Source organism: Nicotiana tabacum, chromosome 4 (genome assembly GCF_000715075.1).
Source record: "Nicotiana tabacum cultivar K326 chromosome 4, ASM71507v2, whole genome shotgun sequence".
Taxonomy (NCBI): domain Eukaryota; kingdom Viridiplantae; phylum Streptophyta; class Magnoliopsida; order Solanales; family Solanaceae; genus Nicotiana; species Nicotiana tabacum.
This window is the reverse complement of record NC_134083.1, coordinates 16,282,583-16,354,671: the sequence shown is the minus strand read 5'-3', so window position 1 is coordinate 16,354,671 and position 72,089 is coordinate 16,282,583. Positions and strand designations below refer to the sequence as shown.

Genomic DNA, 72,089 nt, shown 5'->3' with positions numbered 1-72,089 from the left:
CAAACAACGAAATCCATAGTGATCCTCTCCCATTTCCATTCTGGAATCACTAACTTCTGAAGCAATCCACTCGGTCATCGATGCTCATATTTCACTTGTTGACAATTTAGACACCGAGCTACATACTCCACTATGTCTTTCTTCATCTTCCTCCACCAATAATATTGCCTCAAGTCCTGACCCGGATGTATGGAGTACCGCGAATTATCAGCCTCCTGGAGAATCAATTCACGAAAACCATCTACATTAGGCACACATAGCCTGCCTTGCATCCGTAATACACCGTCATCTCCAATTGCAACTTCTTTGGCATCACCGTACTGAACTGTATCCTTAAGGACCAGCAAATAGGGGTCATCAAACTGACGCTCCCTGATACGATCATAAAGAGAAGACTGAGAAACCACACAAGCCAAAACTCGACTCTGCTCGGAAACATCCAATCTGACAAACTGGTTGGCCAAGGCTTGAATATCCAAGGCCAAAGGCCTCTTTGCTACCAGTAAATATGCTAAGCTGCCCAAACTCTTCGCCTTATGACTCAAGGCATCGGCCACTACATTGGCCTTCCCAGGATGATAGAGAATGGTGATGTCATAATCCTTAAGCAACTCCAACCACCTCTGCTGCCGCAAATTAAGATCATTATGTTTAAATAGATGCTATAGACTACGATGATCGGTGTAGACCTCACAATGGACACCGTACTAATAATGCCGCCAAATCTTTAAGGCATGAACAATAGCTGCTAACTCAAGGTCATGGACCGGATAATTCTTCTCATGTACCTTTAACTGTCGGGACACATAGGCAATCACCCTATTATCTTACATCAACATTGTGCCGAGACCAATACGCGACACATCACAATACACAGTATAAGACCCTGAACATATAAGTAATACCAACATTGGGGCTGTAGTCAAAGTTGTCTTGAGCTTTTGGAAGCTCTCCTCACATTTCTCGGTCCATCTGAATGGAGCACCCTTCTGGGTCAATCTGGTCTAAATAGTTGTTCATAATCAATTACAAAATCGTCAATTAACTTCATGTTAACAAAAATCTTATTGCAAACCTTCACAATACTGATAACTAGATGCGAGGCATGAAGACCTCATAATTAGTTATCCGAATTAACGAGTCACATTTAAGGCCACCTGGGCGGGAACCTATCTCATAGGTTAAAACTCAATAATTACAACACAAAATTGGCAAGTATGCATAGAGAATTTCATATAAAATTTTCAAATAAGCCTAACAGGCATGACTCCCTATTAGTAATATAGTACAAATTTAATTTCATAAGGGAGAACTTAAACACAAGAATTTTTCTCACAAGGATCTCGTCCTTATATAACTTCCACTGCAGCCCGTAGCCCTGTTTAAACATATCAATTTATATAAAAATGTGAGGATCTCGTCCTCAGTTCTGAATCACAAGTAATATGCACATCGTGCCAATTGAAAATTTCCATTTTCTCCTTTTAAATAATTCGGTTACACCAAATCACAATACATAATGAACCCCACACCGGTAGGGCATATAATTCATAATTTACAATTAATTATTCTGAATTTACATCAAAATTTACCGAAATGAGTAACAGAAAGCCACATCTAGCCTCGCAGCTTTTATTAGTGACCAACACAAAATGATAGGCGTAGTTATCTCCATAAAATCTCCCAATAGGGGTAAACACATAAGTAGATTATAGAATTATGAAGCTCACTCATAAGTGGAGCATAATAGGAAGACTCGTTTCGATATTGAGAATCGAATCAACTTAAGGAAATTATTCCTTTATATTAAATCGAGGTCGTACCTGTAACGACACCATCTGATGTAGCGACCTCTGCCATACCGTAAAACAAATATATCAACGGCTGGGTCTCCACTTCTAGGACGCCTTTTACCCGCTTATCCTCCACCCCTAACTGGTCGTGTGGGTGGTGTAGTAACTGCAATGGGGCACGTAGCCTGAGTGCTTTGATGAAATAAGTCTCTCCCAAGTTTTTGACAATTTTTCTCATGATGTGCCTAGTATCACCGTATTCATAACAACCCTTTTGCGGGTTAGGCTGCTCATATTGAGTCTGTGCCAGATAGCTGGAATAACCATTGTAGGAACTCATGTCGGTGGTGCATTAAAAGAACTTACTGGAGCACCCCGAGTAATTCGATGTGCGGACTGGGCTGGCAGACTGCCCGAGCCCCCTCCATAGTGATTTATACTTGCAGAGTAGAATCCACCGAATCCCCCAGAACCTTGAGACGGCTTGGTCTCCTTAGTTTCCTTTTCCTCACCTCGAACACATTCTAATATTTTGGTAATTTGTATAACTAGCAGAAATGAAGTATCAGCTTGTAGCTCCCGAGTCGTACAAAATTTTACGATTATAATTAAGTCCTTTAATGAGTCTATGGACTCGCCCTCTGGCTGTAGGAAGCAAAGTAGGAGTATGATGAGCTAACTTATTGAACTTGATGGCATATTCTGACATCGTCAATGGTGACATGATGCAACCGTTCAAGCCCTATGCGCCACGCATTACGGAGAGTCCAGAAAACAAACTCTTTCAAAAGCGTTTCTGAGAACTGAGCCAAGTGGGCGGTATTGCATTGGCTGGTCTGCTCTCTTCATAGGCTTGCCACGAACACCGGTGGAGAATTATCTCTCCCAAGGCGAATTTCTTCTTTTGTTATACTGACTCTACACTGTTGAGCTGACCAATTTCTAAACATACTCTTCGACTCTTCTTTGGGGTAACCCTTACCCCTATTTATACACAACGATCATAAAAGTAGAGCTCCATACAGACAAATCTTGTCATGAACCACATAGTCCAGACTCTCGTCAACAAGTGTACTTACTCCGAAGCACCCCAAAATCCGCAACAGTGACGTCCACGCTGAGTAGACCTTCTACAAATTTAGAGTTGTTTCTATAACTCCTTTGATATTGAAGTATAGGATTATTAAGGAGGCGTACATACCGCAAGTCCTAACCTTATCCTCCACAAAATCTCAGGTCTTAAGCATGTGTAAATTTTAGGGAACCTTTCAGTACCACATATATACATTTCAGGCCAAAACTGATATAATACATGACCCCGTAATCTACCCATTGATAGTGGACTCCCCCCACTCAGCGCAAAGTCATAGGTCACAATGTCCGATGATCCATAATAATAACCTTCACAACTTGTATAAATCAACCAGATGCCAACGTCCGTTGCAACCCCGCATGATTCACTAGGTGATCTTTCAATACGTCCGCATCTTCAGTTGGAACCACACGTTGAGGCAATGTTTGAGCATCTCTGGCTCCCTCATAGTCCATATATGGCATTAGGAACCGTCGACACACAACTGATACCAAGTGCGCAATGTCATACACGAGTGGATACAAAGGAATATAAGATATATGTTTCAAGCTAAATCAATGCCGCACGATAAGGAGTCAAAGAAGTGAATATTTCCTAACAGTTCCATAGCCTCTCGAAGATAAGTACAGATGTCTCCGTACCGATCCGCAAGACTCTACTAAACCTGCTTGTGACTCATAACACCTATGAATCTAGTGCTCTGATACCAACTTGTCACGATCCCAAATTCCCTCCGTAGGATGTCGTGATGGCACCTAGTCTCTAAGACTAGGTAAGCCTATCAATGCAGAATAATAATAAATATCTTAAATAAATAAACTACAATTCAAACAATTTTAACTCCCAAAACCCGGTATAAATAAGTCACAAGCTTCTAAGAATTTATTCTTTATGTCTCTATACATCAGAGTCTAAAGCAAATAAGGAAGACAACATAGTAAGATAGAAGGGGACTCCGGAGTCTGCGGACGCTGGTAGATATACTTCGAAGTCCCCTCGTATAGCTAGTTTACTGATGCGTGGTCTGATAAGATGTACCTGGATCTGCACAAAAAGATGTGCAGAAGCGTAGTATGAGTACACCACAGCGGTACCCAGTAAGTGCCAAACCTAACCTCGGTAGAGTAGTGACGAGGTCAGGTCAGGCCCTGCTAGAAAATAAATAATGGCATGGTAAAATATTTTAATAATATTATAAGATAAAATGACAATGAAAATGAATCAAGTAGTATGTCACATTTAATTACATCAAATAATGGCAAATAAATACCTCGTTGAAACAAAACCGAATTCTTTTCAACTTTAAGAAAATCATAACAATAATCAAAGGCAACTACGATCATAAATCAATATCAACAAGGGCACTCCCGAGGTACCGCCTCATAGTTCCAAATCATAAATAAATTCACAATATCTCATTTTCTTATATCACCGCGGGAGCCTTCACAATTTATTTTAAAAAAAATATTTTTTTCCGAAATAGCATCCCGCATTTTAGCCACCCTTATCACACCGCATTACTTCTAGTAGTCACCCCTACTAGCCACGCGTATCAAGCCACCCTTATCTCACCGCATGCATTTCAACACCCAGACCTTATACCACCGCATGCGTATCAATATCACAATATATCATAATTTGCACCTCAAGTACTCAAATAATTTAACTTGCCAAAATAATTCAACAATAATATTTTTCCACAATAAAGAGCTCACGGCTCATGCCAAAATAAATCATCAATAATAGTTTGCCACAATAAAGAGCTCACGGCTCATGTCAAAATAATTCAATAATAATAATTTTTAACAATAAAGATCACGGCTCATGTCAAAATAATTCAACAATAATATTCTTCCACAATAAAGAGCTCACGGCTCCGTCACAATGAGTATAAAAATATTCAGGAGTAAATAATTTAGAAAAATAATATTTCAAAATCTTTACTACGTTGCTTCAATATCAAGTTTAAAAATATCAAATATTTCATATTAATAATATTTAATTTAAAGAAAATCAACCTTCAAATAATGCACAGAATAAAAGAAACCAAGTTTCAACTAAACATGTAAAATAATTAGTAAGAAAAGATCAAACAAATTTGAAGTATATATCTCAGATCAATGATGAAGAATATAACAAGATAAAATAATTTAATAAATGCGCAACAGTGATCTACACAATTTAAAAATATAATCTTTCGCAATTTAGCCCGTGTACACACTCGTCACCTCGTGCACACGACTTTCAATACATTTCAATAATCACATCAATACCAATCTTAGGAGAAATTTCCCCCACACAAGGTTAGACATGTCACTTACCTCGACTTGCTCCAATTTAACCAAGTATTATACTTTTTTCTCGATTTTTCGACTCCGATCGACTCGTATTTAGTCATTATTATTTCGATACAGTCAACAAAAATTATAGTAATCAATTTCATAAGAAAATATTACATTTTCATTAAAATTCGAAATTAGCTCAAAATTTGCCCGTGGGGCCCACATCTCGGAATCCGGCGAAACTTATAAAATCTGACAAACCATTCAATTACGAGTCCACCCATACCAATTTTACCAAAATCCGATAACAACTCGACTTCCAAATCTTAATTGTTTTTTTTTTGGAAGATTTTGCAAAAATCTTGATTTTTCTTCCATAAATTCACGGATTCATGATGTAAATGAGTATGGAATCATGAAATATAATCAATATAGGATAAGAAACACTTACCCCAATGTTTTTCGGTGAAAATCGTCCAAAAATCGCCCAAGAACCGTGCTCTAAAAATCCAAAACGAAATGAATGAAATGACCATTTTTGGTCCTTAAGTTTCTGCCAATCCGTCACTAAAAGTCCATTTTCCGTCACTAAAAGTCCATTTTTCGTCACTAAAAGTCCACCAGAAACTGCTCTACCAGCCTTCCTTCAATACGTCATAACTTTATGTACAAATGTCCAAATGATGCATGGTTTAATTTTCTGAAACTAGAATCCAACGACTACAACTTTTATGTTTTGCAACTTTTCTGATTCCTTATGAATTGCGAGATATAAGCTCCCAAAGTCGGCTCCATGCATCAGAATTTCTGGCGAAACTACTCTACTAGCTTTCATTCAATCCGTCATAACTTTTTGTACAAATGTCCGAATAATGAATGTTTAACTTTCTGAAAACTAGAATCCAACGACTACAACTTTCATGTTTTGCAACTTTTCTGATTCCTTATGAATTGCGAGATATAAGCTCCCAAAGCCGGCTCCATGCATCAGAATTTTTGGCGAAACTGCTCTACTAGCCTTCATTCAATCCGTCATAACTTTCTGTACAAATGTTCAAATAATAAATGGTTTAACTTTCTGGAAACTATAATCAAATGACTACAACTTTCATGTTTTGAAAATGTTCTGATTCCTTATGAATAGTGAGATATAAACTTCCAAAGTTGGCTCCACGCACGAAATTTCTGCAACAGAAATTTCCAGCACTCTTTGTCCGAAATCCATTCCGTTTACCTTCCGAAATCTACCCGAGACCCTCGGGACCTTAACCAATTATTCCAACATGTCCAAAAATACCATACGAACTTAGTCGAGGCTTCAAACTACATCAAACAACATCAAAACGACAAATCGCACCTCAAACCAAAATCAATGAACTTTGAACTTTCAAATTTTATATCTTGTGTCGAAACACATCAAATCAATTCGGAATGACTTCAATTTTTGCACACAAGTCATAAATAAAATAACTGAGCTATAAAAATTTTCAGAATCGGATTTCGACACCGATATCAAAAAGTCAACCCCTCGGTCAAACTTTCCAAAAATTCAACTTTCTTATTTCAAGCCTAATTCCACTACGGACTTCCAAATAAAATTACGATCACACTCCTAAGTCCAAAATCACCATACGAAACTGTTGGAATCATCAAAATTCTATTCTGGGGTCATTTGCACATAATTCGACATCCGGTCACTATTTGAACTTAAACTTTAAATTTTTCATCAAAATTCTATATCTTGGGCTAGAGACCTCAGAATTTGATTCCGGGCATACGCCTAAGTCCCAAATCACGATACAGACCTACCAAAACTATCAAAACACTGATCCGAGTTTGTTTGCTAAAAATATTGACCAAAGTCAACTCAGTTGAGTTTTAAAACTCTAATTCACATTTTAATTCATTTTTCACCTGAAAAATTTTCGAAAAATTTTACGGACTGCGCACGCAAGTCGAGGAATGATAAATAGTGCTTTTTGAGGTCTTAGAACACATAATAAATTATTAAATTTAAAGATAACATTTTTGGTCATCACATTCGGGATCTCTGATGACGTCCTCTCTTTCATCACAGCTCGACCTCGACCTTGTTAATTGCTATGCCTATTTTGTTTTGCCCTTCATTTATTGGGTGGTCGTACAATCCAAGGCGATGCGGTAGCATTCTCTAGATGTGCGTTGTTCTTCTCGTATGCTGAATATTCCCTATGGGGTTGGAAATTTGATAACTTGGTACAAGCTGGAGGGGATGACTCTCATGGCATGTATCCACGGTCGGCATATTATGGCGTTGTATGTCGTATCCTGGTCCATGATGTGGAATGTGATTTCAAGAGTGACACCGACGGCTAGGACGGGGAGTGTGATTTCTCCAGACGTTCGTTCAACTGCATTGTTAAATCCTGTTAGCGTGATACAACACGACACTATCTTATCCTTGAGTTTCATTTGTGCAAGTACTCGAGGATGGATAATGTACGCGCCGCTCCCAACGTCCACCATAATGCGTCTTACTTCTGTATCTAATATTCGTAAAATGATAAAAGGGCATCATAGTGAGGGAAAACCAAACTGTGGGTATCTGACTTATCAAAGATGATACTTTCTTCGAGTTCGTCATACCGTTCGTGAGTGATCGACCGTTTGAGCTTGTGGGTTGTGGTGAACTTTACGTTGTTGATCGAAGTGTCGCCGCCGCCTCTGATGATCATTTGAATGGTGAGAGTCAGTGAGGGTGGTTTCAGCGGTCCCTGGTGTAGTTCATGTCCTCGGGAAAAGTTGGTCTTTCCTCGGTCGCTTAGCAATTCTTTGAGGTGACCTTGGTGAAGCATGTTTACGACCTCCTGCCTTGGGGCGATGCAATCCTCAGTTTTGTGACCTCGCTCTTAGTGGAACTCGCAAATGGCGTTTGACTTTCTGGTGCTTGGGTCTGACCTCATCTTTTATGGCCACTTTACTTTTGGTCCTAGCTTCTCCAATGCGTAGACTATTTCTAAGGGTGACACACAAAAATTGTGAGCGGATAATAAAGGGGGCATATCTCTCTCGTTCCAGTGAGGCCCTCTTCGTGGCGGGAGGGGGCATGATGGCGCTTCTGATGTATGGTTGATGCCTTTCTCGGTTGGGTCGTAGAGCTGCAAGATCCCTCCTTGCATCATTTATTCGTTCTTTCCTGGATTCGGCCTGCACAGAGGTCAACTGATGAGTTGGCCCATTCAGGTCATCTTCGTCTGCACGGACCCCGACACAGTAGGCATTGTGTATTTTATCCCAAGTTGTTAGAGGATATTTCATAAGCTGACTTAATAATTTTCTGGTTGCCCTTGAGCCATTCCTGTTCAGCCCGTTTTGGAAAGCTGCTACAGCCATTCCTTTTGATACATTCGGTAAGGTCATCCTTACTCGGTTGAATTGAGCGATGAAGTCCCTCAATCCCTCTCCTGACGATTGTTTGATGGAAAATATATCGTGCACTCTTGCCTCCGCCTTTTTGGCCCCATCATGGGCCGTTACGAACTTGTTGGCCATCTCTTCGAACGTTTCGATGGAACGTGCTGGTAGTTGTGAATACCAAGTTAATGCTCCTCCAGTGAGGGTCTTGCCGAACTTTTTCAACAAGATGGAGGATACTTGTTCTTTGGCGAGATCATTGCCTTTTACCGCAGTGACATAGTGAGTCACATGATTTTTGGGGTGGCTTCATCACTGTATGGGGACTCAACGAACCGACCAGAATCTCTTTTTGGCAAGAGTTTTGGGGCATCCGGTAATTTGTTGACTCTTTCTTGGTGCTCTCTCATTTGGTCCTGATGCATTTTGTTCTCATTTTCTATTTCTTCCATCTTCCTCAGAATGGCTGTGAGGGTGTTGTCACTTGCATTATTAACATTGTGAGTGATACCTATTACTGGAGGGAGAGGGTCGTGCTGCTCGGCCGCTGTCAGTGTAATGTTAGTCCTTGCGTTTTCTCTAGCTGCCTCCTAGGCGGGTTTGTTGAGGGTGCTGGTTAGCGTGTTTGTTAGCCAAGCCTCGAGTAGTTTTTTTTACTACTGGTGGCGCCTCTTCCGTCGTTGACGTGGAAGCTCCTTTACCGCGGGATTTTGTGATACTGCCGTAAGGGAGGGGCGACCCAACTCGCCTGGGGGAGGCGTTGGGCGTTATATCCTCGCCTTTTGTTTTAGAAACCTCATTAATGGTGTTCAAGTGATTGGTGGTGAGATCGGCCACTGCCTTCGTCTTTTCTTCTCCATTATCTGCCATGTCAGATCCGTGTGTACAAGGAAAAAGAAACTTTGCTCTCTTTCTTTTTTCTTTTGTAAACTATGCTAGTTATAGATCTAGGAGAAACTAAAAATTTAACTAGGAATTCCCCACAGACGGCGCCAAATTATTTGACTAAAAAGTATAAATCTTCGATTAAACTAATTAATTTTATGTAATGAGGGATTAAGCCTAGTTGATATTAATATCCCTGGATTTATAACTAGCTAACACAAGCAACGCAGGATAGCGTTGGTGAGGGGTTAAATGCAGTGTACATTTAATATTTCAAGAGGGGTAATGATGGAAGAATATCAAGCAATAAATAACAAAAATATCATTAACGTAAATAAGGAGAATGATTCACCTAATATCGAATGAGGTGGATGATTCTTCTTTCTGACAGCGATGAGTGACAAACAAATCCTAGAATATTGGAACTATTTTCAGATCTAATGGAAAAGTCTGGAATAATGGATGGTAGAATCTTATTAGAAATGTAGTTTTTGTATTTTTTCTAGAGAGAGTGTAAAAGTGCTCTTATTAGAAAGAAAAATATTACCTGCCCTTTCCCCTTATCTCTTTTTCACTTTATATAGGACATATCCCAGTCAAACCTAAAAGTATCAGTACATAGAATATTCAATGGAGTATTCCCTTAAATATCCTATTACAAAAACTAGCCGTTAGTGCCGTCCTTGATACTTGACTTCGGCCGTTATTGACCGCCCGGCTACGAGCCCCGCTGTCCACCAGTCGACCTCGGCTACATCACTTTCCATAATACTACTCCATGCTAAATCCCATTGAGGCATATTTTGACCTATACTGATAGGTCCCTTGTTGCTCTGTCTAAGAATTGTTTGAATTTACAAGGCATTGAGGTTGAGGATTGCCCTCTGATAACTTCAAAAGGTGTCCTTTCTATACTACGTAGTTGTACTGCTTTGAGTTGGATTTCAGTGTCCGAGATTCACTTTCCTCGATCAAACTCTGGTTTTGAATGTTTAGCTACTTGTCGCCGAGCTTTGCAGACGTTGAATGTTACCAGTTCGATGATTTCAGATGAATTCCACTTGTTGATGGCCATGTCTTCTCTCCCTCTATCCAGGATTTCAATTTGTTGGTGCATAAATTTCACATTATCTGGTATCTCTTTGCTTCTGTGTGCATACCAATCACTAAAGTACTTAACTCTAGTTCAAGTAAATTTCTTGAGCGATGAGTCTATGAATGATTTATCCAAATATCTACAGAGTCTAGTTACCATTGATGTCAGTGGTTGTAAGAGATTGACCATTTCGACGTTCTTCACACTTGCAAGAAATTGTCCTTTACTATAAGCAATTAACATGGGAAATACTGGTTTGGGGACGAAGGATCCTTTTCATAATGGTGTGAAGAACCCAAGATAATTCGTATATGGATGATGACGCTCTCACAAAAGTTGCTTTAACGTGCCCCAATATGGAGATTCTTGATGTGTCCTCATGTCTAAGTCTTACAGAGGCAGGTATTGCTTCAATTCTTGAGGTATGCAATCAGATAAGGAACTTGCAGTTTGAGAAATGTCCATTGATTAAACATATCGGAGAAGGTTCAGAATTACCTAATGTTGAGGTAGTAAGTGCAGTTGGTTCAGTAATAAACGACGAAGGCCTGGCCGTGATTGGGAGCAGATGTTCTCGCCTATTGAAATTAAACTTGGATTTTTGTGAAAGAGTGACAACAGATGGCATTCAGGCTATGGTGAAAACTTGTAGATCATTAAGAGGGATACAATTGAAGAAGTGTCTGCAAGTTAGTATCAATTCTCTAAATAGCTTGTTATTATCTAGGGGTGTCAAATGGACGAGTTGAGCTGAATTCAGACAGGTCAAAATAGGCTAAATTAATAAATGAACGGAAAAAAGGCCAAAAATACCCCTAAGGTATTAAAAATGGCTCAATTTTGCCCTCCTTTCATCTATTGGGCCATAAATGCCCTTAACGTTAGTTTTTGGGCTCAAACTTACCCTTACAATTTGGCGACCTTTTTTTCCAGTAAATTGAAGTCCGTTGTCGCAATTGATCTTTTTTGGGGAGGCCGAAGCGGCACACAATATTTTTTCATATGAAGGCGATCACTTCCTGTTCGCGTATCTGGGCGAATGCTCCTGCTTCTACCCATTAAGAAAAATAGTCAGTTAAAACCAAAAGAAATCTTACGTTACCTCGCCCCGCAGGGAGGGGGCTGATGATATCCATTCCCAACTTTATGAACGACCAAGGGGAAGTGACCGAGTGGAGGTGCTCACCCGCTTAATGGATCATTGACAGACTTATTAAAAAGTCCATATTGGAGGATCGGGTTGCACGCCGCAACATACTTATTAAAAAGTCCATATTGTAGGATCGGGTTACACGCCGCAACAGACTTATTAAAAGTCAATATTGGAGGATCGGGTTGCACGCCGCAACAGACTTATTAAAAGTCAATATTGGAGGATCGGGTTGCACGCCGCAACAGACTTATTAAAAAGTCAATATTGGAAGATCGAGTTGCACGCCGCAACAGACTTATTAAAAGTCACTATTGAAGGATCGGGTTGCACGCCACAACAAACTTGATTAAAATAAATATATTGTGAGAGCGGGTTGCACCCTGCAACAGAATTGAATGTGAATATATTGTGAGAGCGGGTTTCACCCTGCAATAGAATTGAATGTGAATATATTGTGAGAGCGGGTTGCACGCTGCAACTGAATTGATAGAAATGATAATTGGTTATGACTGTTGAGTTGGCTTCGATTATTATAAATGAGTTACTTGATTTATTTCTATTATTGTTGTTGTTTCTAATATTGCGTACAGGTAATGTAAGTGACCCGCCTTAGCCTCGTCACTACTTCGTCGAGGTTAGGCTCAGCACTTACCAGTACATGGGGTCGGATGTACTAATACTACACTCTGCACTTCTTGTGCAGATTTTGGAGTTGGTCCCAGCGGCGTACCATAGTTTTGCTCGAATTTCAGTTATTCAGAGGAGACTTGAGGTATAACTGCATGGCGTCCGCAGTTCTGAAGTCCCCGTCTATTTTACTTTGGCTGTGTGTTTATTTCCGGACAGCTTTATTTTATTCAGACCTTTATTTGTATTTATTCTAAAAGCTCGTGCACTTGTGATACCAATTCTGGGATGGTATTTAGACACCATTGTTTGATGGATTATTTCACTATATTTCAAACTTTGCTTCCGCATTTGTTTCCTTGTTATTAATAAATTTAAAATTGTTTTAAAAAGGGATAATATTATTCTAACATTGGCTTGTCTAGCAAGTGAAATGTTAGGCGCCATCACGGTCCGAAGGTGGGAATTTCGGGTCGTGACAACAATAATATTTTTTCACAATAAAGAACTCACGACTAATGTCAAAATAATTGAACAATAATATTTTTCCTCAATAAAGAGCTCACGGCTCATGTCAAAATAATTCAACAATAATATTTTTTCACAATAAAGAGCTCACGACTCATGTCAAAATAATTCAACAATAATATTTTTTCACAATAAAGAGCTCACGGCTCATGTCAAAATAATTCAACAATAATATTCAGGAGTAAATAATTTAGGAAAATAATATTTTAAAATCTTTAATATGTTGCTTCAATATCAAGTTTAAAAATATCAAATACTTCATATTAATAATATTTAATTTAAAAAAATCAACCTTCAAATAATGCACAGAATAAAAGAAACCAAGTTCCAACTAAACAAATAAAACAATTAGTAGGAAAAGGTCAAGCAAATTTAAAATATAAACATTAAATCAATAATGAAGAATATGACAAAATAAAATAATTTAATTAATGCGCAATAGTGATCTACACAATTTAAATATAATCTTTCACATTTAGCCCGTGTACACACTCGTCACCTCATGTACACGACTTTTCACATATTACAATTATCAATCCTAGGGGGAATTTCTCCAACACAAGGTTAGACAAGTCACTTACCTCGACTTGCTCCAATTTAACCAAGTATTATGCTTTTTTCTCGATTTTTTGACTCCGATCTACTCGTATCTAGTCATAATTAATTCGATACAGTCAACATAAATTATAGTAATCAATTTCATAAGAAAATATTATATTTTCAATAAAATCCGAAATTAGCTCAAAATTTACCGTTGGGGCCCACACATCTCGGAATTCAAAGAAACTTACAAAATCCGACAACTCATTCAATTACGAGTCCACCCATACCAATTTTACCAAAATCCGATAACAACTCGACCTCCAAATCTTAAATTTTCGGTTTTGGAAGATTTTGCAAAAATCTTGATTTTTCTTCCATAAATTCACGGATTCATGATGTAAATGAGTATAGAATCATGAAATATAATCAATATAGGATAAGGAACACTTACCCCAATAGTTTCCCGTGAAAATCGCCCAAAAATCGCCCAAGAACTGTGCTCCAAAAATCCAAAACGAAATGAATGAAATGACCATTTTTGGTCCTTAAGTTTCTGCCAATACGTCACTAAAAATCCATTTTTCGTCACTAAAAGTCCACCAGAAACTGCTCTACCAGCCTTCCTTCAATCGATCATAACTTTATGTACAAATGTTCAAATAATGAATGGTTTAACTTTCTGGAAACTAGAATCAAACGACTACAACTTTAATGTTTTGACAATTCTGCTTTTTACTGAATTTCGAGATATAAGCTTCCAAAGTCGGCTCCACACATCAGAAATTTCTGGCGAAACTGCTCTACTAGCCTTCATTCAAGCATCATAACTTTTTGTACAAATGTCCAAATAATGAATGGTTTAACTTTCTGGAAACTAGAATCATCTACAATTTTAATGTTTTAAAAATTTTCTGATTCCTTATAGATTGCGATATATAAGCTTCCAAATTTGGCTCTACGCACCAGAAATTTCTGGCGAAATTTCTACAACAGAAATTTCCAGCAGCCTTCTTTGTCCGAAATCCATTCCATTTACCTTTCGAAATCTACCCGAGACCCTCGGGACCTTAACCAATTATACCAACATGTCCCAAAATACAATACGAACTTATTCGAGGCGTCAAACCACATCAAACAATAACAAAACGAGGAATCGCACCTCAAATCAAAATCTATGAATTTTGAACTTTCAAAGTCTATATCTTGTGCCGAAATACATCAAATCAATTCGGAATGATTTCAAATTTTGCACACAAGTCATAAATGACATTACAGACCTATTCCAATTTCCAGAATCGGATTCCGACCTCGATATCAAAAAGTCAACCCCCCGTCAAACTTCCCAAAAATTCAACTTTTGGCATTTCAAGCCTAATTCTACTACGGACTTCCAAATAAAATTCCAATCACGCTCCTAAGTCCAAAATTACCATACAGAGCTGTTAGAATCATCAAAATTCTATTCCAGGGTGGTTTGCACATAATTTGATATCCGGTCACTATTTGAACTTAAACTTTTAATTTTTCATCAAAATTCCATATCTCAGGCTAGGGACCTCGGAATTTGATTCCGGACATACGCCTAAGTCCCAAATCATGATACGGACCTGCCAGAACTATCAAAACACTGATCTGAGTCCATTTGCTCAAAATGTTGACCAAAGTCAACTCAGTTGAGTTTTAAAGCTCTAATTCACATTTTAATCCATTTTTTCACCTGAAAACTTTTCAGAAAATTTTACGGACTGTGCACGTAAGTCGAGGAATGATAAATAGTATTTTTTGAGGTATTAGAACATAAAATTAATTATTAAATTTAAAAATAACATTTTGGGTCATCACATTCTCCACTTCTAAAACAAACGTTCGTCTTCGAACGGAGTTAGAAAAAGTACCTGAGCTGGTGAATAAGTGTGGATAACGGCTGTGTATATCATGCTCGGTCTCCCAAGTCGCTGTAACGACCCGACTTGTCATTTTAAGAATTTACGCACCGTTTAGTGACTTAAGGTCTTGAGCAGCCTCGCAATATGTATTATGACCCGCGGGTGTGGTCGAGTTTGATTTACTAAAAATTAGGAATTAAATTAAAAGAACAATCCTTAATTTGAAGCTTAAATGGAAAGAGTTGACCGGAGAGTTGACTTATGAGCAAACGACTCCGAAATAAAATTTTGTCAATAGCTCCGTATGGTGATTTTGGACTTAGGAGCGTGTCCGGAAAATTATTTAGAGGTCCATAGTGGAATTAAGCTTGAAATGCCGAAAATTGAATTTTTGGGAAGTTTGACCGGGGGGTTCACTTTTTGATATCGAGGTCGGAATCTGATTCTGGAAATTTGAATAGGTCCGTTATGTCATTTATGACTTGTGTGCAAAATTTGAAGTCATTCCGAATTGATTTGATGTGTTTCGGCACAAGATATAGAACTTTAAAGTTCAAAGTTCATGGATTTTTGATTTGAAGTGTGATTCATCGTTTTGATGTTGTTCAATGCGATTTGAGACCTCAAGAAAGTTCGTAATGTGTTATGGGACTGGTTGGTACGATTGGTTGAGGTTCTGGGGGCCTCGGGTGTATTTCGGGGTGATTTCGAATTATTTGGAGCTATTTTGGAACTGCTAATTCTGGTGTCTGGTTTCCTTCTTCGCGAACGCGAAGAAAGTCCCGTGTTCGCGAAGAAGAAATTTTGGGGGTGCTGGATTTGACCTTCACGAACGTGAAGGAGTGGACGCGAACGCGAGGCAAGGTCTGGTCAAGCTTACGCGAATGCGACGCAGTGGTCGCGAACGCGAAGAAGGAAGGGGAGCCGGGACCTTGAGCCATTAACCCTTCGCGAACGCGACGCATGGACTGCGAACGCGAAGAAGGAGGGCAGTTGGCTACCGCGAACGCGATAGCTCGAATGCGAACGCGATGTTGTGCATGGTCAGGACTTCGCAAACGCGACACTGGTCACGCGAATGCGAAGAAGAAAAGCCTGGGCAGTGAGTTTAAGTTCAGAAAATTGGACTTCATCCCATTTTCCATTTTTGACGGATTGGAGCTCGGGATGAGGCGATATTTGGGAGATTTTCAGAGGAAACAATGGTATTCGAACCGATCGGAGTCAGAAAAGCAAGGAAAGCGCATACTACTTGACTGATTGAGCGCATTTTGAGGTAAGTATCTTGCCTAACCTTATGTGGGGGATTTTCCCCTTAGGATTTGAGTCATCTATGCTGATTGTAGTCTGTGTACGTGAGGTGGCGAGTGTGTGCTCAGACTTATTTGTGGAAAGTTGGCCTTTTAAGGTTCTTATGTTCTTATATTCACCGTGTACGATGTTGTTCTTGATACTCTTAAATTCCTATTTGCTAGTTTCACCTTTACATGCTTTGATTAGAGACAATTGCTTTAGGATTTACTCTTACTGCCTATTTGACCCTTATTCGACGTAACCAAAGATTTTACCTCTTTTATCGTCGTGCTATATTTTTTCATAACTGCTTATCTTTAATTGAAATCATTATTTTCTCATCCTATAATTGTTTAGTCTTAATTGGAGTTATGATTATCTTCCGTTGCTTATCCTTACTTGAATTGTTGAATATTCCTTGTCATTGCTCAACCTCAAAAGGAGTTTAGATAACCTATATCTTAGTTGACTTGCCATTATTTGGAACTATTTGACTCGTGTTGATTTCTTATCATTGACTTGAATATTGTGGGATCGTTTCTATATTTGGTTTTGTTTTTCCTTGTTAATTTGTTCTCCTTGTGCCTAGAATTCTTCATTATGGTTATTCCTTGTGAATGAGTTCTACCGTTCTTGTGATTTAAGTTCTTGAGTTGATTTGCTTGCCGTACCTTGTATCTTTGTCATTGATGCTTTTGCACTTGTTGTGGTGATGTACGAGGTTTCTGTCATGTTATAGTTGTTTGTAATGACCCGGCCGGTCGTTTTGAGAACTTAAGTCTCGTTCGGCGTCATAAGGCCCTGAGCAGCTTCATATTATGTGTATTGACTTGCGTGCATGGTTGAATTCAGTTACCGGATGATTCAGAGTGATTTGGGACACTTAGTCCCTAAAACACAAGCTTAAGTCTTAGGATTTTGACCGAAGTCGGAACTATGTGAAGACGACTCCGGAATGGAGTTCCGTCAGTTCCATTAGCTCCGTTGGGTGATTTTGGACTTTGGAGCATGTCCGAACTGTAAATCCGAGGACTGTAGCTGATTTAGGCTTGAAATGGCGAAAGTCGAATTTTTGGAAATTTGGACCGGAAGTGGACTTTTTGATATAGGGGTCGGAATGCGATTCTGAGAATTGGAACAGCTCCGTTATGTTATTTGGGACTTGCATGCAAAATTTGATGTCATTCCGGGTTGATTTGATAGGTTTCGGCACGGGTTTTAGAAGTTGAAAGATTTGAAATTTATAAGTTTGATTCATGGTGCGATTCGTAGTTTCGACGTTGTTTGATTAGATTTGAGACCTCGAGGGGTCCGTATTAGGTTATGGGACTTGTTGGTATGTTTAGACGGGGTCCCGGGAGCCTTGGGTGAGTTTCGGATGGGCTACGGGTCTTTTCCCCTTATTTTTGAACTGCTGTTATCTGTCATCTGGTTTCCTTTATCATGTTCATGTCCTTGCCTTCACGTTCGTGTAGTGTTATTTTGGAGGGTGAAATAATTCCTCTTCGCATTCGCAGTCACCCTCTCACGTTCGCGAAGTTCTGCCACCCCCTTCTTCGCGTTCGCATTCCCTATCTCGCGTTCGCGAAGTGCAAACCAGGCCCTGGGCACTGGTGATCATTTTCCTCTTTGCGTTCGCGTGTCACTTACGCGTTCGCGTAGCTATTCCATTACAATCTTGGCATTCGCGTACTACTTCACGCGTTCGCGAAGAGCTGTCGTTGGGCCATCATATTTTTCCTCTTCGCGTTCGCGAAGAACAACTGGGCAGCTTTGTTTCTCTTCTTCGCGAACGTGTCCCTTTCTCCGCATTCGCGATGCACAAAACCCCTGGGCATAATATAAGGTCCTCTATTCCGAGGGTTTGCCATTTTCAATATTTTTGGAGTTCTAGAGCTCGGTTTTGAGCGTTTCCTTGTGGGTTTTTCATGCAAATCGATTGGGTAAATGTTCTTCACCTAGAATTTATTTATTTTTATGATTATATTTATTTCCATGATTATTTTTTATCATTTAATTTGTGTTTTGAGTTGAAGAAAATTGTGGTTTTAATCACGATTTGAGGGACGAAATGGTATCGGAATTTGATGATTTTTGTATGGTTAGACTCGCGAGTGAATGATTGTTCGTATTTTGTATCTCTTACCCGATTCCGAGATGTGGGCCTGGGTCGACCTTTAGGGCGGATTTCGGGATTTTTATTAAAGTATTGATTTTATTAATTAGATGAGTCTATTATGGTTCTATTCATGTTATGCAATTGTGTTTGCCTAGATTTGGGCCATTCAGAGTCGGATAATTGAAAAAAAAGCCATTCTTATAGACTGGTTGAGCTTGGTTTGAGATAAGTATCTAGCCTAACCTTGTCTGGGGGATTTTCCCCTTAGGATTGAGTCTTCTATGTTGATTATAGTCCATGCACGCGAGGTGACGAGTGCGTGCTCGGACTTATTTGTGAAAAGTTGGCCTTTTAGGATTCTTAGGTCCTTATATGCACTGAGTATGAAGTTGTTCTTGATATGATTAAGTTTCTATTTACTAGTTTCACCTCTACATGCTTTAATTAGAATTAATTGCTTTCAGGATTCACTTTTATTGCCTATTTGACTCTTATTTGACTTAACTGAAGATTTTACCTCCTCTATTGTCATGCTATCTTTTCATAACTGCTTATCTTTATTTGAAATTATTATTATATCATCTTATAATTTGTTCAATCTTAATTGAGGTTATGATTATCTTTCCGCTGCTTATCCTTAATTAAATTGTTGAAAATCCTTAGTAATTCCTCAACCTTAAAAGAAGTTTTAGATATCCTATATCTTAGTCGACTTGTTTTATTTGGAATTATTTTACTCATGTTAGTTTCCCTGTTATTGAAATGTATATTGTGGGATCGTTGATACACATTAGTTTCCCTTTGTTGAGCTGTTCCCTTTATGCCTAGCATTCTTTATTGTGGTTATTCCTTGTGAATTGGTTCTACCATTTCTTTGTGAATTAAAGTTCTTGACTTGATTTACTTGTCGTACTTTGTATTATTGTCATTGTTGCTGTGGTACTTGTTGTGGTGATGCACGAGGTTTCTGCCGTGCGGTTGTTATTATTGTGATGCACGAGGTTTCTGCCGTGCAGTTGTTACTATGGGGTTGCACGAGGTTTCTGCCATGCTATTGTTACCATTGATATTTTCACATGTGGCGTGACAAGGCGGGATATGTATATATATTTATGGGTTGCTCATGTGGCGAGACAAGGTGGGAACATTATTATGCACGTGTGGCGAGACAAGGCGGGCATTTATATTACTATTGCACACGTGGCGAGACAAGGTGGGTTGTGTCAGGGATTGATTTGTGATGATTTATGGCCTGGGGGCATTCTTGTTATTGATATTTGTGTAGTAGTATGCGTACCTGTGTGAGCTTTATCTTGTGAAAGCTGTGAGAAAATATTCTACGTGATGTCTGTTCTTCTTATTCCTTATGCTTATTTGCTGGTATGGACTATGTTAGGACACTTGCACAAGCATACACGTAGTTAAGCACTCTTATCGGTTAAGAGGTGTTGTTGATATTGTTGAGCATAGATGCTCACCCTTGTTTACTTGTCTTCTATGTGAGAATGGCTCTATTGGCACGTGAGTCGTCAGTGTGGTTATGAAGTGTTATGAGGGCAAAGGATGCCCAGTGTTAGGGTTCAGGTATTGAGAACCGTGAGTTGTGAATTGTCCGAGGTTCGATACCTCGTGGGGTTATTGACTAAAACCTGAGGTAAAATCGGTTGCAATTACTGAGTTATTACTTGTCCTTGTTGTATTCGTGATTCCGGATGTAGGTTGTGTTCCATTCACTTTGTCTGCGTCATTTTCATGATATTCCGCTAATACTTGTTGTTTCTTGCTTTAATGCCATTACTGTATTGTGAGCCATATTGCATAGTCTTTATGTAGACATCATACTTTTGTTATTCATGTACTTATATCTGTTCGATTTATTAGACCAGTGGGTGTCTTGACTGTTCCTTGTCACTACTCCACCGAGGTTAGTATTGATACTTACTGGGCACCGCTGTGGTGTGCTCATTCTGTGCAGATCCAGGTACTTGTTCGTTAGCTAGCTGTGTGGATTGTTGCTGTAGAGACTCAAGGTAAACCTGTTGCTGCGTTCGCAGGATTCGGAGTCACCTTCCAATTTTTGTTTTGCACTGTTTATCCTTATTTCTGGACAGTTGTATTTAGAAGTTTTCTAGCAAACACTTTGCAGAGCTTATGACTTGTACTACCGATTTTGGGAATTTTAAGAGATTCTATTTAAATAATGTTGTTGTTTTAATTATTGTTAGGCTTACCTAGTCCTTAATACTAGGTGCTATCACGATACCCAACAGAGGGAAAATTGGGACATGACAAGTTGGTATCAGAGCTCTAGGTTCATAGGTGCTACAAGTCGTAAGCGAGTTCAGTAGAGTCTTGCGGATCGGTACGGAGACGTCTGTACTTATCTTCGAGGGGCTACGGAACTATTAGGACAATTTCACTTCTTTCATTCCTATCGTGCGAGCTTATTGATCTCGGAGTTTGAACTTTTATCTTTCTATTCTCTCACAAATGGTGAGGACACGAGCTGCAGTTATCGACGATGCTGCTCCCGGAGCAGGTATCGCTAGGGGCAGAGGAAGAGATCGATGAGGAGTACGTGCCGCAGCTAGAGCACCTACCAGAGCAGCAGTTGAGGAGCCGCCAGTAGTTCCAGTTAGGGAGCAGGTACCGGAGGCGCCTGTTGTTACCCCCGGACTTCAGGAGACCTTAGTACACTTCCTGAGCATGATTGGTACATTGGCTCAGTCAGGGTTGATTCTGGTTGCACCAGCTATTTCATAGACCGGGGGAGGAGCCCAGACTCCCGCCGCCCACACCCCAGAGCAGCGAATTCATGTTGGTCAGGTTCTAGGTGTCATGGCGACACAGCCTGTTGTAACGACCCGACCGATCGTTTCGAGAGTTATAAACCAGTTTTCCCTATTCCTACTTTTTTTGGTGTTATTCAGCTATATTATATTATTTCGGGTTAGTGGGTTCGAGTCCGGAAGGAACACAGAGTGAAATGAGACACTTAGTCTCATAATTGAAAAAAATGAGTTAGAATACTAGACTGGATATGGACCTATGTGTAAACGATCTCGGATTTGAATTCTGATAATTCCAATAGCTTCGTATAGTGATTTTGGTCTTAGGAGCGTGTCCGGAATATTATTTGGAGGTCCGTAGAGGAATTAGGCTTGAAATACCGAAAGTTTAATTTTTGAGAAGTTTGACCGGGGGGTTGACTTTTTGATATCGGGGTTGGAATCCGATTCCGAAAATTGGAATACCTCTGTCATGTCATTTAGGACTTGTGTACAAAATTTGAGGTCAATCGGACGTGATTTGATAGGTTCCGGAGTTGTTTGTAGAAATTAGAAATTTCAAAGTTCATTAGGCTTGAATTGGGGTGTAATTCATGGTTTTAGCGTTGTTTGAGGTGATTTGAGGATTTGACTAAGTTTGTATGATATTTTAGGACTTGTTGGTATATTTGGTTGAGGTCTCGAGGGTCTCGGGTGAGTTTCGGATGGTTAACGGATCAAAAATTGAACTAGAACAACTGCTGCAATTTCCTTCTGTTGGAAATTGCTTCTGCCCAGAAATCGAGCCCAGATGTGAGCCCAGATCGAGCTCAGGGTCGAGGGCCACGATCGAAGCCCAGATCGAGCTTAGGGTCGAGGGCCACGATCGAAGCCATAATCGAGGGCCAGGATCGAGAACCAAGATCGAGGGGCAGGACCGAGGACCAGGATCGAAGACCTCGATCGAAGGCCAATATCGAGGCAGAACCGAGGATGTCTGGGCAGAATTATAAAAACAGGGACTTCGTCCCTTTTGCCATTTTTGACAAATTAGAGCTTGAGGAGAGGCGATTTTTAATATATTTTCAAGAAAAACTTGAGGTAAGTCCCTTGTGATCATTTCTACTCCATAATATTGAATTATTATCGAATAATCCGACTAGATTATATGATTTTGAGGTGTAAATCGGAGATTGAAACTTAAAAATTTAGAAATAAGATTTGTAGATTTGAGGGTCGAGTTGAGGTCGGATTTTGGTAAAATTGATATGGGTAGACTCGTGGTTGAATGGGCTGTCGGATTTTGTAACTTTTGTCGAGTTCCGAGACGTGTTCCCCACGGGAGATTTTTGAGCTAAGTTTCGGATTTTTATGGAAAAATTATTATTATCTTGTGGAATTAATTCCAATGAATTTTATTGACTGAAACGAATTATTTGTGGTTAGATTCGAGGCATCCGGAGGCCGATTTGCGAGGCAAAGGCATAGCAGAGTAAAAAGTTTCTCGTTTTGAGGTAAGTAACGATTGTAAATCTGGTCCTAAGGGTATGAAACCCCAGATTTCGTATCATTCTACTATTTTGAAGTGACGCACATGCTAGGTGACGGGCGTGTGGGCGTGGACTGTTGGGGATTTGTGATTTGGTCCGCCCCGTAGCAATTGCAAAGTTGCATAATTTGTTGAAACCATTGATACTTATATGTTTTAGAATGATTTTCTGTAAATTGGGCTGAATGCCATGTTTGGGCCTTGCGCCAATGCTGTTTGGACCCTTAGGGGCTATTTCTTACCATCCTCTCACTGTTTTCGATTGAAAATCTATACTCAGTCATGTTTATACTTGTTTACCGCATAACTCAGTTTTATGACTCTATTTTGATGCATATAAATGTTTTGGGCCGAATGCCCTGTTTTACTGAAATGCCCGAGTGGCCTGATTTGTGAGGATGAGTGTGGATCAGGGCTGCCCGCCTGCAGCATACTTTATGACTGAGTGAGGTCGAGGGCCTGATTTGTGAGGATGAGTATGGATCGGGGCTGCCCGCCTGCAGCATACTTTATTATTATCGCACATGAGTTGTCCATGTAGATTATAGTGCTTGGGCTGAAGGAGTCTCTCCGGAGTCTGTACACACCCCCAGTGAGTGCAGGTACCTAATGAGTGCGAGTGCCGAGTGCCGAATGCCGAGTGCTGAGTGACTGGGAGGCAAGAGTGATTGTGATGTATCCCCGAGTGGCAAGAATGATTGTGAGGTATGCCCGAGTGGCACGAGTGACTGTGAGGTTTGCCCGATGGGCTGTGTATATGAGTGATGTTTTGCCTGCGGGGCTGTTTATGATTTCATCATTTTTACTCACCTTTGCATTGAGCCTTTGTTTGAAAAAAAACTGTTGGAAAAATGTCTTTAAATGATTCTTACTGGAACTGGGTTTAAATGAGATGTTTGATTCAAATCCTGATTTTTTTAGAGCATGTGGTATTTTACTGAGATTTCCTGATATGAACATTATATGCTTTATTTCTCGTCACTACTGCTCAGTCTTTATTTATTGTTGATACTTACTGAGTTGGCGTACTCACGTTACTCCCCGCACCTTGTGTGCAGATCCAGGTGTAGCTGGACACGGTAGCAGTTATTGAATGTTCTGGTTGCAGATTTTCTTGGAGATAGCAAGGTAGCTGTTTGGCGATCGCAGCCCCTGCTCTTCTCCATCTTATCTTCCTCTAGTTGTGTTTAGCTATTTTCCGGGCTGAGTTAGCCTTGATATTGTTAGACAGATTGTAGTATATGCTCATGACTAGTGACACCCCGATGTTGATTGAAACTCCTTTACGAAGGTTTTTATGTTAAATAACCGTGATATTATCTTTAAAATGAGAATATCGGTTTGTTTTGGAAATGAGTCGGTTTGCCTTGTTCCACGATAGGCGCCATCATGACAGGGGTTAGTTTTGGATCGTGACAGATTGGTATCAGAGCCTAGGTTACATAGAGTCATGAGCGGGTTTAGTAGAGTCTTGTGGATCGGTACGGAGACGTATGTACTTATCTTTAGGAGGCTGCAGAACCTTTAGGAAAATTTCACTTTCTTGTATTCTATCGTGTGAAATTTATTCAGCTTGAAACATAACTCTTTGAATTCCTTCCACGCATTCGTATGTGCACATGAGCGCTCGGTATCTGTTGTGCATCGCCGGTTTGTGATTCTATGAACGAGGTTCGAGATGTGTATTATGTGTTTTGGTGATGGGCTAGTCCGGAGGACTTGCGGACAGGTTTAAACCGTAGTTTTGGCTTGGTAGCTTTAATCGTAACCTATACATTTGGACTCATAGGCCCGATAATGTCCCTACGAGTAGAATTGTGGCTCGATGAGAAGTGGAATGGCTTTGTGGTGAGTATGGCGTAACTGCGGGAAGTGTTAAGACTATGTAAATGTGACGAGAAGTGTTTTCTTAAAATGTAAAGGAAGGCCATTGGGTGCTTGATTTTCATTTTGATGCGACGTACCGTCTCGAGTGTGAATATTTTGAAGGATCTTTCACGTTGTTAAATTTTGGGGCAAATTAAATTCTCATGTCTGTCAATGAGTTTGAACTCAAGAAGAGTACGTGGTTGTGTAGTAATGGTGGTTGCGAATAGGTATTTTGATGTTGATGGCTCGGGAAAGATAATCTTTGAAGAGACTTAGAGTCGGTAACATTTTATTGGTTCAGGAGCGTTCAAAGATACTGTAAAAGATTGGTTTTAGCAGGGCTGTGTTACAAGTTTGAAAATAGGATGTAAAACGAAAGCAGGACCTTGTATTAATAGAGTCATATTTTTGATCTTCCACTTTGGCCTATTTTGATTATCTGAGTTCTGAGCCATGATAACTGCAGGATGGGGGAGCTGCTGGTAGAAAAACATGTAAAGTACATTTTAACAGTTGAGAAGGTACTCATCTTGTTTCATAACTACTGATTTTTTCTGCCTTTCGTCCAATAGACTCTATGGTTTGATATCTAGAAATCTGAGCTTAGGCGGTTGCGCTACCCTGATCCAATCTGTCACTCAGATACCTGTGTACTCAAAGCAAATAACTAGGCTCCTACAATGTGTTTAATACTTTCAACAAGTTAAATAGTATATTCTTGTAGGGAGATACTCTTTAAGCCAGGAAAGTACACCGGATGGTTGGAACAGAGTTGTGAAGGAGAAACAGAATGGGGCATAGGCATTAGTACTTCTCATGATACCAATTCTGCTCTACTTGCTAAAGTACGATACATCCTTCTTGAACATCCTAATATCATTCAGTTTAGAGTAATTCAGACAAGTAATTTTTGAACTTCCATAATTATGGTTTTCAAATTTGGAATGGTATCATAGCCAGCCTTAAAGAAGTGGTACATGGTGTTGCTTGAACATAAGGAATGGCTCTGGAATTTCCCTTTTGCTCTGGTAGATGGGATGGTTTTGTAGTCTTTCAGATATGATTGACTGCGGGATTGATCCTTGAGATTTATCCCTTACTGTTAGTGACATCCTTGATACCTAAAAATGTGGGATGTTGCAATGATTTATAATTATTTGAATGAGATTATTTGGAATTGCACTTCTACTGTTTTGGTTTCATCTTTGATCAGACGAAGAATCTCACTTTGTGCAAATGCTCTTTATATCTCCTCCCATCATTCTCACGCCCGTGAGATGATTCCTTCGTACATATCCTTTATGGAATTTAAGTACTTTATAGGAGTTCATTTCTTTTCCAACCCACCAAAGCACTTTTCTTGTCACTCTATCATTTGCTTTCTCTAATACGTGCCTATATACCTTCAGAGGAAAGATGATTTTGAATCTGTGGTGATGGAGCATCTAAGATTAAATGGGGCATATTGGGGATTGACAACTCTGGATATCATGGGCAAGCTTGCTGCTGTGGAGCAAGATGAAGTTATTTCATGGGTCATGCAGTGCCAACACGAATCTGGTTTGTATCTTGTTCTTCTTTCTTTCTTTCTCGCATTGAATTCTTGTCGGTGTTTCAATGTTGCAGCTATACTATGCCTACTGCTTTTTTTAATGGATGTTGTTTTTGTCTTTTCTATTCCCTTGAGAGGGAGTTACTTCATGTTCTGATCTATTTGATCTGTATGTATAGGTTCACTTCTATATTTGTATAATATGCAGGTGGATTTTGTGGTAATATTGGACATGATCCGCACGTGCTGTATACACTTAGTGCTATTCAAGTCTTGGCGTTATGTGATAAAATACATGTTCTTGACATTGATAAGGTGTCGAGTTGTATCCTACTTCATGTCTTCTGACATTTATGACTGCTTTGGAGGTTCCATGTACATATCTTTTCGATCTATGTATAACATCTATGAACTCTGCTGCAATGCTAGCATTTACTCATTTTCCCATTTTAACATCACAAAACAAAAAACATGGTCAAACTAATATAAAGAGTACTCATCACAAAAGGCGGCATTCTCGAAATTGGCAGTGTGAAGTACTATTAAGTAATTTGGGTGTCGCTGTGGTGAGCTTAACTTTTCAGCCAGATATTGCAGCCCTGCAAAATGAAGATGGATCCTTTTCTGGTGACATATGGGGTGAAGTCGATACACGGTAGCAGCTTATCTTTGTTTGCTGTTTTAAATTTAGGATCCGTTATTTGATTTCTAGTTTTTAAAGTTACTTATAAGGCCAAGGTTTAAGCCATATATCTTTAGATACTTGTGTTTTTTTTGGGAATGTATGATCCTTCTTTTGAGAAATGAAAATATAATGACCTGAATATACTTTGTGTAGGTTCTCTTACATTGCGATCCTTTCACTCGCATTGATGCATCAGTTAGATAAGGTTGATGTTGGAAAAGCAGTGAAATATATTTTAAGTTGCAAGAATGTGGATGGTGGATTTGGATGCACACCAGGAGCAGAATCTCATGCTGGGTAAAGTATGTCACATATAGAAATCATGCAATTTATCATACTTACAGTGGCTTCTAAACTGTAAAGCAAGTGAGATCGTCTATTCTACTGTGAAGTCTAACTCTATTGATTTCGGAGTTGGAAAACATCCGCACGAAGTTTTTATTTGAATTTACTGCTACTAAAGGGATCCATTCCCTGATTGTTCTAATTAATTCCTAAGATATCAAAGCCGGACTGCCTATTATCCACTAGTCCTCAAAGATTTCTCTGTTATCAGAAAAAAAAAAATCAGTGCCCGACTATCAGTTTAACCTGAGTTCATGATCTGGACATCATTTTATCACCAACCAAGACAAGAAGCATCCTCATCAGCAACCGGCTTGGCAAGAACCAAAAAGATAAATGATAAGTTAAAAGATAATGCCATACTGATGTTGAGTAGTACTCCAAGTTGTCAGCAGCTTTGACATAGTCACGAGGGGATGGATCAGTTTGTGGGACCTAGATTGATGAACAGCTAATGGACATAATCTGAGAATGCTTTGGAGAAAAATCCTTCCTTCCTTTGATTTCTTCTTTCTCTCACATGAAAGGAATAGGTTTTGCAGAACGAATATGTTCCTTTGCTATGACAGTAATGGCATCTCTGTTAGTGAAAAGCAGCATCTCTTCATTGGTTTTCAACCTCTATATTCCACTTAGTTCCATATTTCCAGCAGTCTTCTTAACATTTTGAGTTGCCTATTGCTGCATTACCGTAACACAATTTTGACTATGTTACCATTGCAGTTTTCTGTTGCGTGGCAGCTCTCGCAATTACAGGGTCTCTACATCATGTTGATAAGGACCTCCTTGGTTGGTGGTTATGTGAAAGACAAGTCAAATCTGGAGGTCTAAATGGGCGCCCAGAGAAGCTTCCTGATGTTTGTCACTCTTGCTCATTGAAATTTCTATTGACAAGTCACTTTTGAATTTTATTATTATTCATGTTGTTTCCTCGCAGGTCTGCTACTCTTGGTGGGTTCTTTCCAGCTTAATTATGATTGACAGGGTCCATTGGATTGACAAGGGGAAGCTTGTAAAGTTTATTCTGGACTGTCAGGTTACATGTCAATATAACAACTCCCTTTCACTTGAAGCTTGGGATTAGATACTATATTTTTTGTTTTAGTTGTCCGACATTTTTGTTAAGTATGAGTTTTATTCCTTTCATGGATGTAGGATAAGGAGAATGGTGGAATTTCAGATAGGCCAGATGATGCAGTTGATGTCTTCCATACTTACTTTGGAGTTGCTGGTAAGGGGCCGTATTGTGAAATGGTTAATGTGTATTTTTCTCTGATGATACCATGGTTCATCATTCAAAGTATAGTACGTTCACATCATGTTTTGGGATGTAATCTCAGAAGTTTTCGTTTAGAAGACCTGAAGCTGATCCACAATAACATAGAGTCATAGATCTTTTTTACTGATTACATCTGCATGCTAAACCTAGATGAGATCCAAGCTAATAAGGATGTTCATAAATCATAACCAGCTGATAGAGGTTTGGTATCTGATATCTAGTTTTAAGTTGTGTTTTCTGTGAAAGATCTTGCAATGCGTCTTTTGCATCAAGGTGATTCTAGAAGGTCCAGATTTATGTAATTAAAAAAAAAAAAATACTAGTGGCACATAGGACTGTTGGAGGATCTATCATCTAAACTGTGTTGCGTCCACCGGTGTAAGTTGCTGCATTCCCAGTTTTGTCCTGAACAACTTTTTATACTGTAGAGACATTCCTACACCAGTGGCCTTGCTCAACTCCTGGCCTTTCTAATATGCTGTTTATTGAAGTGATAAAAATATGTCAAGTAATGAAAACTAGAAGCAAAGTTAGGGATGTTCCATGAGACTAGATTGACTTTTGCTGACCCAATTGTGCTTACTTATTCTTTGGTTTTTCTGTAATGCAGGGCTTTCACTTCTTGAATATCCAGGAATAAAACCTATAGATCCTGCTTATGCGTTGCCTGTTGATGTTGTAAACCGAGTTATCCTTGGCAGATAATATCTGGTTTTGCTCCGTTCTAGCTTAAAATTGAATAATGTTAGATGAAAGAACCTGCACCTCTATGGCTTTGCTTTTGTAACGACCCGGCCAGTCGTTTTGAATATTATAACCCCGTTCCCCCATTTACTGCTCAATTTATGTCTTGCAATTGATTTATGACTTATCGGGTTAGTTAATTCGGGTCCGGAGAGAACTCGGAGTGAAATGAGACACCTAGTCTTATAAATTTTTTTTTCTAAAAAAAAAAAGTTAGAAAAGTAGACCTGATATGGATCTATGTGTAAACGACCTCGGATTTGAATTCTGATGGTTCAGTTAGCTCCGTTAGGTTATTTTGGACTTACGAGTGCGTCCGGAATGTGATTTGGAGGTCCATGGTAGAATTAGGCTTGAATTGGCGAAATTGAAAATTTGGCGATTTCGGATGGCAGTGGAAAATTTGATATCGGGGTCGGAATGGAATTTCGGAAGTTGGAGTAGGTTCGTAGTGTCATTTGTGATGTGTGTGCAAAATTTGAGGTCATTCGGACGTGGTTTGGTTGGTTTCGGCATCGGTTGCCGAATTTGGAAATTTAAAAGTTCTTAGGCTTGAATCCGAGGGTAATTTGATGATTTGATGTTGTTTTGAGTGATTCAAAGGTTCGACTAAGTTGGTATGTTGATATATGACTTGTTGGTATTTTTGGTTGAGGTCCCGAGGGCCTCGGGGTGATTCCGGGTGGTTAACGGATTTGTCGAAGTTGGAATTTGCAGCTGGAGCTGCTGCTACTGCCATTTTTGCAACTGCGGAAGAAGGCCTCGTAGGTGCGAGGCCGCTGGTGCGCGTGGGGAGTGCGCAGGCGCGGACGACGCTGGGCCAAGGATGGGAACGCAAGTGCGAAGAATTGGCCGCGTCTGCGAGCCCGCAAGTGCGAAGCCTTGAGCGTAGATGCGGAGATGGGGATTTTGGGCTGGTTTCGCAGATGCGCACCAGGGACCGCAGATGCGAGTCCGCAGGTGCGAGAAAGGTGTCCCCAGGTGCAGAAGTTAGGGAATTAAGTGAGTTGCGCAGGTGCGACTCCTTGGACCGCAGGTGCGGTCGCGCAGGTGCGAGAAAATGGCCGCAAGTGTGAAAAACCTGGGCAGAACCATAAATAGAACCCTTCGCGATTTTGGTGCATTCTTCACCATTTCTATTCGGGTTTTGGAGCTTTTGGGAGAGATTTAAAGAGGGAATCAAGGGGGTTTCGTTGAGCTAAGTTACTTGAGCCATAATACTTGTATATATGGTGATTTTTCATTGTTTAATCATGGTAATTAGTGAAAATGAGGGGTTAGAGCTTGAAATTTTTGGAGAGTATTTAAGGATTTGAAGGACCAAGCGATGTCGGATTTTGATGAATTTGGTATGGTTAGACTCGGGAGAGGACAAGGTTTATTATTCTGCCTTTTTTGATTGATTTCGAGACGTGGGCCCGGGGGTCGGGTTTTGGTCGGTTTCAGATTTTTGGCATAATTTGATAGTTTTTCTTGTGGAATTCATTCCATTAGCGTATATTGATGGTATTGTACTGATTGTGAATAGATTCAGAGCATTTGGAGACCGAGTCCATAGACGAGGGCATCCTAGAGTAGAATATTACGCTGTTAAGGTAAATAACAGTTTTAACTCTGGCTTTGAGGGTATAAACTCGGAGATTTGATATCACGTGATCGTTTGAAAGTGATACCCACGCTAGGTGACGAGCGTATGGGTGTGCACCGCGAGATTGAGACTTTGTCTGTCCCGTGAGGCTGTGAGGCCTAATGGCTATTATATGTGGTTATGTGTTTAATTGTTGTTGAACTTGTTTGCCTTCATGATAGAGATCATGCTTAGGGTTTATTCATGCTTACATTATTTGTACTCAGTCATAGAAATCATTGTACCTATTTACCTCAGTCTCTATTATTTGCAAATATGCGGTGATACTTGATGTGGGTTGTGTTCCCTTATTTTTTTGTGATGATGAGGCTAGTGAGGTACATGATTGAGTGAGGCCGAGGGCCTGGTTGTGAGGATATTAATACCATAGCGCGTGAGTTGTCTGCGTAGCATGTGAGTTGACCGTGCGGGTCCAGGTATTGATACCATAGCGCGTGAGTTGTTCGCGTAGCACGTGAGTTGACCGTGCGGATCCAGGTATTGATATGATGGCACGTGAGTTGTCCGTGCTTAGCGCTTGGGCTTTGGGAGCCTCTCCGGAGTTTGTACACACCTCCAGTGAGCGCAGAGTGTTGAGTGTTTTGAGTATTGAGTGCCGAGTGATGAGTGATGGAATGACATTGTTGTGAGGTTGTATTTATTTGTGTTGTTGCTGCATTTATCTGTTAAACTTTTTTGTGGCATTTACTGAGTTATGAAATTTACCTGTTTATTTCTGTTTATTTTTAAATTGTGAAAATAAATGATTGGACTGTTTTACTTAGCTCGTCACTATTGCTCAGTTCCTTAGTTATTTCTGTTACTTGCTCAGGTGGTTGTACTCAAGTTACACCCTGCACTTTATGTGCAGATTCAGGTGAGTTAGAGAGCGTCGATCGTTGAGTTCAGGCCGGCTATCTGTGGAGATTGCAAGGTAGCTGCTAACGTCCGCAGGACCTTGTTACTCCTTTTATCATTTCTTCTTTTGAATTGTATTGACAATTAGATAGTTTCATTTCTTAGTTCATAGATTTAGACGCTCATGATTTAGTGACACCCCGATGTTTGGAGCTCGTTTTCGTATTTTTCTAGATTATATTTAGAGTTGATTTAGTTTATGAAAAAAATTTAAATGTTGAAATATTTTATTAAATTATTATAATCGGTTTAGTAGTAATATTTTGGGAAGTAGGCTCGCATTGTAACACGATAGGCGCCATCCCGACCATGGTTAGATTTTGGGTCGTGACAAGTTGGTATCAGAGCCTAGGTTACATAAGTCTCACGAGTCATGAGTGGGTTTAGTAGAGTCTTGCGGATCGGTACGGAGACGTCTGTACTTATCTTCGAGAGGCTGCAGAACCTTTAGGAAAATTTTGCATTCTTGGATTCTTGTCGTGCGTTCTGTGTATTCTAGTAACTAAACATCTGTATTTCATTCTCTCACAGATGGTGAGGACTCGTGCTACTGGTCAAGAGGGTCACCCACCAGTTCGGGCCGCAAGAGGCCGAGGCCGCGTTAGAGGTCGTGGTAGGGGCAGAGGTGCAGCCCGTACAGCAGCTAGGGCAGTACATGCAGATCTACCGGTTGTCCCAGATCAGGACCAGGTTCCAGTTGTTGATGCGCCAGCTCAGGCACCACCTGTGCCTATTATGATTCTAGGCCTTCAGGAGGCCCTAACTCAGATTCTGACAGTGTGTACCGGCCTTGCTCTGGCGGTCTCTATTTCGACGGCCGCAACCACTTCTTAGGCTGGGGGAGGCACTCAGACTCCCGTAGCTCGCACACTCGAGCATGTTATTCAGGGACTTCAGAAACCGGAGGCACCACCAGCCCAGCCGATTGTAGCTGCACAGGATTATGTGGTTCCTGCTATGCCTGAGGATGATCAGCGTAGGTTGGAGAGGTTTGGGAGACTCCAGCCACCACCTTTTAGTGGTACAGAGAGAGAGGACGCTCAGGACTTCTTGGACAAGTGTCAGAGGATACTCCGTACTGCTGGTATTTTGGAGACTTGTGGGGTCTTATTCACTACCTTTAGGTTTTCTAGGGCTGCACTCAGATGGTGGGAGACTTACGAGAGGCATAGGCCTGTTGGCGCAGCACCCCTTACTTAGCAGCAGTTCTCTGTTCTCTTTCTGGAGAAGTTTGTACCTAAGTCCCGCAAAGAGGAGCTACGCAGGCAGTTTTAGCAGCTTCAACAGTGTGAGATGTCTGTTACACAGTATGAGATGCGATTCTCCGAGTTAGCTCGTCATGCAGTCTGGTTGGTTCCCACAGACCGAGAGAGAGGACCAGGAGGTTTATAGATGGCCTCGATTTTCAGCTTCGATTTCTTATGACCGGGGAGAGAGTATCTGGGGTTACCTTTGATGAGGTTGTCGACATTGCTCGACAGATTGAGATGGTTCGAGGTCAGGAGATGACTGAAAGGGAGGCTAAGAGGCCTCGTGGTCAGGGTGGTTTCAGTGGTGCTCCTCAGAGAGGTCAGTTTCAGCAGGACCAGTTTCAGCAGAGTTAGTCATCATTCAGTGCATTGCCAGCACAAGGTTCTCATTATGCCCCACCCGCTCAGGTATCATCGGGTAATTATTTTGGGCATCAGGAGCAACAGCTTTGTCAAAGGAGTGGTTGTTTCGAGTGCGGGGATTTTGGTCACTTTGTGAGATATTGCCCTAGGCTGTTGGTTGGGACTCCATAGCGGAGTACTCGGCTAACGGCACCAGCACCAGTTCCTCCACCACTCGCCCAGCCAACAAGGGGTGGAGTTTGGCCAGCTAGGGGCGGAGCCCAATCAGCTATGAGTCACCCGAGAGGGGGAGGCAGATCAGGGGGTGGTCAGGCCCGTTTCTATGCCCTCCCAGCTAGGCCACACGCTATTGCTTCAGATGATGTGATTTCAGGTATGTTCTTCTGTTAGACTCGTTCGAGGATGAACGTTTGTTTAAGAGGGGGAGAATGTAATGACCCGGCCAGTTGTTTTGAATATTATAACCCCGTTCCCCCATTTACTGCTCAATTTATGTCTTGCAATTGATTTATGACTTATCGGGTTAATTAATTCAGGTCCGGAGAGAACTCGGAGTGAAATGAGACACCTAGTCTTATAATTTTTATTTTTTTTAAAAAAAAGTTAGAAAAGTAGATCGGATATGGATCTATGTGTAAATGACCTCGGATTTGAATTCTGATGGTTCAGTTAGCTCCGTTAGGTGATTTTGAACTTAGGAGTGCGTCCGGAATGTGATTTGGAGGTCCGTGGTAGAATTAGGCTTGAATTGGCGAAATTGGAAATTTGGCGATTTCGGTCGGCTGTGGAAAATATGATACCGGTTTCGGAATGGAAATCCGGAAGTTGGAGTAGGTTCGTAGTGTCATTTGTGATGTGTGTGCCAAATTTGAGGTCATTCGGACGTGGTTTGGTTGGTTTCGGCATCAGTTGCCGAATTTGAAAATTTAAAAGTTCTTAGACTTGAATCCGAGGGTAATTTGATGATTTGATGTTGTTTTGAGTGATTCAAAGGTTCGACTAAGTTGGTATGTTGATATATGACTTGTTGGCATATTTGGTTGAGGTCCCGAGGGCCTCGGGGTGATTCCGGGTGGTTAACGGATTTGTCGAAGTTTGAATTTGCAGCTGGAGCTGCAGCTACTGCTATTTTCGCAACTGCGGAAGAAAGCCTCGCAGGTGCGAGGCCGCTGGTGCACGTGGGGAGTGCGTAGGTGCGGACGACGCTGGGCCAAGGATGGGAACGCATGTGCGAAGAATTGGCCGCATCTGCGAGCCCGCAGGTGCAGGGCCTTGAGCGCAGATGCGGAGATGGGGATTTTGGGCTGCTTTCGCAGATGCGCACCAGGGACTGCAGATGCGAGTCCGCAGGTGCGAGAAAGGTGTCCTAGGTGCGGAAGTTAGGGAATTAAGTGAGTTGCGCAGGTGCGACTCCTTGGACAGCAGGTGCGAGAAAATGGCCGCAGGTGCGAAAAACCTGGGCAGAAAGGATTTGGGGCTTTTGGGAGAGATTTGAAGAGGGAATCAAGGGGGTTTCGTTGAGGTAAATTACTTGAGCCCTAATACATGTATATATGGTGATTTTCCGTTGTTTAATCATGGTAATTAGTGAAAATGAGGGGTTAGGGCTTGAAATATTTGGAGAGTAATTTAAGGATTTGAAGGATCAAACGATGTCGGATTTTGATGAATTTGGTATGGTTAGACTCGGGAGAGGACAAGGTTTATTATTCTTCCATTTTTGACGGATTTCGAGACGTGGGCCCGGGGGTCGGGTTTTGGTCGGTTTCGGATTTTTGGCATAATTTTATAGTTTTTCTTATGGAATTCATTCCATTAGCGTATATTGATGGTATTGTACTGATTGGGAATAGATTCAGAGCATTTGGAGACCGAGCCCAGAGACGAGGGCATCCAGAGTAGGATTTTACGCTGTTAAGGTAAGTAACCGTTTTAACTCTGGCTTTGAGGGTATAAACCCGGAGATTTGACATCATGTGATTGTTTTGATGTGATACCCACGCTAGGTGACGAGCGTGTGGGTGTGCACCGCGAGGAATTGAGACTTGGTCCGTCCCGTGAGGCTGTGAGGTCTAATGGCTATTATCTGTGGTTATGTGTTCAATTGTTGTTGAACTTGTTTCCCTTCATGATAGAGATCATGCTTAGGCTTTATTCATGCTCACATTATTTGTACTCAGTCATAGAAATCATTGTACCTATTTATCTCAATCTCTATTATTTGCTAATATGCGGTTATACTTGATATGGGCTGTGTTCCTTTATTTGTTGGTGATGATGAGGCTAGTGAGGTACATGATTGAGTGAGGCCGAGAGCCTGGTTGTGAGGATATTAATACCATAGCACATGAGTTGTCCGCGTAGCACGTGAGTTGACCGTGCGGGTCCAGGTATTGATACCATAGCGCGTGAGTTATCCGCGTAGCACGTGAGTTAACCGTGCGGATTCAGGTATTGATATGATGGCACGTGAGTTGTCCTTGCTTAGAGCTTGGGCTTTGGGAGCCCCTCCGGAGTCTTTACACTCAGGCTGCTTATCGGGCGGATTGGGCGGTTATTTACTCTTAACGGTTTGGCTTATCGGTTATCGGCTTTTAAATGTATTAATCCGCTAGCCACCCGATAAGATATCGGGTGGATTGGTATCGGTTTAGCTCTTATCGGACGGTTTATCAGATTGTTTGCTGATCGCTGTGACTCAAAATAAAATTCCTATGCTCAGCAGACTACATTCCAGTCTATAGAATATGGCACCTAAGAAGAGAGCTAAATAGAAGAAATATAGAGCTACATTCCAGCGTATTTCCCAGTAGAATCATCTCTGGGGATGAGCCTATTAACAACTTATAACTATCAGAAGAAATAGAAGAGAACACTGGGTATAACACATGACATCAAAATTATCTAATAGTAACTAACTGGAATAGTAAATTATAACTAAATGTCTAATAGTAAATTAGTAATAGATAGAGTATTGGAAGTGGAAGAAGGGTTTTTGATTATTTAATATATATATATATATATATATATATATATATATATATATATTCTTAACGGGTTAACGGATTATCCGTTAAGAAAATTGAATAATCCGCCCCCAAACCGATAAGCCGTTAATAAAATAATTTCAATCCGTTCCCCGTCCATTAAACCGTTAAACCGGTACCAATAAGCCATTAAGCTTCGGTTTCGATTCGGTTTTCGGTTTCGGTTCGGTTTTGAGCACCCCTACTTTACACACCCCCAGTGAGCGCATAGTGTTGAGTGTTTTGAGTATTGAGTGCCGAGTGATGAGTGATGGAATGACACTGCTGTGAGGTTGTATTTATTTGTATTGTTGCTACATTTATCTGTTAAACTTCTTTGTGGCATTTACTGAGTTATGGAATTTACCTGTTTATTTCTGTTTATTTTTAAATTATGAAAATAAATGGTTGGACTGTTTTACTTAGCTCGTCACTATTGCCCAGTTCCTTAGTTATTTCTGTTATTTGCTGAGGTGGTTGTACTCATGCTACACTCTGCACTTTATGTGCAGATTCAGGTGAGTTAGAGCGCGGCGGTCGTTGAGTTCAGGCCGGCTATCTGTGGAAATTGCAAGGTAGCTGCTAACATCCGCAGGACCTTGTTACTTCTTTTATCATTTCTTCTTTTGGATTGTATTGACAGTTAGACAATTTCATTTCTTAGTTCATAGATTTAGACACTCATGACTTAGTGACACCCCGATATTTGGGGCTTGTTTCCGTATTTTTCTATTTTATATTTAGAGTTGATTTAATTTATGAAAAAAATTAAATATTGAAATATTTTATTAAATTATTATAATCGGTTTAGTAGTAATATTTTGGGAAGTAAGCTTGCCTTGTAACACGATAGGCGCCATCACGACTATGGTTAGATTTTGGGTCATGACAAGTTGGTATCAGAGCCTAGGTTACATAAGTCTCACAAGTCATGAGTGGGTTTAGTAGAGTCTTGCGGATCAGTACGGAGACGTCTGTACTTATCTTCGAGAGGCTGCAGAACCTTTAGGAAAATTTCACATTCTTGGATTCTTTTCATGCGTTCTGTGTATTCTAGTAAGTAAACATCTGTATTTCATTCTCTCACAGATGGTGAGGACTCGTGCTACTGGTCAAGAGGGTCAGCCACCAGTTCGGGCCGCAAGAGGCCGAGGCCGCGATAGAGGCCGTGGTAGGGGCAAAGGTGCAACCCGTACAGTAGCTGGGGCAGTACCTGCAGATCTACCGGTTGTCCCTGATCGGGACCAAGTTCCAGATGTTGATGCGCCAGCTCAGGCACTACCTGTGCCTATTAGCCTATTATGATTATAGGCCTTCAGGAAGCCCTAGCTCAGATTCTGACAGCGTGTACCGGCCTTGCTCAGGTGGTCTCTATTTCGACGGCCGCAACCACTTCTCAAGCTGGGGGAGGCACTCAGACTCCCGTCGCTCGCACACCCGAGCATGTTATTCAGGGACTTCAGATACTGGAGGCACCACCAGCCCAGCCGGTTGTAGCTGCATAGGATTATGTGGTTCCTGCTATGCCTGAGGATGATCAGCGTAGGTTGGAGAGGTTTGGGAGTCTCCATCCACCAAACTTTAGTGGTACAGAGAGAGAGGACGCTCAGGACTTTTTGGATAGGTGTCGGAAGATACTCCGTACTGCTGGTATTTTGGAGACTTCTGGGGTCTCATTCACTACCTTTCAGTTTTCTGGGGCTCCACTCAGATGGTGGGAGACTTACGAGAGCCGTAGGCCTGTTGGCGCAGCACCCCTTACTTGGCAACAGTTCTCTGTTCTCTTTCTGGAGAAGTTTGTACTTGAGTCCCGCAGAGAGGAGCTGTGCAGGTAGTTTGAGTAGCTTCACCAGGGTGAAATGTTTGTTACACAGTCTGAGATGCGATTCTCCGAGTTAGCTCGTCATGCAGTCTGGTTGGTTCCCATGATCGAGAGAGGACCAGGAGGTTTATAGATGGCCTCGGTTTTCAGCTTCGATTGCTTATGACGAGGGAGAGAGTATCTGGGTTTAGTAGAGTCTTGCGGATCGGTACGGAGAATTCTGTACTTATCTTCGAGAGGCTGCAGAACCTTTGGGAAAATTTCACATTCTTGGATTCTTGTCGTGCGTTCTGTGTATTCTAATAACTAAACATCTGTATTTCATTCTCTCACAGATGGTGAGGACTCGTGCTACTGGTCAAGAGGGTCAGCCACCAGTTCCGGCCGCAAGAGGTCGAGGCCGCGTTCGAGGCTATGGTAGGGGCAGAGGTACAGCCCGTACAGCAGCTAGGGCAGTACATGCAGATCTACCGGTTGTCCCAGATCAGGACCAGGTTCCAAGTGTTGATGCGCCAACTCAGGCACCACCTGTGCCTATTATGATTCTAGGCCTTCAAGAGGCCCTAACTCAGATTCTGACAGCGTGTACCAGCCTTGCTCAGGCGGTCTCTATTTTGACGGCCGCAACCACTTCTCAAGCTGGGGGAGGCACTCAGACTCCCGTCGCTCGCACACTCGAGAATGTTATTCAGGGACTTTAGAAACTGGAGGCACCACCAGCCCAGCCGATTGTAGCTGCACAGGATTATGTGGTTCCTGCTATGCCTGAGGATGATCAGCGTAGGTTGGAGAGGTTTGGGAGACTCCAGCCACCACCTTTTAGTGGTACAGAGAGAGAGGACGCTCAGGATTTCTTGGACAAATGTCAGAGGATACTCCGTACTGCTGGTATTTTGGAGACTTGTGGGGTCTCATTCACTACCTTTCAGTTTTCTAGGGCTGTACTCAGATGGTGGAAGACTTACGAGAGGCATAGGCCTGTTGGCGCAGCACCCCTTACTTGGCAGCAGTTCTCTGTTCTCTTTCTGGAGAAGTTTGTACCTAAGTCCCGCAAAGAGGAGCTGCGCAGGCAGTTTGAGCAGCTTGAACAGTGTGAGATGTCTAAAATGTATGAGATGTGATTCTCCGAGTTAGCTCGTCATGCGGTCTGGTTGGTTCCCACAGACCGAGAGAGGACCAGGAGGTTTATAGATGGCCTCGATTTTTAGCTTCGATGCTTATGACCAGGGAGAGAGTATCTGGGTTACCTTTGATGAGGTTGTCGTCATTGCTCGATAGATTGAGATGGTTCGAGGTCAGGAGATAACTGAAAGGGAGGCTAAGAGGCCTCGTGGTCAGGGTGGTTTCAGTGGTGCTCCTCAGGGAGGTCAGTTTCAGCAGGACTAGTTTTAGCAGAGTTAGTCATCATTCAGTGCATTGCCAGCACAAGGTTCTCATTATGCCCCACCCGCTCAGGTATCATCGGGTAATTCTTTTGGGCATCAGGAGCAACAGTTTTGTCAAAGGAGTGGTTGTTTCGAGTGCGGAGATTTTGGTCACATTGCGAGATATTGCCCTAGGCTGTTGGGTGGGACTCCACAGCGGAGTACTCGGCCAACGACACCAGCACCAGTTCCTCTACCACCCGCCCAGCAGTTAGGGGTAGAGTTCAGTCAGATAGGGGCGGAGCCCATTCAGCTATGAGTCGCCCGAGAGGGGGAGGCAGATCAGGGGGTGGTCAGGCCCGTTTCTATGCCCTCCCAGCCAGGCCAGATGCTATTGCTTCAGATGCTGTGATTTCAGGTATGTTCTTCTGTTAGACTCGTTCGAGGATGAACATTTGTTTAAGAGGGAGAAAATGTAACGACTCGGCCAGTCGTTTTGAATATTATAACCTCGTTCCTCTATTTACTGCTCAATTTATGCCTTGCAATTGATTTATGACTTATCGGGTTAGTTAGTTCGGGTCCGGAGAGAACTTGGAGTGAAATGAGACACCTAGTCTTATAATTTTTTTTTTTTAAAAAAAAGTTAGAAAAGTAGACCGGATATGGATATATATGTAAATGACCTCGAATTTGAATTCTGATGGTTCAGTTAGCTCCGTTAGGTGATTTTGAACTTAGGAGTGCATCCGGAATATGATTTGGAGGTCCGTGGTAGAATTAGGTTTGAATTGGCGATTTCGGTCGGCAGTGAAAAATTTGATATCGGGGTCGGAATGGAATTTCAGATGTTGGAGTAGGTTCCTAGTGTCATTTGTGATGTGTATGCAAAATTTGAGGTCCTTCGGACGTGGTTTGGTTGGTTTCGGCATCAGTTGTCGAATTTGGAAATTTAAAAGTTCTTAGACTTGAATCCGAGGGTAATTTGATGATTTGATGTTGTTTTGAGTGATTCAAAGGTTCGACTAAGTTGGAATGTTGAAATATGACTTGTTGGTGTTTTTGGTTGAGGTCCCGAGGGCCTCGGGGTGATTCCGGGTGGTTAACGGATTTGTTGAAGTTGGAATTTGCAACTGGAGCTGCTGCTACTGCTATTTTCGCACATGTAGAAGAATGCCTCGCTGGTGCGTGGCCGCTGGTGCGTGTGGGGAGTGCGCAGGTGCGGACGACGCTGGGCCAAGGCTGGGAACGAAGGTGCGAAGAATTGGCCGGTTCTGCAAGCCCGAAGGTGCGAGGCCTTGAACACAGATGCGGAGATGAGGATTTTGGGCTGGTTTCGCAGATGCGCACTAGGGACCGCAGATGCGAGAAAGGTGTCCCCAGGTGCGATAGTTTGGGAATTAAGTGAGTTGCGCAGGTGCGACTCCTTGGACTGCAGGTGCGGTCGCGCAGGTGCGAGAAAATGGCCGCAGATGCGATAAACCTGGGCAGAAACCATAAATTGAACCCTTCGCGATTTTGGTGCATTCTTCACCATTTCTATTCGGTTTTTGGAGCTTTTGGGAGAGATGTGAAGAGGGAATCAAGGGTGTTTCTTTAAGGTAAGTTACTTGAGCTCTAATACTTGTATATATGGTGATTTTCTGTTGTTTAATCATGGTAATTATTGAAAATGAGGGGTTAGGGCTTGGAATATTTGGAGAGTAATTTAAGGATTTGAAGGACCAAACGATGTTGGATTTTGATGAATTTGGTATGGTTAGACTCGGGAGAGGACAAGGTTTATTATTTTTCCATTTTTGACTGATTTCGAGACATGGGCTCGGGGGTCGGGTTTTGGTCGGTTTCAGATTTTGGCATAATTTGATAGTTTTTATTGTGGAATTTATTCCATTAGCATATATTGATGGTATTGTACTGATTGTGAATAGATTCAGAGAATTTGGAGACCGAATCCAGAGACGAGGGCATCCAGTGTAGGATTTTACACTGTTAAGGTAAGTAACAGTTTTAACTATGGCTTTGAGGGTATAAACCCGGAGATTTGACATCACGTGATTGTTTGGAAGTGATACCCACGCTAGGTGACGAGCGTGTGGGTGTGCACCATGAGGGATTGAGACTTGGTCCGTCCCATGAGGCTGTGACGCCTAATGGCTATTATCTGTGGTTATGTGATTAATTGTTGTTGAACTTGTTTGCCTTCATGATAGAGATCATGCTTAAGCTTTATTCGTGCTCACATTATTTGTACTCAGTTATAGAAATCATTGTACCTGTTTACTTCAGTCTCTATTATTTGCTAATATGCGGTGATACTTGATGTGGGCTGTGTTCCCTTATTTGTTGGTGATGATGAGGCTAGTGAGGTACATGATTGAGTGAGACCGAGGGCCTGGTTGTGAGGATATTAATACCATAGCGTGTGAGTTATCCGCGTAACACATGAGTTGACCGTGCAGGTCCAGGTATTGATACCATAGCGCATGAGTTGTTCGCATAGCACGTGAATTGACCGTGCGGATCCAGGTATTGATATGATGGCACGTGAGTTGTCCGTGCTTAGCACTTGGACTTTGGGAGCCCCTCCGGAGTCTGTACACACCCCCAGTGAGCGCAGAGTGTTGAGTGTTTTGAGTATTGAGTGCCGAGTGATGAGTGATGGAATGACACTGCTGTGAGGTTATATTTATTTGTATTGTTGCTGCATTTATCTGTTAAACTTCTTTGTGGCATTTACTGAGTTATGGAATTTACCTGCTTTTTTCTTGTTATTTTTCAATTATGAAAATAAATGATTGGACTATTTTACTTAGCTCGTCACTATTGCTCAGTTCCTTAGTTATTTCTGTTACTTGCTGAGGTGGTTGTACTCATGCTACACCCTGCACTTTATGTGCAGATTCAGGTGAGTTAGAGCGCGACGATCGTTGAGTTCAGGCCGGCTATCTGTGGAGATTGCAAGGTAGCTGCTAGCGTCCGCAGGACCTTGTTACTCCTTTTATCATTTCTTCTTTTGGATTGTATTGATAGTTAGATAGTTTCATTTCTTAGTTAATAGATTTAGACGCTCATGACTTAGTGACACCTCGATGTTTCGGGCTCGTTTCTGTATTTTTCTATATTATATTTAGAGTTGATTTAGTTTATGAAAAAAATTTAAATGTTGAAATATTTTATTAAATTATTATAATCGGTTTAGTAGTAATATTTTGGGAAGTAGGCTTGCCTTGTAACACGATAGGCGCTATCACGACGGGTTAGGTTTTGGGTCGTGACAAGTTGGTATCAGAGCCTAGGTTACATAGGTCTCACAAGTCATGAGTGGGTTTAGTAGAGTCTTGCGGATCGGTACGGAGACGTCTGTACTTATCTTCGAGAGCCTGCAGAACCTTTAGGAAAATTTCACATTCTTGGATTCTTGTCGTGCGTTCTGTGAATTCTAGTAACTAAACATATGTATTTCATTCTCTCACAGATGGTGAGGACTCGTGCTACTGGTCAAGAGGGTCAGCCACCAGTTCGGGCCGCAAGAGGTCGAGGCCGCGGTAGAGGCCATGGTAGGGGCAGAGGTGCAGCCCGTACAGCAGCTGGGGCAGTACCTGCAGATCTACCGGTTGTCCCATATCAGGACCAGGTTCCAGTTATAGATGCGCCAGCTCAGGCACCACCTGTGCCTATTATGATTCCAGGCCTTGAGGAGGCCCTAGCTCATATTCTGACAGCGTGTACCGGCCTTGCTCAGGCGGTCTCTATTTCGACGGCCGCAGCCACTTCTCATGCTGGGGGAGGCACTCAGACTCCCTCGCTCGCACACCCGAGCATATTATTCAGGGACTTCAGATACCGGAGGCACCACCAACCCAGCCGGTTGTAGCTGCATAGGATTATGTGGTTCCTGCTATGCCTGAGGATGATCAGCGTAGGTTGGAGAGGTTTGGGAGACTCCAGCCACCAACTTTTAGTGGTACAGAGAGAGAGGACGCTCATGACTTCTTGGATAGGTGTCGGAAGATACTCCGTACTGCTGGTATTTTGGAGACTTGTGGGGTCTCATTCACTACCTTTCAATTTTCTGGGGCTGCACTCAGATGGTGGGAGACTTACGAGAGGCGTAGGCCTGTTGGTGCAGCACCCCTTACTTGGCAGTAGTTCTCTGTTCTCTTTCTGGAGAAGTTTGTACCTGAGTCCCGCAGAGAGGAGCTGCGCAGGCGGTCTGGTTGGTTCCCACAGACCGAGAGAGGACCAGGAGGATTATAGATGATCTCGATTTTCAGCTTCGATTGCTTATGACCAGGGAGAGAGTATCTGGGGTTACCTTTGATGAGGTTGTCGTCATTGCTCGACAGATTGAGATGGTTCGAGGTCAGGAGATGACTGAGAGGGAGGCTAAGAGGCCTCGTGGTCAGGGTGGTTTCAGTGGTGCTCCTTAGGGACGTCAGTTTCAGCAAGACCAGTTTCTGCAGAGTTAGTCATCATTCAGTGCATTGCCAGCACAGGGTTCTCATTATGCCCCACCCGCTCAGGTATCATCGGGTAATTCCTTTGGGCATCAGGAGCAACAGTTTCGTCAAAGGAGGGGTTGTTTCGAGTGCTGGGTGGGACTCTGCAGCGAAGTACTCGGCCAGCGACACCAGCACCAGTTCCTCCACCAACCGCCCAACCAGCTAGGGGTGGAGTTCAGCCAGCAAGGGGTGGAGCCCAGTCAGATATGAGTCGCCCGAGAGGGGGAGGCAGATCAGGGGGTGGTCAGGCCCGTTTCTATGCCCTCCCAGCCAGGCCAGACGCTATTGCTTCAGATGTTATGATTTCAGGTATGTTCTTCTGTTAGACTCGTTCGAGGATGAACGTTTATTTAAGAGGGGAGAAGGTAACGACCCGACTAGTCGTTTTGAATATTATAACCCCGTTCCCCCATTTATTGCTCAATTTATGTCTTGCAATTGATTTACGACTTATCAGGTTAGTTAGTTCGGGTCCGTAGAGAACTCGGAGTGAAATGAGACACTTAGTCTTATAATTTAAAATTAAAAAAAAAAGTTAGAAAAGTGGACCGGATATGGATCTTTGTGTAAACGACCTCGTATTTTAATTCAGATCGTTCTGTTAGCTCCGTTAGGTGATTTTGGACTTAGGAGTGCGTCCGGAATATGATTTGGAGGTCCTGGAAGTATTAGGCTTGAATTGGCAAAATTGAAAATTTGGCGATATCGGTCGGCAGTGGAAAATTTGATATCGGGGTCGGAATGGAATTCCGGTAGTTGGAGTCGGTTCGTAGTGTCATTTGTGATGTGTGTGAAAGATTTGAGGTCATTCGGACGTGGTTTGGTTGGTTTCGGCATAAGTTGCCAAATTTAGAAATTTAAAAGTTCTTAGGCTTGAATCCTAGGGTAATTTGATGATTTTATGTTGTTTTGAGTGGTTCGACTAAGTTGGTATGTTGATATATGACTTGTTGGTATTTTTGGTAGAGGTCCCGAGGGCCTCAGGGTGATTCCGGGTGGTTAATAGATTTGTTGAAGTTGGAATTTGCAGCTAGAGCTGCTGCTACTGTTATTTTTGCACATACGGAAGAAAGCCTAGCAGGTGCGAGGCCGCTGGTGCGCGTGGGGAGTGCGCAGGTGCGGACGACGCTGGGCCAAGGCTGGGAATGCAGGTGCGAAGAATTGGCCGCATCTGCGAGCCCGCAGGTGCGAGGCCTTGAGCGCAGATGCGGAGTTGAGGATTTTGGGCTGGTTTAGCAGATGCGCACCAGGGACCGCAGATGCGAGAAAGGTGTCCCAGGTGCGAAAGTTAGGGAATTAAGTGAGTAGAACAGGTGCAACTCCTTGGACCGCAGGTGCGGTCGCGCAGGTGCGAGAAAATGGCCGCAGGTGCGAAAAACCTGGGCAGAAACCATAAATAGAACCCTTCGCGATTTTGGTGCATTCTTCACCATTTCTATTCGGTTTTTGGAGCTTTTGGGAGAGATTTGAAGAGGGAATCAAGGGGGTTTCATTGAGGTAAGTTACTTGAGCCCTAATACTTGTATATATGGTAATTTTTCGTTGTTTAATCATGGTAATTAGTGAAAATGAGGGGTTAGAGTTTGGAATATTTGGAGAGTAATTTAAGGATTTGAAGGACCAAACGATGTCGGATTTTGATGAATTTGGTATGGTTAGACTCGGGAGAGGACAAGGCTTATTATTCTGCAATTTTTGATGGATTTTGATATGTGGGCCCGGGGGTCGGGTTTTGGTCGGGTTCAGATTTTTGGCATAATTTGATAGTTTTTCTTGTGGAATTCTTTCCATTAGCGTTTATTAATGGTATTGTACTGATTGTGAATAGATTCAGAGAATTTGGAGACCGAGTCCAGAGACGAGGGAACCCAGAGTAGGATTTTACGCTGTTAAGGTAAGTAACAGTTTTAACTCTGGCTTTGAGGGTATAAACCCAGAGATTTGACATCACGTGATTGTTTGGAAGTGATACCCACGCTAGGTGACGAGCGTGTGGGTGTGCACCGTGAGGGATTAAGAATTGGTCCATCCCGTGAGGCTGTGAGGCCTAATGGCTATTATCTGTGGTTATGTGTTTAATTGTTGTTGAACTTGTTTGCTTTCATGATAGAGATCATGCTTAGGCTTTATTCATGCTCACATTATTTGTACTCAGTTATAGAAATCATTGTACCTGTTTACTTCAGTCTCTATTATTTGCTAATATGCGGTGATACTTGATGTGGGCTGTGTTCCCTTATTTGTTGGTGATGATGAGGCTAGTGAGGTACATGATTGAGTGAGATCGAGGGCCTGGTTGTGAGGATATTAATATCATAGCACGTGAGTTATCCGCGTAACACGTGAGTTGACCATGCGGGTCCAGGTATTGATACCATAGCGCGTGAGTTGTCCGTGCTTGGCGCTTGGGCTTTGGGAGCCCCTCCGGAGTCTGTACACACCCCCAGTGAGCGCAGAGTGTTGAGTGTTTTGAGTATTGAATGCCGAGTGCCGAGTGATGAGTGATGGAATGACACTGCTGTGAGGTTGTATTTATTTGTGTTATTGCTGCATTTATCTGTTAAACTTCTTTGTGGCATTTACTGAGTTATGGAATTTACCTGTTTATTTCTGTTTATTTTTAAATTGTAAAAATAAATCATTGGACGGTTTTACTTAGCTCGTCAATATTGCTCAGTGCCTTAGGTATTTCTGTTATTTGTTGAGGTGGTTGTACTCATGCTACACCCTGCACTTTATGTGCAGATTCAGGTGAGTTAGAGCGCTACGATTGTTGAGTTCAGGACGGCTATCTGTGGAGATTGCAAGGTAGCTGCTAATGTCCGCAGGACCTTGTTACTCTTTTTATCATTTCTTCATTTGGGTTGTATTGATAGTTAGACAGTTTCATTTCTTAGTTCATAGATTTAGACGCTCATGACTTAGTGACACCCCGATGTTTGGGGCTCGTTTTCGTATTTTTCTATATTATATTTAGAGTTGATTTAGTTTATGAAAAAAATTTAAATGTTGAAATATTTTATTAAATTATTATAATCGGTTTAGTAGTAATATTTTGGGAAGTAGGCTTGCCTTGTAACACGATAGGCGCTATCACGGCCATGGTTAGATTTTGGGTCGTGATAAGTTGGTATCAGAATCTAGGTTACATAGGTCTCACAAGTCATGAGTGGGTTTAGTAGAGTCTTGCGGATCGGTACGGAGGCGTCTGTACTTATCTTCGAGAGGCTGAAGAACCTTTAGGAAAATTTCACATTCTTGGATGCTTATCGTGTGTTATGTGTATTCTAGTAACTAAACATCTGTATTTCATTCTCTCACAGATGGTGAGGACTCGTGCTACCGGTCAAGAGGGTCAGCCACCAGTTCGGGCCGCAAGAGGTCGAGGCGGCGATAGAGGCCGTGGTAGGGGCAGAGGTACAGCCCGTACAGGCCTTGCTCAGGCGGTCTCTATTTCGACGGCCGGATCCACTTCTCAGGCTGGGGGAGGCACTCAGACTCCCGTCGCTCGCACACCCGAGCATGTTATTCAGGGACTTCAGATACCGAGGCACCACCAGCCCAGCCGGTTGTAGATGCATAGGATTATGTGGTTCCTGCTATGCCTGAGGATGATCAGCGTTGGTTGGAGAGGTTTGGGAGACTCCAGACACCAACTTTTAGTGGTACAGAGAGAGAGGACACTCAGGACTTCTTGGACAGGTGTCTGAGGATGCTCCATACTACTGGTATTTTGTCGACTTGTGGGGTCTCAGTCACTACCTTTCAGTTTTCTGGGGCTGCACTCAGATGGTGGGAGACTTAGGAGAGGTGTAGGCCTGTTGGCGCAGCACCCCTTACTTGGCAGCAGTTCTCTGTTCTCTTTCTGGAGAATTTTGTACCTGAGTCCCGCAGAGAGGAGCTGCGCAGGCAGTTTGAGTGGCTTCGCCAGGGTGAAATTTCTATTACACAGCATGAGATGTGATTCTCCGAGTTAGCTCGTCATGCGGTCTGGTTGGTTCCCACAGACCGAGAGATGACCAGGAGGATTATAGATGGCCTCGATTTTCAGCTTCGATTGCTTATGACCAGGGAGAGAATATCTGGGGTTACCTTTGATGAGGTTGTCGACATTGCTCGACAGATTGAGATGGTTCGAGGTCAGGAGATGACTGAGAGGGAGGCTAAGAGGCCTCGTGGTCAGGGTGGTTTTAGTGGTGCTCCTCAGGGAGGTCAGTTTCAGCAGGACCAGTTTCAGTAGAGTTAGTCATCATTCAGTGCATTGCCAGCACAAGGTTCTCATTATGCCCCACCCGCTCAGGTATCATCGGGTAATTCCTTTGGGCATCAGGAGCAACAGTGTCGTCAAAGGAGGGGTTGTTTCGAGTGCGGGGTATTTGGTCACATTGCGAGATATTGCCCTAGGCTGTTGGGTGGGACTCCGCAGCAGAGTACTCGGCCAACGGCACCAGCACCAGTTCCTCCACCAACCGCCCAGCCAGCTAGGGGTGGAGTTCAGCCAGCTAGGGGCAGAGCCTAGTCAGCTATGAGTTGCCCGAGAGGGGGAGGCAGATCAGGGGGTGGTCAGGCCCGTTTCTATGCCCTCCCAGCCAGGCCAGACGCTATTGCTTCAGATATTGTGATTTCAGGTATGTTCTTCTGTTAGACTCGTTCGAAGATGAACGTTTATTTAAGAGGGAGAGAATGTAATGACCCGGCCAGTCGTTTTGAATATTATAACCCCGTTCCCTAATTTACTGCTCAATTTATGTCTTGCAATTGATTTATGACTTATCGGGTTAGTTAGTTCGGGTCCGGAGAGAACTCGGAGTGAAATGAGACACTTAGTCTTATAATTTAAAATAAAAAAAAGTTAAAAAAGTGGACCGGATATGGATCTATGTGTAAACGACCTCGGATTTGAATTTTGATGGTTTTGTTAGCTCCGTTAGGTGATTTTGGACTTAGGAGTACGTCCGGAATGTGATTTGGAGGTCCGTGGTAGAATTAGGCTTGGAAAATTTGATATCGGAGTCGGAATGGAATTCCGAAAGTTGGAGTAGGTTCGTAATGTCATTTGTGATATGTGTGCAAAATTTAAGGTCATTCGGACGTGGTTTGGTTGGTTTCGGCATCGGTTGCCGAATTTAGAAATTTAAAAGTTCTTAGGCTTGAATCCGAGGGTAATTTGATGATTTGATATTGTTTTGAGTGATTCGAAGGTTCGACTAAGTTGGTATGTTGATATATGACTTGTTGGTATTTTTGGTTGAGGTCCCGAGGGCCTCAGAGTGATTCCGAGTGGTTAACGTGTTTGTCAAAGTTGGAATTTGCAGCTGGAGCTGCTGCTACTACTATTTTCGCACCTGCGGAAGAAAGCCTCGCAGGTGCGAGGCCGCTGGTGCGCGTAGGGAGTGCGCAGGTACGGACGACGCTGGGCCAAGGCTGGAAATGCAGGTGCAAAAATTGGCCGCATCTACTAGCCCACAGGTGCGAGGCCTTGAGCGCAGATGCGGAGATGAGGATTTTGGGCTGGTTTCGCAGATGTGCACGAGGGACCGCAGATGCGAGTCCGCAAGTGCGAGAAAGGTGTCCGCAGGTGCGGATGTTAGGGAATTATGTGAGTTGCGCAGGTGCGACTCCTTGGACCGCAGGTGCGAGAAAATGGCCGCAAGTGCGAAAAATCTGGGCAGAAACCATAAATAGAACCCTTTGCGATTTTGGTGCATTCTTCACCATTTCTATTCGGTTTTTGGAGCTTTTGGGAGAGATTTGAAGAGGGAATCAAGAGGGTTTCATTGAGGTAAATTACTTGAGCCCTAATACATGTATATATGGTGATTTTCCGTTGTTTAATCATGGTAATTAATGAAAATGAGGGGTTAGGGCTTGGAATATTTGGAGAGTAATTTAAGGATTTGAAGGACCAAACGATGTCGGATTTTGATGAATTTGGTATGGTTAGACTCGGGAGAGGACAAGGTTTATTATTCTGCCATTTTTGACCGATTTCGAGACGTGGGCTCGGGGGTCGAGTTTTGATCAGTTTCGGAGTTTTGGCATAATTTGATAGTTTTTCTTATGGAATTCATTCCATTAGCATATATTGATGGTACTGTACTGATTGTGTATAGATTCAGAGCATTTGGAGATCGAGTCCAGAGACGAGGGCATCCTAGAGTAGGGTTTTACACTGTTAAGGTAAGTAACAGTTTTAACTCTGACTTTGAGGGTATAAACCCGGAGATTTGACATCACGTGATTATTTGGAAGTGATACCCATGCTAGGTGACGAGCATGTGGGTATGCACCGCGAGGGATTGAGACTCCCGTGAGGCTGTGAGGTCTAATGACTATTATCTGTGGTTATGTGTTTAATTGTTGTTGAACTTGTTTGCCTTCATGATAGAGATCATGCTTAAGCTTTATTCGTGCTCACATTATTTGTACTCAGTTATAGAAATCATTGTACCTGTTTACTTCAGTCTCTATTATTTGCTAATATGCGGTGATACTTGATGTGGGTTGTGTTCCCTTATTTGTTGTTGATGATGAGGCTAGTGAGGTACATGATTGAGTGAGGCCGAGGGCCTGGTTGTGAGGATATTAATACCATAGCGCATGAGTTGTCCGCGTAGCACGTGAGTTGACCGTGCGGGTTCAGGTATTGATACCATAGCACGTGAGTTGTCCGCGTAGCACGTGAGTTGACCATGCGGATCCAAGTATTGATATGATGGCACGTGAGTTGTCCGTGCTTAGCGCTTGGGCTTTGGGAGCCCCTTCGGAGTCTATACACACCCCAGTGAGCGCAACGTGTTGAGTGTTTTGAGTGTTGAGTGCCGGGTGATAAGTGATGGAGTGACACTATTGTGAGGTTGTATTTATTTGTGTTGTTGCTGTATTTATCTGTTAAACTTCTTTGTGGCACTACCGAGTTATGGAATTTACCTGTTTATTTCTGTTTATTTTTAAATTGTGAAAATAAACGATTGGACTGTTTTACTTAGCTCGTCACTATTGCTCAGTTCCTTAGTTATTTCTGTTACTTTCTGAGGTGGTTGTACTCATGCTACACCCTGCACTTTATGTGCAGATTCAGGTGAGTTAGAGTGCGACGATCGTTGAGTTCAGGCCGGCTATCTGTGGAGATTGCAAGGTAGTTGCTAACGTCCGCAAGACCTTGTTACTCTTTTTATCATTTCTTCTTTTGGATTATTTTGATAGTTAGACAGTTTCATTTCTTAGTTCATAGATTTAGACGCTCATGACTTAGTGACACCCCGATGTTTGAGGCTCGTTTCCGTATTTTTCTATATTATATTTAGAGTTGATTTAGTTTATGAAAAATTTTTAATGTTGAAATATTTTATTAAATTATTATAATCGGTTTAGTAGTAATATTTTGGAAAGTAGGCTTGCCTTGTAACACGATAGGCGCCATCACGACCATGGTTAGAGTTTGGGCCGTGACAGCTTTTGACAATATAATACAATGATTGCATGTTTATTTTCTGTTTGGTAACTTCTGTATATGCTTTTAGTAATGTATTTCTCATGCTTATAGTACTTTCCGGATCCTGGTATATCATACCTTGCGAGTATGAAATGTTATCTGATATTTTCCTCAATAACCATATTTTCTGTTTCGACAGGGGGAAAAGAATCTTCAACATGGGAGTGTAATTTGATTGAACTCATACTAATCCTCCTTGCCCAGGCTAAGTAATAATTCTAATAAAGGAGAAGAAAAAATTGAACAGCTGGGCCATTCAAGATAGAAAATTCACTATAGACGCGTGAAACATGTTTCTGTGTCATTACCAACTTGAAGCCGTAACCCGCTATTGACACGTTTAGCTTATTTGTGATTACTGGAAGTGATGGCGTCTGCAGAACTAGACAATATTCAGTTATTCACTATGTTGCTCGTAAGTAGGTTTGGCTGGTAGTGATTCTTTAAGGCTTTACTCTCTATTCTAAATTTGATATACTTTGTGTTATGTTGGAACAATGTTTCCTTAATTATTAAATGTATATACATATTGTTTTTTACTGCCATTGAGTGGAAAGTCATCTTTTGGGTGAGTGTTTCAAGGTAAAGAAAGTTTCCATACTATTGCATTTGTGTTGCTTAAAAAGGGGTTGTGACACTACTGAAAGGGGAAACAGATTCGATAAAGTAATGGTCACGGACTGATCATTGAAGAAATGGATGCGATGCTCTTGCATCTTTTGTAACAGGTGAATGGTAAACACCATACCACCCAGGTTGAGATGGGATGGATAGGATCCTTTCGACTTTAACCAGAGATCTTGTGTTCAAGTTTGGGAATGGAATTTTTTTTGGTAGAGAGCCTTCCTCCTTTAATGAGCATTATGCGATGCGAATCTGAATTAGTCGGGCTACACCTCATGGGACAGTCTAGAAAAAATGACCAATGAACATGAATAGATGGCAACTACCGTCTTCAGAATCAACAATAAGAAGCCTAACACCTTCTTCTATGAAACATAATGACACTTTCTATTTACTTGTCTCTTATACTCTGAATAATTTTTTCACATTAAAGATAGGAAGTCATACTAGTTCAAATTTATGGATTTTGGTATGCCAGGCTATCTTATATAGGATGAAAAGGCAGGGTCTCTCCTCCAAAGTTATTCTTATGCCGCATTTGATAATCAATAAATGCGGCTCTTTTTGACATGAATTGAGCTTTAATGAAGCAGCGAGTATTCATATAACTAGTTTGGAAATGAGGTATAATTATTGTAATAAATCTTTTTCATTTGAGTTCTAAAAAGTCCGGTCGCGCCTTATTATGCGGCGAGCAATGGAAGTTCTAAACCCTTCGTAGCCAATAAATTGAAGTCAAAAAATAGCAATTCCAAATCGAGAATTAGCTAAAATTTAGGTACATAACTTTAGTAATATAATGACCTGGTCACTACTAATAACGAAAATTAGGGAATATTCTAGACACTTGGTTAAACAAATTAGCAAGTAGTTATACAAATAAAGTACTTTTGAATTGAATTATTAAGATTTTGTAACTGCCTGAAAATACGGTTCCTAAATAAAATAGCAGTTACATTCCCCTATATATTCCTTGTTCATCATCACAAATTCATAACAGAAAAGAATTATTAGGCATTTTCCTTCTGAATTTGAGAGATCAAAGAACCCATGGCTTATTCCAAATCAATTATTCCTTCCTCTTTTATTATAATTTTCTCATGGGTTTTTGTGGGTTTATCCCATGGTATTGAACTTGATAAAAATCTATTAGGAGCATTATTTGCTGATAATGGTGAAAATGGTGGTATTTTAGATATGCCATGTGTTAAAAAATTGATGCCATGTCAAGCTGCTTTGACATCACATTCTAAAAATCCACCAGCAACTTGCTGTGTGCCATTGAAGGAAATTATTACGAGTGATGCGCAGTGTCTTTGTACTGTTTTTGGTAATGCTGATTTAATGAAGAGTTTTAATGTTACCAAAGATGAAGCTTTGAGTTTTGCAAAAGCTTGTGGTGCTAAACCTGATCTTTCCCTTTGCAAAAATGGTACGTAACAACTTTTTTTCTGAATCAAGTTTTGTATAGATGCATGTTTTTTTTTTTCTTCCTTAGTGAATGCTGACATAGTTGAAGGAATCTTGGAGCGATGATAAAGTTGTCTTACGGGTTCGAGACGTGGAAACAATCACTAATGCTTGCATTAGGGTAGACTGACTACATCATACACATTGGGGTGCAGCCCTTCCTCAAACACAATAGAGGATGCTTTGTGCATCGGACATACTTGATTCAATATACATTAAGGACCGGCCTGTTTAATTCGCGTACAAAGTTATGCCGATTTTATAATTTAAGAATTGTAATGCGTGAATTATTAACAATTGAATATATTGAATTCTGTCGCGATATTACTTCCCTAATGTCAGTAACCTAACAAATCTTAAGTGTTGAATTTGGGCAAAATGAATGAAACAATTCACAGTACATATGAAAAAGAGTGGATATATATATATATAAAATTTAGATTTTTGTAGAATATATAATTTGAACATAATGGAGAGAGTGGTTTTTAATAATGTAGTAAAACACTATGGACGGATGATCCATGTTAATCAAAAAGATTTTGCTGCCTGATCTTGTTAATTCGATGTCCAGTAATATAATCAGGGTATCAGTACTTTTTTCCTAATTTCCTAAATTTCTTCTATATAGTCATTATTGAATCTCATTTTGGATTAAGTAATTCCTTTTCTTTGAGATATTTGATCCTTAAAACAATTATTCATTGCATAGTAGACATTAACTCCATCGATTCTGACTAACATTGTTTTGCACTATTGATTCCATTAATTTTTCTGGCAACTAATTAACGAGTTTTATCTCAATTATAGCCGCTGCGTCACCTGGTTCAGCCCCATCTGCTCCTTCAGCCTCGAACAGTAAGTATTCCCAACGTTTTCCCTCTCCGTTTCATTTGTACCAAATACACCGACTATTTATGATTCTTATCAGCTACTTTCAATCAGTTAAATTACACGGCCTCTAATAAGTGAACATATGTATTTTCAGATTCGTCTTCGAGTAACAAGACTGCAAGTCCACCAGCAGCAAATGCAGCTAGTGTGACTTCCAAATTTGGAGGGTTTGTTGCCGTTGCATCGTTTATGAGTTTAGTAATGTCAGCATTTTAAGGATGGAGCAGAACACACTGTTCTGGAATTGAAAGGCTAATTTGCTTATTGGGAAAGCCAGTGCCTCAAAATCATTTCACTAATCTAGTTTACATAACCTAAAATTTTTCCAATTTAAAATGACTGATTTATGTGGTGTTTAGTAGTTGTGTTTTGATTTGTTTTTCTTATGATTGATAACAGTACATTCAATCAGATCTATTATATTTAAGTTTAGGCATAACACTCTCTTTGAGCTAACGTTATCTACTTGCAAATTTGTCTTGAAAGTGGGATAATTTGATTCTCAAATAACACCAAATAAAAGTCAAAATTGCGGCGGTAAATTCATTGCACACACCATTCTTGAAACTACTGTATTCATCAGTCAATCTACAGACCTTCTAACCTACTAAAAATAGAACAAGACCAACTAAAATCAAAACATAGTACTACTGAATATCAATCTACAGCCCCTCCAACCTGCTAAAAATAGAACAAGACCAACTAAAATCAAAACATAGTACTACTGAATATCAATCTACAGCCCCTCCAACCTGCTAAAAATAGAACAAGGCCAACTAAAATAAAAACATAGTACTACTGATTATCAATCTACAGACCTTCTAACCTGCTAAAAACAGAACAAGACCAACTTAAATCAAAACATAGTACTACTGAATATCAATCTACAGCCCCTCCAACCTGCTAAAAATAGAACAAGACCAACTAAAATCAAAACGTAGTACTACTGAATATCAATCTACAGCCCCTCCAACCTGCTAAAAATAGAACAAGACCAACTAAAATCAAAACATAGTACTACTGAATATCAATCTACAGCCCCTCCAACCTGCTAAAAATAGAACAAGACCAATTAAAAACAAAACTTAGTACTACTAAGTAACAAAGTTGATGACTATGATGGCAGAAAATTCATGGCAAACCAATCTTGACAGTTGACAATATCAATAAATCATAACAGTCAGTCCCTCTCTTGCCACCTTTCACATGGTTCTCTTACATCAATTTTGTCACCAATAAAACCCCTGCATAAAATCGACCAGGTTCTGTGGAAATTAATGAGTGCCTATTTTCTTATAAGTTCAACATAATATTGGAGGTTTCCAAGAAAAGAGAAAAAAGTATACTAGCTTTCCTCATCAAACATTCCCTTGTTATATAAACATGAAGAATGTATCTCCATAGCACAATATATGATCCTTTCTATCTGAAATGGAGGCAAAACACTTATCATTCATCTTCATTTCAGTCTTGATATTCGTTTCCTTCATCATTCGTTTATTTCAGATATGGAAGGCATCAAAAACCTTTAACAAACTATTGCCTCCAGGGCCATGGAGTCTACCTTTGATTGGGAACTTGCACCTATTAATGAATGGCCGCCTTCCAGTACATCATACTTTCAGAAGTCTATCGCGAAGATATGGGCCAATCTTTCACTTACGTCTTGGAGAAATATCGATCATTGTTGTATCTTCACCTGAGATGGCAAAAGAAATTATGAAAACTCAAGACCTTCGCTTTGCTACTAGGCCTGAATTTATGTCTGGAGACATTATTTTCTACAACTACACAGACATTATAACTTGTCCATATGGTGATCACTGGAGAAATATGCGCAAAGTGTGCATCGTGGAACTTCTTAGTGCAAAGATGGTCAAGTCATTTAATTCAATTCGACAAGCAGAGATGTCAAGTCTCATTTCATCCATTAACTCCATGCCTGATGACTCATTGATCAACTTATCAGATAAAATGTTTTGGTTTACAAGTTCTGTAACTTGTAGGTCAGCTTTCGGGAAAGTGATTCATGATCAACATAAGTTGATAATGTTGGTGAAGGACATAGCATCATTAGCTGCAGGATTTGACTTGGCTGATATGTTCCCTTCCCGAAAGTGGCTTCACAAGATTACTGGATTGAAGTCCAAAATGTTGAAGGTTCACACAAAGGTAGATGCAATTTTGGAGAATATCATTAATGAGCATCGGGAAAGTCGAACTAACGGTAAGAAGGGCAATGGTGAGACTGGAGGTGAAGATTTGATCGATGTTCTACTTCGAGTCATGGAGAGTGGCGAATTGGGAACTCCACTCACAAAGAAGAATATCAAAGGTGTTATTTTTGTAAGTCTAATGCCATATGAGATATTTCATTTCATTTTATTTTTTATAGTAGTATTTAAACATTGAAGTTAATATTTATGCTAGAGTACAATATTGAAACGTTAGAAATTGTATATATCTTAATAGTTTTCTTTACATGCAGGACATGTTCTTAGCAGGAGCTGAAACCTCATCTACAACAATTATTTGGGCGTTGGCTGAAATGATAAGAAATCCAAGTGTTATGGCTAAAGCACAACTTGAAGTTAGAGAAGTCCTAAAAGGAAAGAGAACATTTGAGGATATTGATCTAGAAGAGTTGAAGTATCTAAACCTAGTGATTAAAGAAACATTAAGGTTGCACCCTCCTGTTCCTCTATTACTCCCTAGGGAATGCAGAGAAGAAACAAAAATTGACAAATATACAATACCTATCAAAACTAGAGTTCTGGTGAATGTATGGGCAATGGGAAGAGAGTCTAAATATTGGCATAATCCAGAAAGTTTTATACCTGAGAGATTTGAGAATAATTCTATTGATTTCAAAGGAAACCACTTTGAATTTATTCCGTTTGGTGCAGGACGAAGAATATGTCCAGGATTATTATTCGGTTTAGTTAATGTAGGACATCCTTTAGCTCAATTGCTTTATCACTACGACTGGAAGACTCCTCCTGGGATAACTCCAGACAATTTAGATATGACCGAAACAATTGGGGTAGCTGGCGGAAGAAAGGATGATCTTTGTTTAATTGTTACTCCTTTTGGTCTCTCTTAACAATAGATATAGACATAAGAATTCTGTTAGAAAAAATTGCAAATTTCACCTATTACCACCTGTTTATCATACAGTGATGAATAAGAAGATAATGGTTTTTATTTTAAAGTAACTTGTTTATACATCTTTTAGTGGTATATCCATATTATGTTACATGTGAGCGGCAAAAAATGGCCAATATGTCAAAATTAAACTTTTCGCAATAATACTTCTTTCAGGTTTTTCTTTTTCTCATTACATCTACAAATAATACTTCATCACATCACATAGTCATGTTGCTCTGTTTCGTCCGAGAAAAGTAATACAGCCAGAGAGATACTCAAATATTATACGCTTCTTCTCCAATACTATCGTTGAAACACAACTTTTCATTTCAACATACATACCTTATGAAAATGAGCATCTATAGCAAGCTTACTGTTATGGGATTTAACACCTATTATGCAAATGAGCATCTATAGCAAGCTTACTGTTATGAGATCTATAAACCACAAAGCTACGTTGACGTATTTATTATTTGTGGTCCCAGAATGTTAGGCATTTTAGTAGATTTCAGATTCTTCTCATTCTTTACCTACTTTTTTTCAAATTGTTTTGCTATAATTATCCGCAAATCAGCCCTTCCTTTAGGTTCTTTCAACTACACTAGATCATCTTTCAAATTGGTTTAATTTATTTCTCGGGGCAAGGGTCTAGGGTTACTACCTTTCTATTGAAAAATCAAATGTGGATAGCCAGTGGCCCCAAAGAAACGAAAGAATCGTATCATTTTCCTGAGCAACCAAGAAGATAAAGAAATTCGATCTTTATCTTTGATAGTTAGAAACATAAAGAAAGTATGTTTCTTTATCTTTGATTTATCACATTACACAAATCGAAAGTATTCGAAACATATCAAACTTAGGGAACATGAAATCGCATAGCAAAGTACTTTCGCAAGGTGAATCTCGCAAAATCGTACTGATAAATTACTTTAAAACAACGAAAATTCTAGTTAAGTACTCATATATGTACGGGAGATTAGAAGGGGGAAGAGAACTTGCCATTTCATCAGGAGAGAGAAAGTTAACTTCTCTGAACCCTAAATCGCCAAAATGGAGGAAAGAGTGTGAGAAAGAAGAGTTTTGTATTTTGTAAGAAAAGAGAAAAATAGAGAGGGAAAGACGAAGATAAATGATAGTACTATGTTCTGATTGTTAGCGCCTTTTGTTTTTAAAGGTAGCTGAGGTTTCAAACTGCTGCAAATTGCATGTTCAGTTTGATACTGAATGCATAGGTAAACACCTAAAAATGGTATAGTAACTATTTTTCATTTAGACACATCAAACCCAAAGTATATTAATTAGATATATTGTTTAACCGAAAAACGGATAGAGTTGAATTTGTACGTAGTTCTAAGGATATATGGTATACCTTAATACAAATCGTAAGGATAAATAGAAAAATCAAGTATGGATTGATAAGAATGCAAAGTAGACAAGGTTGTAAGGAAGATGATTACTAGGACTAAATAAGTTGAATCAATTTATGAAGCTTGAAAGAATAATTCTTCACTGTAAGAGAATATGGTGCTTGAATTACAATATAAGCAAAAATTTGCCCCTTACAGAAATGATAATCATCCATTTATAGTAGGGGATCTTACTTTAGATATAATTAAAAATACATAGTGGGAGACCCATGATAAATCAGTTTTTCCACAATTCCTGCCAAGATTCTCTCCTCTAGTGGGATTGCAACGACTCTTGTCTGTGAGCTCGATATTGAATCGAGTTTTCGGTTTTGACTCGAGCTCTCGATCTTAACTCGAGCTCTCGACTCGACTTAAGCTTGATTCTGACTCAGATTCTTGAATTGATTCGGGGTCAATGTGGGTCGGTCTCTGAATCACAAGTTCGATAACTTTTCTTTGCATCATAGTTCGATTTGGATTCGAGCTTGATAATGATATCGAGCTCGACGTTGATCGGTCCCTCGGGCTCGAAGCTTGTTTGTTCCATCTTCGGAACCCAACACAGAGCCTTATTTCGATCCATTATATTTTGACCTCTATCAATCGTATGAAGGCTAAAATCTATTTCGATCTCATACATACATTTTTCACTAGCTTAAAAAGGATGTGGTGAGAAACGATATGATTTTTCAACGGCTCGATCGGATTATAAGCTGACGTTTACATTGGGCTCGACCATGACGCACGTGATGGTTGTGCCGTCGATTTAGTCTTTCAAGGCATTTAATGCACGTCAGACGGTGGTCGGCCATCGCTGATACTGAACCGCCATTGCTTTAACCTATAAATAACCCTTCCTTTTATCATTTACCACTTTTAATCTTCACTCTTCCAAATTTCTCAAGTTTTTTTTCGTATTCTCTGAGCTCATTCGCAAATCTGCGATTCTTCTTTGCAAAATTCTTCTTCTAAATTACCAAATCTTTGTCACCTTCTTTAAAATCAAAATGGTGAAGATATCAAAAACCGTACCCCAAAAGGAAAAAACTTCTTCTTCCCAATCCGACGCCGACAAAACACTGGTGGATCCACGTCCTGAGGAGTGTGTTCTGGCGGCGTGTGTTCTTACCTCCGATTTCAAACTTGATAAAGGTTCGCCGGTTCCTGGCCGATGTGAGCCCATATCGAGATATATTTGTTCGATAACCCGGGAGCACATCGAGCGGATAAAAAAAGATTGTAACTGAGAGAACAAAGAAGTGGTAGTGCTGTCTCCCGAAGAGGACATTACTACTCACGTGAGAGGGTTCTTAAGCGTGTATACTTTCCCTTTCACGTTAGGAGCCCTCGACCCTGTTATCATAGATTTTTGTCATAAATACCTAATAACTCTAGGCCAGATACGTCATTTATTTTGGCGGATCGTTATTTTGATCCGATATTTTGTGAGTAAAATCGAGGGGATGCCTTTCATCCTCGATCATCTTATCCGATTATACCGTCCTCGCCTTTTTCGATGAGGGTTAATAAAACTCCAATGTCGAGCTACCAAGGTTCTGTTCTCGAGTATAGACGAGGATAAGGATCGAGGCTGGATGGGCAGGTTCGTTCGAGTAAGGACTTCAGACCTGATTCCGACCGAGAAGATGCCTTTTCCCGAGGAGTGGAACATGAAGCGTAAGTATAATTCTGTTGTTATATCCTATTATTTTGTTCTTTCATTTCTTTTCTCATCGATATTCCTCTTTTGTGATGCAGTGGTTCCCTGGATGCCCGGCGCAGTGCCCGATCTCAAGAACTGGATACGTGATCTGGTTTCGACCTCCTCATACGTCGAGCGCTCATGGCGCAACTTGTCAAAGGGTCGATGGGAGGCCAAAAATCACGGTAAACGCCTTTCTCGTATCTTTTGGTAATCCAAATACTTTTCACACACTTCAATAAAATTTTCCGTATGCAGGTGTGGGCAAAGATGCGGTTTTAAGGTCCTCATCCGTCGAGGAAGAGGCTTCAGCCTCTGTCCCAAAGCCAGTGAAAGATAATAAGAGGAAAAGAGCCCCCGTCCTCGATGATCAAAAACTAAAGAAGAGGACGGCTCGTAAGCCGAACAAGAATATCATTCCTTTGACTGTGGAATCAGTTCTGCGTCTGAGGGAAGAAGAAGAAGAAGAAGAAGAAGAAGAAGAAGAAAAGAATGACGGGTCTACACTGGCGGCCCGAACAAAGAAGACCATCGACATTCCACAGGCGGCTGGATCGATGGTGGTTCATAAGACTCCGCCTCAAACTGAGGATATATCGGAGAGAGATTCGGGCAGAGTCCCCGAGTTGCTGGAAATTGAAGATGCTTCATATCGAAGCCGACGGATGGGGGATAAGCCTGAAGGGGATCTTCCCGAATCTTTTCGAACCGAAGAGAATTCCCCAGGTAATTCATTTGGGGCAGTAGCAACCGAAGACTCGCCCACCTTCCCTACTTTTTCCGCAGGGGCGATTCGGGAAGCCCAAGCTTTGGGGGCCCTCGAATTAGATAGGACTCATGATGGAGAGGATCCTTTTCATGACATGTTTATCGGTGTCGAAGACACTACCGGTACAAGTGACACATCGGACCTTTTTCACGGAGTGCAGCAGGCTTTGAATCAGGTAAGCCTTAAATTATATGGCGTTACCTTTAAGTTTGCTTTTCTTTCTTGAATTTGTTCCTTCTTTCTTTGAAGGCTGCGACAGTTCATCGAGAATCATGTTCTCGGTCCCGAACCGAGCTGCGTCGATACGAGGCTGAGCTTCAACAGGTTACGGAGGAGAGGAACTCCTTAAAACTCCTCTTAGGACAAAGGGGAGAGGAAATAAAAAACCTCCAAGATGAGTTGGCTAGGGCTCACCAAGATCAGATCGATCTATCCGAGCAGGTAATAATGCTTTTAAAAGCCTATGGGCTCGATACCGGAATGATGGCTAATTTTTCGGTCTCACAGCTGCAGTAGAAAATTGAGATGATCGGAAAACTCCGTGAAGAAGTCGATGTGATAAGAGCGGAGTCTTTGAAGTGGAAAGAAGGAATGGACCGCTTTGCTGTAGAGATAGAAACTGCTCGAACCCAATTGTCATCGTCCGAAAACCAACTTCAAAAAATGAAGGAGAAAAGCTCGGTCCAAGCAAGAAGAATAGAGGAGCTCGAGGCTCGGTTGACCTCTGAACTTGCCAAGTCCGAATCTGACACCGAAAAGGCAAAGGCCGATGCGGATGCACTCGTGGCCGTCTATCGGGCCGATGCTGAAGCTGCCCAGGTCCAAGCGAGAGAGGCAGCCGAGACCACCGATACTCGAGCACATTGGGTCGCTAAACTTGCCAGGTGCTGATCTCGGAGGGAGACCCTCGAGGAGATCCATGCTCGAGGTTTCGACTTCGCTGAAGAGATAAAAAGGGCCAAAGAACTCGAAACCGATACTGAAGTCTTAGTTTCCGATGATGATGATGATGATGATGATAATGATGATGGGAGTAAGAGCGGGTCCGAGATTGGGGGGGCGAAGCCTGATAGAGAAGAGACCGCTTCTGGGGATAACCAGGAAGCTTAGTCCTTAATTTTTATGTTGTAATCCATCATGTAAACAGTTTTGTATAAAAAAAAATATCTCTTTTTGCCGACTTGCTTCTATTCTGTTTCTTGTCTTGTGAAGATTTTATTCACGCCTTATGAATATTTTCACAAGGATTTAGTCAACTTAATCAAATTTTGACTTCGTAGCCTTTATAACCGAGTGAGCGCTTACTCAAACTTGAAATAAGGTAGCTCGTATTCTTAGTAGTCGAGTTGAGTGATTGTTTGAACATGGGCTTACTTAAACTTGAGGTGATGTAGCCCTTAGGCTTAATGATCGAGTGAGTGCTTGCTCAAACTCGAAATAAGAGTAGCTCGTAGGCTTAGTAGTCGAGTGAATGGTTCAAACTCGAAGTAATGTAGCCCATAGGCATAATGATCGAGTGAGTGCTTGCTCGAACTCGAAATAAGAGTAGCCCGTAGTCTTAGTAGTCGAGTGAATGATTCGAACTCGAAGTAATGCAGCCCGTAGGCGTAATGGTCGAGTGAGTGCTTGCTCGAACTCGAAATAAAAGTAGCCCATAGGCTTAGTAGTCGAGTGAATAATTCGAACTCGAAGTAATATAGCTCGTAGGCATAATGGTCGAGTGAGTGTTTGCTCGAACTCGAAATAAAAGTAGCTCGTAGGCTTAGTAGTCGAGTGAATGATTCGAACTCGGAGTAATGTAGCTCGTAGGCGTAATGGTCGAGTGAGTGTTTGATCGAACTCGAAATAAAAGTAGCTCGTAGGCTTAGTAGTCAAGTAAATGATTCGAGCTCGAAGTAATATAACCCGTAGGAGTAATGGTCAAGTGTGTGCTTGCTCGAACTCGAAATAAAAGTAGCCCGTAGGCTTAGTAGTCGAGTGAATGATTAGAACTCGAAGTAAATATTCGAGTGAGTGCTTGCTCGAACTCGATCCTGTTTGCATAATAAATCTCGAAATAGAGAAATTTTTCTTGGATATAAGATATCGGTAAAGAAGAGAACTTTCTTTGCAAGTCATTATACATGTGTTCATGTTTTGCGTCAGGGCTCGGGCCAATTACATGAGCATGGTTCGCTTTGAACATTTGGCTCTTACAACTTTTCCTATTGGAACCCTGTTGTTACAAAATAACTTTCTTGCATCAGAACTTGATATATTAGAGTTAATGCCCCCCAGTATTCGAGGTCAATTGTAAAGAGGCCTCGGATACTGTCGAATTGTTTCTAAGTTTAGCACGATCACTAGTTGCCTCATTAAAAACCTTGCCGAAAAACCCATTTAGGATAAAACCGGTCTAAGAAAAAAAGAGTGCAACGCGTGCTTTTAGACCTAGGGCTTCGTGTTGAAGGATCCATCCTAGCTCCTGATCAGACTCCTGCAGGGGTTAGTTTTGAAATGTAAACGAATATGGGAGGGTCGTACCTTAGCAGTAGTATCATTTTAGGTGCGACATATTCCAATTGCTTGATAGTTGTTTGCCGTTTATGATACCGAGTTTGTATGATCCCTTTCCGACGTTTTCGAGAACCTGATATGGTCCTTCCCAGTTTGGTCCTAGTTTTCCTTCGTTTGGATTTCGGGTATTGAGGGTGACTTTCCTTAGCACCAAGTCCCCGGGTTTAAAATGATGGAGCTTGGTTCTTCGATTATAGTATCTTTCGATTCATTGCTTTTGGGCGGCCAATTGGACGAGAGCAACTTCTCGTTTTTCATCCGATAATTCGAGGAAAGTTTTCATAGCCTCGTTATTTGATTCTTCTATTGTATATGAAAATTTGGCACTGGGTTCCCCAACTTCGACTGGTATCAAGGCTTCGGAGCCATATACTAAGGAGAACAGTTTTGCCCCCGTACTGGATTTTGATGTTGTTCGATATGCCCAAAGGACTTCGGGTAGGATTTCTCTCCATTTTCCTTTAGCGTCGTTCAGCCTCTTCTTTAGGTTTTGAATGATAGTTTTGTTCGTTGATTCAGCCTGTCCGTTCCCACTGGGGTGATACAGTGTTGATAATATCCTTTTTATTTTGTGGTCTTCGAAAATTTTGTCACTTTGCTGCCGACAAACCGTTTCCCATTGTCACACACTATTTCGGCGGGTATCCTGAATCGACATACGATATGATCCCAGATAAAGTCTATAACCTCTTTATCTCTTACTTTCATGAACGCCTGTGCTTCAACCCATTTAGAGAAATATTTAGTCATAAAATAAAATGAACTTAGATTTACCTGGGGCCGATGATAGAGGGCCGACGATATCCATTCCCCATTTCATGAATGGCCATGGGGATAAGACTGAGTAAAGTTGCTCTCCGGGCCGATGGATCATTGGTGCAAACCTTTGACATTTATCACATTTTCGAACAAACTCCTTTGCGCCTTTGCCCATATCGATCCAATAGTACCCTGCCCTGATTATTTTTTGGACAAATGAATCGGCACCATAGTGATTCCCACAAGTGCCCTCGTGCACCTCACGTAGGATGTAATTGGTGTCTCCTGTACCTAAACATACCGCCAATGGTCCATCGAATGTCCTTCGATATAGCGTTCCATCTGCAGTTAATGTGAATCGAGCAGCTTTGGCTCGTAGGGCCCTCAAAGTTTTAGGATCCGATGGGAGCTTTCCACTCTTTAAGTATTCAATATATTTATTCCTCCAATCCCAGGTTAAACTCGTAGAATTTATCTCGGCATGACCTTCTTCGATCACGGATCTCAAGAGTTGAACGACAGTCCCCAAGCTTATCTCGCCTTCCTTGACCGATGATCCTAAATTTGCAAGTGCATCAGCCTCACTATTTTGCTCTCGTGGAACGTGCTGTAATATCCATTTTTAAAATGGTGCAAAGTGACCTGCAGTTTGTCCAAATACCTTTGCATTCTATCTTCTCGAACTTCGAAGGTTTTGTTTACTTGATTTACCACCAGCAAAGAGTCACACTTGGCTTCGATGAATTCTGCTCCCAAGCTTTTAGCTAGCTCGAGACCTGCAATCATGACCTCATACTCGGCCTCGTTGTTAGTCAACCTAGTAATTTTGATAGATTGCCTAATAGAGTTACCCGTGGGTGGATTTAAAATGATGCCTAGCACGGACCCCTTCATGTTCGAAGCCTCGTCCGTAAAAAGGGTCCACATCCCCGATGACGTACCCGATTTCAATAAGATTTCTTTTTCGACTTTGGGTACGAGAGTCGGCATGAAATCGGCCACGAAGTTCGCTAAAATTTTAGACTTCATGGCCGTATGAGGATGATATTCGATGTCGTACCCACTGAGTTCAACGGCCCATTTGGCCTGTCGGCCTGATAGTTCGGGTTTGTGCAAAATATTACGAAGCGGGTAAGTGGTTAATACGCATATGGGGTGACATTGGAAGTACGGTCTTAACTTTCTAGAGGCGCTTATTAGTGCAAGCGCCAATTTTTCTAGGTGTGGGTATCTAGTTTCTGCTTCTCCTAAAATTCGACTTATATAATAAATGGGAAATTGCGTACCTTGATCTTCTTGAACTAGGACACCGCTTACCGCGATTTTCGATACTGCCAAGTACTAGTAAAGTTTTTCGTCTGTTTTTGGAGTATGAAGCAGTGGTGGGCTTGATAGATATCGTTTTAATTCCTCTAACGCCTGTTGGCATTCCGGGGTCCAAGCGAGATCATTCTTCTTTTTTAGTAGAGAGAAAAATTTGTGACTTCGATATGACGACCTCAAAATGAATAGTCCTAAGGCTGCAATCTATCCCGTTAACCTCTGCACGGCTTTTACACTGTCGACGATGGTGATGTCTTCGATGGCCTTAGTTTTATCGGGGTTAATCTCGATCCCTCAATTTGATACCATGAAGCCGAGGAACTTGCCCGAACCGACCCCGAAAGCACATTTCTTGGGGTTGAGCTTCATGTTGTATTTCCTTAAAATCTCGAATGTCTCCTACAAATGGGTCAAATGGTCCTCTACGCGCAAAGACTTAACTAGCATGTCATCAATACAAACTCCAATTGATTTACCTATTTGTTCCTCGAACATTTTATTTACTAGGCGTTGATAAGTAGCTCCTACATTTTTTAGCCCGAAGGGCATCACATTATAACAATATGCTCCATACTTGGTGATAAATGAAGTCTTTTCCTGGTCTTCCGGGTTTATTTGGATTTGATTATACCCGGAATAGGCATCGAGAAAAGTAAGGATCTTGTGGCCGGCCGTGGCATCGATCATGCGATCAATGTTGGGCAGCGGAAAGGAATCTTTGGGACATGCTTTATTCAAATCCTTATAGTCTATACACATTCTAAGTTTGTTCCCTTTTTTAGGTACTACAACTACATTGGCTAACCATTCGGGATATTTCACCTCCCGAATGGACCCTATCTTGAAGAGTTTAATTACCTCATATTTTATGAATATGTGCTTTACCTTGGACTGGGGTCTTCTATTTTGCTTCACCGATCTGAACCTAGGGTCCAAGCTAAGTTCGGGGGTCAACCCCGTTCCCAGGTATACCTTCCGTTCGGGCCAGTGCTCGATTAGTGTGACTTGCTCCAATTCCTCAATCGTTGATTTGGTAGCGTCGGAATCATCGGGAACCATGAAGGATCGAGGGATCCTCTGATCATCATCTTCTTCGATCTTCTGATTATCTGGTCGGGTTAAAGCCGATGTCTATGATTGCTATTTGGTATCTCGTTCCCATTTTGAGCCCGAACCCTTTATTGGCGAAGGCGAGGATATTGGATTTGTTTCATCAACGACAAACATTTCTCTTGCGATCGGTTATTCTCCGTACATTGTTTTAACTCCCCTCGATGTTGGGAATTTAAGGACCTGGTGTAGGGTCGACGATACAACTCTCATGTTGTGGATGGCCTTCCAAAAAGGGCATTGTACCTCATGTCGTCTTCGATTATGTGGAACTTCATCTACTGGATGGTCCCAGCCACGTTTATCGGTAGAATTATCTCGCCTTTGGTAGTTTCACATGCCATATTGAATCCGTTTAGAACCAACATTGCAGGTATGATCTAGTCCTGCAGGCTGAGTTGTTCTACCACTTTCAATCTAATGATGTTGGCCGAGCTACCTGGATCAATCAACACACGCTTAACTTTAGTTTTATTCATGAGTACGGATATTACCAGTGCATCGTTATGAGGTTGTATGACTCCTTCTGCATCTTCATCATTGAAGGACAAAGTTCCTATGGGTGTGTAATCTTGAGTTCGAGATCACTTTTCCCTCACAATCGATGTCTTAGTGCGTTTAAGCATCGGTCCCTAAAGGGTATTGCCGTTGATGATCATGTGAATGACGTGTTGTGGTTCTTCTTGTTTGTTTTGCTTGCTGAAATCCCTATTTTTATAATGGTTCTTTGCCCTATCACTTACAAATTCTCGAAGGTGCCCTTTGTTGAATAACCCGGCTACCTCTTCTCTTAGCTGCCTGCAATCTTCAGTTCTGTGGCCATGGGTGCCAAGATATTCGCATATTTGATTAGGATTCCTCTGGGCAGGATTGGTCTGCATGGGTCGAGGCCATTCAGTGTCTTTGATGCGTCCGATAGCTGACACAATGGCGGATGCATCGATGCTGAAGTTATATTCCGATAACCGAGGCGCTTCCTTAGATCCGGCAGGCCTGTCGAACCTACTTCTATTCATCAGCCCCCGTGACCCTTGACCTCGATCACTTCTTTTGTTATTTTGCCCGAGGTTATGTCTTGATTCACTGATTCTGCGGTTCCCATTATACGGTCGGTGTCGATCACCGATCAGACCTTGTTCTCGATTAATATCCCTTCGAGCAGCGGGTTCAGACCCCAATTGATCATATTCGACCCTAATTTTTGATTGATATTGATTGTGTACGTCGGCCCACGTAATGGCTGGGTATTCGATCAGGTTATGCTTCAACCGCCGTGAAGCCGTTGAACTTCGTTCGTTTAAACCTTGAGTGAAAGCCTGAACAGCCCAATCGTCTGTGACTGGTGGCAGATCCATCCGTTCCATTTGAAAACGAGATATGAACTCCCTCAGTATCTCGTTATCCTTTTGTCTTACCTTGAAGATTTCCTTATTGCAAATTTTATGGCGCCGGCGTGTGCTTTTACAAGAGAATCCGCTAACATGGAAAATGAGTCGATGGAATTCGGTGGTAGGTTGTGATACCAAATCGTTGCTCCCTTCGAGAGGGTCTCTCTGATTTGTTTTAACAACACATATTCGATTTCATTGTCTTCTAAATCATTACCCTTGATGGCATACGTGTAAGAAGTGACGTGTTCGTTGGGGTCGGTCGTTCCATTATATTTGAGAATTTCGGGCATACGGAATTTTTTGGGGATTGGTTTTGGGGCTGCGCTCGAGGGAAAAGGTTTTTGCACGAATGTTTTGGAATCCAACCCTTTTATCATTGGTGGAGCTCCCGGGATATGATCGAAACTGGAGTTATACGTTTCTACTTTTTTATCGTTGGCTTCGACTCGCTTTGTGAGCTCCTCGAGCATTTTAGCAATTTCGGAAGTATTCCCCGATTCTTGCTCATTTGACCTCACTATGGCCGGCTCCTTTCTTTGGCTGATTTCTCGAAGTGGAATGGGCTCCGGTCTGCTTGGTAGTTGGGTTTGGCTCTGTAACTGAGCTATTGCTGCCTGTTGAGCTTGCAACATTTCAAAAATCATGCGCAGGCTGACGCCATTTTCCTCAACGTTATAGGTATCTCGAACTGCAGACCGAGTGCCACCATGAATGCTATTCTCAGGTTCAGGATGTAGGTTCGCCTCAATGGCCACATGCGTATTGATATCTATCGGCACTTTTATTTGAGCTTCAACGGCGTTGACAAGTGGTCTTCCGGTACTGGGTGTCAAGTTGTTGTTCTCATCTTGAAGACCGGCTTCATTGTCGATAGGCAAGGCCATTTGATTATAGTCAGTTGTTGCTAATCCGAAATGCTTTCGGAAACAAGCGCAAAATGGTGTGTTTTTGCAGATTCGTATCAAATAACCACTATTATCCTTAGCCCCACGGTGGGTGCCAAACTGTTTACCCGAAAAACAGATAGAGTTGAATTTGTACGTAGTTATAAGGATATATGGTATAACTTAATACAAATCGTAAGGATAAATAGAAAATCAAGTATGGATTGATAAGAATGCAAAGTAGACAAGGTTGTAAGGAAGATGATTACTAGGACTAATTTATGAAGCTTGAAAGAACAATTCTTCACTGTAGGAGAATTTGGTGCTTTAATTACAATATAAGCAAAAACTTGCCCCTTATAGAAATGATAATCATCCATTTATAGTAGGGGGATCTTACTTTAGATATAATTAAAAATACATAGTGGGAGACCCATGATAAATCAGCTTTTCCACAATTCCTGCCAAGATTCTCTCCTCTAGTGGGATTGCAACGGCTCTTGTCTATGAGCTCGATATTGACTCGAGTTTTCGGTCTTGACTCGAGCTCTCGATCTCGACTTGAGCTTGATTCTGAATCGGATCCTTGAATTGATTCGGGGTCAATGTGGGTCGGTCTCTGAATCACAAGTTCTATAACTTTTCTTTCCATCATAGTTCGATTTGGATTCGAGCTTGATAATGATATCGAGCTCGACGTTGATCGGTCCCTCGGGCTCGAAGCTTGTTTGTTCCATCTTCGGAACCCAACACAGAGCCTTATTTCGATCCATTATATTTTGACCTCTATCAATCGTATGAAGGCTAAAATCTATTTCGATCTCATACATACATTTTTCACTAGCTTAAAAATAACTCAAACGCGTGCTTGTGAGAGGCCCTTACGTGAAATTAGCCAATTAAATCATGCCATCTCATTTAATTATCCGTATTTCAAAAACAAATCCAATTAAACAAAGAAACGAGAAAATGAGAAGCTCTTCGATTAAGCCACATCAACCTCTTAATTGGTATTTTCACGCGCTTAAATATGTGTCTTATTGGTACACGTTGGATTTACTCCGGGTGTTTACAATTTAAGCTATCAGCCATATCAATAAAATGTTTCTTATTGGTACGCTTTGGATTTACTCCGGGTTTTCAATTGAATGAGACATACTTGAAGTGTTCGTTTGTGTAAGATAATTAAATCGCAGCCATAGTAGAGATTAAGACATAATTATACATATATAAAATCATAATCTTGAGTTAGAGTCTAAAGAAGCTTACCATTAAACTCCATGAATTCAGCAACGACAACAAACGACGATTAAGCCTGAAACCAACTTCCACGATCCACTAGCTACGAGCTCTCGCATCCCGGAGAACTTGACCGATAGGACGTCTACCTTTACCACATATTCAAGAGGTAAAATACGCTAGGGTTTTCTAATAGAAAAGGAAAAGGGGGTTGGCCTCTATTTATAAAGAGTGCCTACCCATCACAGGATAAAAATAGCACGGGCTAACCAATTTTCGGACTGGTAATTGAAAAATAGCTAGCGTTTGCAATGTCATTGAGAAATAGCCACTATTTTTTGCAACACGAAAAGTTCCAGCATAATATACTGGAGATTGGTGCACCTATGTATAAACTTCCAGCATATTATGCTGGACTACGACACACGGAAAGTTCCAGCACAATAAACTGGAGATTGGAGCACCTGCATTTGAACTTCCAGCATATTATGCTGGAACTACAGTATATTATCCTGGAACTCCAGTACATTATGCTAGAATATTTTCCGAATTTTGAACAGTATTTTCGTTCAGATTTATCTTTGTAAATTATACTGGAACTAGAGTATATTATCCTGAAATTGTGGCTATTGTTTAATTAACACATGTAAATCTGGCTATTTTTTAATTTCACCCCATCACATGCCAATTGTTATTGGGCCTCACATATCCAGAAACATAATATTTAATATTAGGCATTTTATTTACTCACCATTTGGGCCACGTCATTATCCTTTCAGGCTATAACCAATAAACGCAAGTCCAAATTCTAACATTCTCCCACTTGGACGCCAACGTTAATTGAGGACAAGAAAACAATTTTAAAACTTTTGAATTTTGAGAAAAAACATTTTTAAAAAGGATTTTAAACTCTATAGTGGCCACAATACTCACATAGACAAAGATAGAATGACCCATTTAACA

At 41.3% G+C, this 72,089-nt stretch overlaps 2 protein-coding genes, 1 long non-coding RNA gene and 2 pseudogenes across 3 annotated transcripts; 4 read left to right on the top strand and 1 right to left on the bottom strand.

The window, feature by feature from the left end:
- LOC107771412 (uncharacterized) overlaps positions 1–11,291 on the top strand; it is a 20,311-nt pseudogene extending 9,020 nt beyond the window's left edge.
- A 14,053-nt stretch (positions 11,292–25,344) lies between these two features.
- LOC107771413 (geranylgeranyl transferase type-2 subunit beta 1-like) lies at positions 25,345–29,580 on the top strand (annotated as a pseudogene).
- A 23,946-nt stretch (positions 29,581–53,526) lies between these two features.
- Positions 53,527–55,053, top strand: LOC107776549 (non-specific lipid transfer protein GPI-anchored 3-like). Its single transcript, XM_075250686.1, has 2 exons — positions 53,527–53,908; positions 54,932–55,053. The coding sequence occupies exons 1-2, from the start codon at positions 53,527–53,529 to the stop codon at positions 55,051–55,053; spliced, it is 504 nt and encodes a 167-aa protein (XP_075106787.1).
- Positions 55,054–55,944: 891 nt separating this feature from the next.
- On the bottom strand, positions 55,945–59,202 carry LOC142180258 (uncharacterized). The gene is made up of 2 exons (XR_012708540.1): positions 58,984–59,202; positions 55,945–56,536 (listed from the first exon to the last, which is right to left on the bottom strand). It is a non-coding gene; the product is annotated as an uncharacterized LOC142180258 (long non-coding RNA).
- Positions 56,269–58,963, top strand: LOC107776548 (premnaspirodiene oxygenase-like). Its single transcript, XM_016596466.2, has 2 exons — positions 56,269–57,183; positions 57,326–58,963. Exons 1-2 carry the CDS (start codon positions 56,269–56,271, stop codon positions 57,938–57,940), a joined length of 1,530 nt encoding a protein of 509 aa, XP_016451952.1. The 3' UTR covers positions 57,941–58,963.
- Positions 59,203–72,089: the final 12,887 nt, after the last annotated feature.

Bases quoted from the DNA above. Each gene is read 5' to 3' on its own strand.
- LOC107776549 (XM_075250686.1), top strand. From the start codon at position 53,527: ATGGCTTATTCCAAATCAATTATTCCTTCCTCTTTTATTATAATTTTC. The intron at 53,909-54,931 runs GTACGTAACAAC...ATGTATTTTCAG, and splicing joins TCTTTCCCTTTGCAAAAATG to ATTCGTCTTCGAGTAACAAG.
- LOC107776548 (XM_016596466.2), top strand. From the start codon at position 56,269: ATGGAGGCAAAACACTTATCATTCATCTTCATTTCAGTCTTGATATTC. The intron at 57,184-57,325 runs GTAAGTCTAATG...CTTTACATGCAG, and splicing joins ATATCAAAGGTGTTATTTTT to GACATGTTCTTAGCAGGAGC.